Source organism: Sinohyriopsis cumingii, chromosome 11, assembly GCF_028554795.1.
Source record: "Sinohyriopsis cumingii isolate HCF-2022 chromosome 11, ASM2855479v2, whole genome shotgun sequence".
Taxonomy (NCBI): Eukaryota; Metazoa; Mollusca; class Bivalvia; order Unionida; family Unionidae; genus Sinohyriopsis; species Sinohyriopsis cumingii.
In genome coordinates, this window is record NC_142971.1 from 17,642,810 (window position 1) to 17,714,898 (window position 72,089).

General features: G+C 35.6%; 1 protein-coding gene across 1 annotated transcript; it reads left to right on the forward strand.

Moving 5' to 3' along the window:
* The first annotated feature begins 20,840 nt into the window (after positions 1-20,840).
* LOC149787682 (low affinity immunoglobulin epsilon Fc receptor-like) lies at positions 20,841-56,579 on the forward strand. The gene is made up of 5 exons (XM_089975631.1): positions 20,841-20,975; positions 32,336-32,424; positions 32,752-32,851; positions 53,117-53,354; positions 56,491-56,579. Exons 1-5 carry the CDS (start codon positions 20,924-20,926, stop codon positions 56,510-56,512), a joined length of 501 nt encoding a protein of 166 aa, XP_089831757.1. The 5' UTR covers positions 20,841-20,923; the 3' UTR covers positions 56,513-56,579.
* Positions 56,580-72,089: the final 15,510 nt, after the last annotated feature.

The following is a 72,089-nucleotide window of genomic DNA, read 5'->3' on the forward strand; positions in this document are numbered from 1 at the left end:
AATGACAATCTCAGAAGTCGTATATGAGCATGACAGGAATTTATATTATACACCAAAGATAAAACATGCTGTCTTACATATGACTGAAGTAACTTAACGACGAAATTACAAATGATTATTCTTTGTTTACATGTTCTATTTATGGTGTCTGTTTTTACTTTAGAACATAAAGTGGTGACCTTGACATTATTTTCTTTTAAATGAAGAGTATTCTAAATTTTAGTCTTATACCGATGGTATCAGAATGAATGTAATTTGTTTAATTATCATGCCTTCATAACACACATGCCATTGAATACAAGGAAAATGTTAGGTGGCAGAAATAATAGTAGATTGCAAGCATAAATACTTTTCTGAAAAAATACTGACAAAGCCATAAAATAACTGTTGTTAGCTTTGTAAATTAATTATTTTTTTGTAGTGTTTATTAACACTTTTGAATATGTTTATTTTATCGTAGCTGTATAAAAAAAAAAACAGGTACCAAGTTTTGTCTGTCCTTTTGTCGATGACATTATGTTACAAGCTTATGAAAGTATTTATGTTCCAATGAAAAGCAGATAATTCACCTTTTATTGCTAAAGACTCAATGTAATAACCATATTGCACATATTTGAAAAGAACAGGTGGGTTAAAATTGTTAAATGTAGATATTTACAGTAACTTTCATGAAAGCATATCCATTCAAAACATTGATGGTTACAAAAATAGTTACAAATAGGTTTCCAAGAAAATAGGACAGCGTTGTCCTTCATATTTATCTGGTCCAACTTTTGATAGAGCAAACTGTAGTGATTAAAACATCTTGTTGTTCTCTTCGTAGTAAAGGAGATTATAATGTACAACACCTTCCAATTATATGTTTGTCAGTGAAAATTATTTTTGAGATGTTTCATTGCACGCATGCATTCCTTCGGGAATCTTTTATATCCTGTCATGCTATTAAGAAAGAAATGCTATAGGAGTAGGGTATCTATTCTATTTGTGTGGGATAATTATTTCGATATAACTGACTATATATTTAATTATCCAGCTATTAAGAAAACTACTTGATTCCTCATTTACCTGTACTTACATGAAACGGTTATTATCTTCTTCAGAGTTTGTCACGTAAGTAAAATAAAGTATATGTTTCTCAGCATATTCATCTGTAAGTATCTATACATCAACATACATGTTTCTCGCAGTCTCTGATAGTCTCTCCTAGACTTATTTCCCGTAGCTATTGCTCACACGAAGATTGAAGTATGCCTTTACATTGTGTCTGGCTTGGTTTGGTGGTTTTTCAGCACAACAACATAAGAGGTTAAATAACACCAAGAACGGTGCCTTGCCAAAGGACACACCAGGGTAGGCACCCTGGCTGATCGGATGGCATAATTGGAACACACACCCTTTCGATCGCATGTCAAGCAAGCAAAATACAGAGCCACCGCGGCTCTGATATTTACAAGCTGGACCAAGATAAAGTTGATCACCAGAAGGTCGCATTCCACTTTAATACTTTTACACGCAATCGGTTCTGTACCCCGCGAATCAAACACCTGCGTGAATGTGATTTGATAATCTATTATTTCCCCTAATTCCAAGGACCTCAAGACAAGAGCTATGCACGGAGTATAGTTGGACGGAAGCTCGGCACAAATAATGACACAAGATGGCACATCTTTCACACACACAGACACACACACACGCAGACACACTCACACACAGACACAAACACACACACAAATACACAAGCACACACATATCTATACAAATAAAGTTGACTGATTTAAGCAGTAATAGGGCTTCATTTCAGAATAAAAAGCTATGTCAGTTATTGGCTCATTAGCAGTCACACCAGTTGTAAAATACGACTTATAAAAATGACTGCATTTTATTAGTTTACCATTGAAATTATAAACAGTTAGCTGTTGAAACATGCCATAGCGTAGAATTATATTTTTAAAAGTATCAAGTACTTAATAAAAGATTCTATTTTAACATTATATTACTTAAAAATATATATTTTCTTATTTTAATCAAATAAGTACGCATTACGAGTTAAGATTGCTGTGATTCATTGCAAATAATTAAAACAATGAAAATCATGATACAATTGTTTATTTCAAGAAATGTAAACCGGGGTTGGTGGGACTTTAACTTCCCTTTACACTTGTCACTCTCTCAGGAGTACAAAATACCAATAGAGCGCCCCCAATGCGATCGCCTGTTGTTCATCATCTCTTTGGTCACAAATAAAGGTGATGCCACTCAGATATGGCCATCAGCTTGGCAATCTTGAAATCAATCTTGTTATCGCTACATATGTTGACAAAGATGGTCGTATCGACATATGGTTTTCACTTGAAAACCTCTTATGAAATATATTTTTCGTCGAAAATAATGATCCTCTAACATGGCTGCTATATTGAAAATCCTGTTATCGCTACGTCTATTGAATGGATGCCATACCGGTATGGATTTTCGATAAACGATGTTTTACTATACGTATGTGTTCGTATTTTGACAAAAAGTACAAGGTACCACCACGGCCATCTTAAAAATTTTGATGTCTTCCTTCTGAATGGACGGTTGTATTCACATATTGGATTTCGACTGAAACTTTTGTTATGTTATGTTTGTACCGATGAGGATCTAGCCTCTAAAATGGATGCCTTGATGGCCATGCTGAAAATCTGTATGTTGCTATTTCTTCTGAACAGAGTGACGTATGATATGGGATTTTCTCTAACACACGTTAAGTAGCTGTTCTGAACGAAAATGGCGCTGATCTGACTTCCAACACGGCAACCATGGTGGTCATTTAAATGAATACGTTATCACTACTTCTCTTGAACGAATGACATGGGGTTTTAGGTCAAGCACTTCATGTATTATGTTATGAGTATTCAATGAAAATGGCACAGGATCAGACCACCAATAAGACTGCACTTTTGCAAAGAAGTGTGAACATGTGATCTAATTTACTTTGGGTTCATTCGAAGGTGATCGCTTGCACTGTTGTACTGATGGACTTGCACGTGCACAACGAATTCTGACCAGCTTTTGCCTGGAGTGGCATTCCGATAACCAAATTGATTTGTCAAAACTCAGACATAGATTTCAAGGTCAAAAGTTTAGACTCGATGTTCTATCTTTTGTGAGCCAATGAGCTCGATAACACAAACAAGTATGAATTGATTTTTATGAAACACAGTTTGTGGACATATCTGAACAAAACATTGACATTGCAATCCAATAGAACAGTTTCATGTCGGTATACCGTGAGTTGATACGAGTTTAATGATCTTATATTCGTGACGTCAGGTTCAAGGCCAAGGACACGACAAACGTTTCTTGTACTCGACGTATTTTGCGAATATTTTAACTCAACCATAAAACATACTAATCCAAGCATATAACAACAATTCTTGATTACCAAATTTGGCATGTTTGAGTTTCTTTCCAATACCTCACGTTTTCCATACTCTGCAAGTAAAACGTTTGAAATGTACTATAAATAGATTCATCAAGGAATCCTTGGTTTATTGTTGTTGCCAGTAGGCCTTCATTAAACATGTTAAAAACTGCATGAAATAAACACTTTGTGTAAGTGTCAACTGGTTGGTGCATGATATAGACACTTTGTATACGTGTCAAATGGTTGGTGCATGATATAGACACTTTGTGTACGTGTCAGTTGTTTGGTGCATGATATAGACACTTTGTGTAAGTGTCAACTGTTTTGTACATGGTATGGACACTTTTTGTAAGTGTCAACTGTTTCGTACATGATATGGACACTTTTTGTAAGTGTGAACTGTTCGGTACATGATATGGACACTGTGTGTAAGTGTCAACTGTTTGGTACATGATATGGACACTGTGTAAGTGTCAACTGTTCGGTACATGATATGGACACTTTTTGTAAGTGTCAACTGTTTGATAGATGATATGGACACTTTGCGTAAGTATCAACTGTTCGGTACATGATATGGTCACTTTTTGTAAGTGTCAACTGTTTGGTACATGATATGGCCACTGCGTAAGTGTCAACTGTTCGGTACATGATATGGCCACTTTTTGTAAGTGTCAACTGTTTGGTACATGACATGGACACTATTTGTAAGTGTCAACTGTTTGGTACATGACATGGACACTATTTGTAAGTGTCAACTGTTTGGTACATGACATGGACACTATTTGTAAGTGTCAACTGGTTACATGGTTGTAGTAATGAATCATTATCTTAATGAGAGCCAATTTCTTTAGTTTGATATTTAACAATATTTTCTTTAGCAAAGATCCTATAAGCCATCAGATGGGGATAAAAAGCGTTTTGTACATGTAGCTCTGAAAGTACTGCATAATCGCGGCTATATGCACCGATATCCTTACTCCCCCACCCCCATCGCCGTAAGGTGGATTTCAGCGTTTGCTATGAAAATTTACAACAAGTCTTACAGAATGGGGACCACAACCTCATGAGTAACAGATTATCGCATTGAGGAAGGCTGTGTAAGTGCAGCAACTTGAACGCTCTCAAGTAGAAAAAATGAGACGTAGCTGATCATAGCAAGTTTGCAATACATGAAGAAGACATATCCTTAGTGCCTTTGTGTTCATAATATCATAACATACAGCAGAATTTTTAACCACTAGTAAAGAGCAAAACAAAGGTTACTAACAACAAATCACTAAGGATTGTTCAAAATAATGCACGCTAACCTATTTAATTATCATTATCACCACGAAAGTCGTCGATATAATCTTAAATAATCGTTAATACAGAGAAAGCAACCATGATTTTAACTATTATAATCATCAAAAATTTAAAAACTGACTGCTCACGTTATCTTCGAAGTCTTTCCCTAGACTGATGTACGAGAGACAATAATATAAATTTCTCAGGTTCTTGAAATATAGTTAAAAGGAAGTTCCGGGACAGCATGTTCTGAATAAGGGACATATTGTTTTTACTGCTGTAACATCTTTTATTATATAGAAGAAATATTGGAGCAAATTCACAATGAAATTAAAGTCTGTAAAATGTTAAACTCGTGTTATTTGAACTAGATATTATACATAAATAAAACACAAAGTACATAAAAAGGGTCAGTCAGATTATTAAATGTCCTGTGCTGTGAAAGAAAGCTTGTATGTTGAAAACAAATATTGCTTTGTTCTGGTATTCCTTGAAAATATGTAAATATCTTTGATTTTATTTTTATTCACATCAATGTGTGCTTTCTTATCAATTATATAAAAGAAATATTGGTGAAATGTTTTTCATATTTTAATATATATATATATATATATATATATATATATATATATATATATATATATATATATATATATATATATATATTATTTTTACATGTAAAAACACAAGATTTCCATTCTTAAGTTACGTCCCTTTCACCATCTTGACAATAATGCAAAACTTCTGTGTGTTCCATTGTTCAGTGAGGCATCGTAGCTAGTTATATTCCCACAGGATGGATCCACAGAAAAATCCGGTCCCGATATTTGGTTATACTCAGATTTTATCTTTTGCCAGGACAGCCTCTTGTTGATCAGTCGAGCGGTAAATGATTTTCAAAACTACAATAATACATGTATAAGTGAAAACTAATATTATCTTATTTCATTTTTAGGTACATCAAAATGTATACTGTATTTCACTACAAAACACTAAACGTGCCTTCCAACTCAGGGCTTACGACAATTTGCCATCAAGACTACAGCAAGCGAGACCGAAATACATTCAAATTTATTTCTGCTACATCTGGAAGTGCAGCTATCTTTCATCACAAATAGACAACTTTTGAAGTGTAAAAGCATACAGAAGAAAGAATACGACCAACCCCATGTTGCTTACACGGCATCAGTGTAATATTATTGGACTCACTACAGCATTTGGTAATGAATCTCCGTGAAAATGCACATTATAATATTAAAAACATGGCATAAGACGTATTTATAAAGAGAAACACCCCAACAAACAAAAGAACGATAAATGAAACAACATTCAAAGCATAAATTGCACCAGTCGTCTATAACTCATCCACTGCTAGGTATCTTTGAAAAATAAATGTATTCACCAAATTGATATGACTGGACATGGAACTCTCAGATCAAGTTTTAAGAAGGAGAATTACACCAGCAGTTTAAAATATATGCTATACACACTTAGACTTCGAACACCAGAGGACAGATGCAGAAGGTCAACGCTTTCTTTACACTCTAAATTTAGAAAGAAACTTACAAAAAGACCTTCGTTCGTACATCCACGTCATCAAAACACATATGTTTAGTATTCCATACTCCAAAACAGACTCTCCCAAAGACAACAAGTTAACTCCTGAACTCTGCAATATACGGTCTATAATCTTCCAACTCGTTATTCATTTCTTTAATCCACCATTTATTTTTCATATAATTCAGCTATCTACTAATTTTTCTTTAAGTAACACTTATCTCCATCCCAGTGTTATGACTTCTGTCACTTCTACTGCAGTTCAGATTCCAGTCACGGCCTATTTAACTCTTTCGGACAATCAGTTGTTTTCTGAAACCAATGCCCTGACTCTGCGTCGGACCGAGCACTGAGTCTCTAATATCAGTAAGTAATATATACATGGCACTGCCAGTTTTTGCATTAACGCCAACATCCACTAAAATAACCCTCATTTTCTTGTTAAAAGGCTTAGTCCATGTTGAAGCACGAGTCATTAATTGGATGGAATCTTTTGACCAAAAACTAGAACATTTCGTGATTTTGAAGTTAAAAAGAAATTCCAAACAATGAGGTATCAACTGTATTTCTCAATCATTGTACACAAGTCAAAACATTTAAATTGAGATCTCATACCAAGCGATGTAGTACATGTTCCTTCGAAGACTGAGAGGGGTCCATTAGAACAATTGCTGAATTTGTTATAATATCCTTAGCCCCAAGCGACCATAACAAATTCCGTCCGGTTTGTTTCAGTTTAATTACAAGCTTTTATCGATTAGCTGTATAATCGTAGTTATAATACATATACTAGCGATAACCGTCGAGATAATGGATCTGACGTGGATATTCTAAGGAAACAAACAATTATCTTCAAGAGTAAAAGAATATAAGAAACTAATTTTAATTCTGAAGTGGATATATTTCTCCATATTTTAGTAGGTGCTTTGGAGAAATTCCTTTATTATAAAAAAATATTTCAAGCTGAAAACAAATTACATGGTTGGGATATAATATATCCCAATGAACTTAACATTATTGAGAATGAAAACACAGACGTAAGAAATGTCATCATATATATATATATATATATATATATATATATATATATATATATATATATATATATATATATATATCTGGGTGTGTATGTTTCGATATCATTCTTATAAGCCTGCATCTATAGTGGTGTCACTTATAAATATTGTCAGGCGACTTAAAGCGTCCACCTCATTTTGTCAGGCAATTTAAGACTTAAATAACAGTATTCTGTTCTGATCTGTGCAACACTTGACTTCAGACGAGCATCCATAATCACTATATTTTCTATGAGCATTATTCCATTCGCATGGTCGAAAGGTAACAAATACAACGTCTTTGAACATACATCGCGATTTATTCACATCTGGAAGCTGGGCAATAGAACAATCCATATTAGATTTTTCGGATCGATATAACTCTTATCTGTAATGTTATTTCGTTATGATATTGTTTGAGAAACTATGCCTAATAGTACATAAGGATAGTGAGTTGTATTTAATACTGTCCCTATGTTTTCGTGACCTCGTCCAACCTGCCTCTCCGTGTCTTGTCAACAAGAACTCGTCTAATTGTATGAGCCATAAAATCGCTATCAGCGATTAAAGATAGGACCGGATAAAAGGCGTGGACAGGGACACGTGCACCGGATCCCCGTAGTCATGGGGCCCCACCTGGTTGTTGTGGATAAAATTGCATGTGTTTAGGTAAACTACATACAGGTCTAAACCCACTAATACTTAGCCAAATATAGCGAAGACAGACAAAACCTTAATCCGGTCCTGCTTCAAGGTATGTTAGCTACAAGTGTAGTATATACACATACTTATAATCCAATCAGATGCAGACACAACTGCACGAATGAACAATATCATTAGGTATATATTTTGGAATAAATGAAGAAAAGGAAAACTGTAAAAAAAATAGAAAACGAAATAAATAAAAATGTTGATATCTGGGCACTAACGCCACTATGCATCATGGAACGAGCCCAAGTGGCAAAAACATATATGTATGTTAATATAAATTATATTATGAAGTCGATAGACATAAATAACCTTACACTGAATAAGATAGATAACCAGATTGTAAAATATATATGGAATTTCAAAATGCATTATATAAACAAAGAAACGCTATATAGGGCAAAAGAAAGGGGAGGAATAGGAATCCCTAGCCCGATACTTATCAAAATAACAAATATTTTAAATAGATTCAAAAGATTAAATTCTGTCCCTAAACTACCGTGGGAGGGAATATATATATATATATATACTGGTTTGGTTTTACCATTAGAAATAGAATTGACATATATAAAAAGTAATAGTCTTACCAAATTGCTTGAAATACCTGGGAAATTTAGAAGTACCAAAGAATTATTACTTAAATATAGAGATAAGAAGGAATTGTGGGAAATTGACGAAAAACTTACATATAACTGGATAAGGGAGGAAATCACAGGGAAAATAACATGTAAAGTAGAAAAAGAACACATGTATATTAATTGGAAAAAAGCATGGGGGCACTGGTCAAAACTAGGCTCCCTAAAAATGCAAAGCCTCTGCTTCCAATACATGCATGATGCATGGTTGACGGGAGAGGCTGCAGTGAGACGGCATATGGTCAGAGTACCGCCAAAATGTCCACTGTGTAAGAAAGGCCCTTTTAGTAAAACACACACAATATTACAATGCATACAAACCAAAAACAATAGAGAACAAGTTATAATAGAAATACAAAAAAATGAGACATTCAAATCACAAAACCTTATGTACCTTGATGGAAACTTTAACAAAAATACACTATACAAAATAACAACTTACATTGTAGCAACTATGAAAGCTTGTGGACAGGTGATAACAATAGATAAGAGATGATAATATCCCCCATGAGGAAAGTACAGATAAGGACGCCATGGGGCTATGTCACATGGCGCTAGGCGAAGTGAACAGGCCCATGGAAGAGTCTGGAAGAGGAACCCTTATGGAAGGGATTTAAAAAAAAAATATAGAAATACGTGACATTTCTAACAATATAAATACATCACCCTAGGTTCCCCACCCCTTTTTCTTAATTTTTAAATTTTTTTTTTATTATACTAACCATGGTACAGCTCCATACTGCACTAAAAAGACAAAATATAATAAAAATATTTTGAAACTTTGGCATAAACTTAAATAAAAGAGAACCTGTTCGAGATGGGAGACATACACAAAATAAATAAAGTACAGACACCACCTCGAGCACAGTTCAATCTTTCTCAATATACGAGAGCGACATATAGTGCACACATATAAACCAATAGGGTTTTAAAGTTATATACAGTATAACGCTACTCGCAGAAAATTCCAAATTAAAAGAACACTCCAGGTGTAATGCAAACACGGGAGAAAATAAGACAACTGGGAATAGATTTGACACAATATGCTGTCCCCACAAGAAAACAAAAATAGCAATCATAACACATAGTACATTCATATAGCAAACATGGGACCCTAGCAAGGTCGACAAAAATACAGGGGAAGGGACTCCGAGAGGGTAATGTAAACCACTGTCCGATGAACACCCCTATAGACACACTAGGAAAAATTTTGAAATACCCCTTTCGAAATTACTAAATAATCTTAAATTCTAAATTTCCAAAAGAAAACAAGCAACACACATTCGGGGAAATAGAAACACATAAACCCTTTACAACCTTTTGGAGAGATTGGGGGGGGGGGGCGGGGCATCTGTCTGGTGCCCAAAAAAGAAAAAAGAATGAACAATAGCCTATCAGTAATAATACATTGATAATATTTATTATTTTACGTCAAAGTTATCTCGACACAACGTCGACGATAACGATGAGCCATCTTGGCAAAGTTCAATATTCACAAGAACCCTTGGTTGAACGCGATATGAGAAAATTAAAAATAATTATTTTTAACCAGCACTACTGGTGGAATTTGAAAATCATTAAAATTACTCAACCGCTGATATTGAAGTTCAAGAAAATACCGTTTTATCTGTTTAGGATTTTTTGAAATAAGAAATTTAATTCATGGCACTTATAAATGAGACTTAATTGCTTCAGGCTTTATCAAGGCATTATTTTATTAGTTTAATACTTACCACAGAGTATGGTCTGAACAATTAAACATACAAACTGTTTTAGATTCTAATCCAGATACCGTTACCAAATATTTATTCGCGTGAAATAAATATTTTACGAAAAACTATGGTCTATACCATCCGCAAGGCTGTAAACTATGGTATATACCATCAGCAAAGCAATAAACTATTGTCCGTACTATTAACAAGGCTATAAAGTATAGACTATGCCATTAGCAAGGCTGTAAAGTATTGTCCGTACTATTATCAATGCTGTAAACTATGGTCTATACCATTAGCAAGGCTATACACTATGGTCTACACCATTAGCAAGGCTGTAAACTATGGTCTATACCATTAGCAAGGCTGTAAACTATGGTCTATACCATTAGCAAGGCTGTAAACTATGGTCTATACCATCAGCAAGGCTGTAAACTATGGTCTATACCATTAGCAAGGCTGTAAACTATGGTCTATACCATCAGCAAAGCTGTAAACTATGATCTATACCATTAGCAAGGCTATGAACTATGGTCTATACCATCAGCAAGGCTGTAAACTATGGTCTATACCATTAGCAAGGCTATGAACTATGGTCTACACCATTAGCAAGGCTATGAACTATGGTCTATACCATTAGCAAGGCTATAAACTATGGTCTATACCATCAGCAAGGCTGTAAACTATGGTCTATACCATTGGCAAAGTTGTAAAAGTGTTTTAGAATCTAACGCATCTGTAGATAATATATGTTTGCATTAGGTGTAAATGTTTCTCTCTCTTTTTCCAGATAAACTGCAGAGTCACGAAAATAGAAAATATTGTGCGTGATCTGATTTGAAATCATAGTAAGAAATATAATTGTTGTTTTGAATCATCTGAATTGAAATCATAGTAAGAAATGCTATAAATGTTGTTTTGGGTCATCTGGTTTGACATCATAGTAAGAAATGCTGTAATTGTTGGTTTGAAATATATAAAGCCTGGTTGATTTAACACAATGTGTACATTAGCATACTATTGTAATATTTTACAGTTATTGTCTCTTCGGGAGAAGCCTGCAGTCTGCTAGTGTGCAGGTAAATTTCAGTTTATACAATCACTGGTGCCGACGTGTAGTGTAGAATAAAATGTCGATGTTTATTTATTTTAACGTTTAACAGCACTTTACTGCAATAACACCTCTACTGTCCCAGTTAAATGTAGTTTTAAACATGGAAACACGAATTTACGCAAAAACCTTAGAAAGATAATCTCTTCAAATTAAGGTAAACATGAGTGCTAATGATAAAATATAAAGGGTAAAGACCTTAAAATTTTGTAAACTGTAGCTGAAATGAAATATAAGTATGTTTGTAGTTGCCTTTTGCATCTGCACAATAGCGACTATATGGTGCCTCTTAAAGACAAAGTTGGATGTTGATAATAATGGATTACACAAAAATGTAGCAATATGAACAATTCCAGATAAATGTGCTTACGAAGTATTACAAGATGGAATATAAGATGTTAAAATACCGTTACATTTGTATAAAATAAAAGATGAGGATAACCAATACAATATTCTTTTAAACATGTGGTAAAAATGTTATATAATCCGTATTCCCTCAAAACTCGAATATTTCATACAGTGGTACATCAAGTTACAATTTTAAGTAAAGTTCAAGTCAAAACACTTTCGTTTCAAAGTGTTGAAGTCGACATACTCGACAAGACTGTGTTCCACTGTCAGTAAATATTGTCATGGTATTCACTATGTCGGAGGTTACACTTCATATGCACTGTCAGTAAACATTGTCATGGTATTCACTATGTCGGAGGTTTACACTTCATATGCAATGTCAGTAAACATTATGGTATTCACTATGTTGGAGGTTTACACTTTATATGTACTCTCAGTAAACAATGTCATGGCATTCACTATGTTGGAGGTTTACACTTCATATGCACTGTCAGTAAACATTGTCATGGTATTCACTATGTCGGAGGTTTACACTTTATATGCACTGTCAGTAAACAATGTCATGGCATTCAGTATGTCGGAGGTTTACATTTCATTTGCAAGAGTCAGATGTGAGTCAGATACGCTATCTGCACAATGCAACCTCGTCTCTAAGATTTTTTCTATGTGTGGGATGCCATATCTCAACAGTGGCTCTATTGTTTTTATGCTTGTAGAGTTATCATTACACACATTGCTAATGATGACAAACCTGTTGATTTATTTTGATGAAATTTTTATATCCTTATAAATCCTGAGACGATTCACTCACCATCAAGTAATTGAAATTGTGTGACCAACACTAACATTTTGCACTCTTTAAAGTATGCGAGACTTTGTGGTTAAATTCTGGCATGAGGATCTCGAGAACCACTTCACTGTCGACAGATGGCCACTGCATCAAGCTGTTCGACTATGCTCTGCGATTGGAATAAGCTTTATGATCAGGAAGGGGTTTTAAATAACCACATGTACACAATAAGCTTACCAGAGAGTTACGTGCAAAAATTCAAAAGCATGCAAACCGAAAACCATATATTTCATTGTGCATCTAGCGCACAATACCGTCTGACATAGTTAATGTAGTTGGACCATACCCAAGCACAAATTATAATTACTTCGCTAAGTGAATATCTCCTATAGAAAATGTGATCTCCTTCTAGGGAATGTAAGTAATGCATTTCCAATATAGTTACCCCAGACAGGTATTTTTCAAACACTAATGTTGAAGGTCAAATGTCATCCGTTTCAATACACATGTAAAATAGTGTAATACATTTTGAGATAATTCCATTGTAAAATTAAAATATCGAAATATATATTTAGAAATATATCTTAACGAAATTAAACAAAATAAAAGCTTGTACAGACAATGACTCGATACCAAAACAAGTTAGAAGAAATTGAAACCCCTTTAATACGGCTTAGATCTATAACATAAATTAATGACATGAACGGTAAAGTAAAGGGAGAATTATTACTAAAAGACTAATTTAAGTGAAATTTAAATGAGTATAAAGTTTACGCCGGTGATAATAATATTTGTATAAACGTATCAATGAAAAAATACAATAGTTAAGGACGACACTCTTTCAAAAATATCAGGAATTGATAGTGTCTAAAATCAGACTTAACGAACAGAATTTTAAAAATGCCTTAACCGGGAGGTTAGCGAGCTGAGTGCAGAACGTTTAGTACAAGGTTTCAAAGATTACTTAATGAAGTAAAAACGGAATATTTTATATAATAAATTTGGACATATAATATGTCAGTGCACGAAATGTGTTTGACAGGATTTAATACTTGGCATTGCACAAAGAGACGTATGAAAGGCACACGGGAAGCCCATAAATAGATTTACCTAAGTGGCTTAGAAACAAAAGAGTTTTTATAAACATAAAAGAACGAACATTGTTCGTGCTTCTTTTATGCTCTGAAATGTGTGTAAAACACCTATAGCGATGACTTAGTTAAAGGGCCAAAATGCAGGTTGGATATACACAGTCACTGGATATACATTCACTGGATATACACATTGAAACGACGTCCAGTAACAAATGAGGACATTAAACTCAATTTGGTATATCCATAATTGTACAGACATTGGAAAAGGAAGACCTAAATCCTCTAATCAATTTGCTTAAATTTCACCAGACGATAAAGGATTCTATAACAATATGGATAATTCGATAGATATGATGAATGACGGGAACTCTATCCAGTGCAAATGCACAGCTAACACAGTACAAGGTAACTATGCCGAAATCAGATTTGGAATCGTGCTAAAGGAAACATGCACTTCTGGTGCAAAACCAAAGCTTTGTCTAACCAAATACGATGCAGAACACCGTCTCAGCAAAAACAAAACTAAAAAATGTTATCGTGTCAGAAGCATCTTCTCTCGCAAACACAGTCTTGGTCAATACAAACAAACACATTGCATCAGGATTTTGTTTGTATGCTAGATCAATCCTCTGGAAACACAAGTGTATAGTTTTCATAGAAAATTATTACATTCGAAGAGTAAAATAGCAAAAATAGTGTGCATGAAATGAAAATGTAAAATGCAAAACAGTGGTGCACACAGCTTAAAATGAAACACATTTTATTTCAACAAAATAATAAACTGAAAGCTTAGAGACATCGAATTGCATGCACAAAAAGCCATGACAACGAAATTAGCGTTCATAAAATAGGCGATCATGAACATTTCACAGGCATGTATGAAGGTCGAGCATATACAGAAAGTAATTTAAATTAAAACGATCTGAAATACATACAATTATCCATAACTTATTTGGTTATGACAATCATATGCTCTTCGAGTAATTCTATATCAAAGTATGCAGGAAATGAGGTACCAGTTTTGATAGTTCATAGGTCACGAAATAAGGAAATAATATAGCAATTAACATAGCCAGTATGTTTGTAGACATGTTTAACTTCCTGGGATAATTTATAGAATATTTTTGGTTTTCAAAAGTTCACATGGGCACTGAAATATTTTTTTTTTTTATAGACATCAAGCATAATTCCTGATTTATTTAAAATTCAGGTTTTCCAACTCCTCTTTCAGTTATTTTTTCACATTCTATTTTTGTGTGTTCTGTAACAATGCTTAAGTCTTGTTTCTGTATACATGTTATTGTTATTGAATAAATCTCAATTCCATCTCACTATATTATAATCTTGGCACTTATTGTCACCGAAGCGTATTTTTGCATTTCTATGCTATTTGAATAACCAAACAAATGACCAAAAGTGTTGGTGATGAATTTAATTAATCATGTGAGACTTATTTTACTTCTTGATAATGACTTTGCAACGTAAATAATTGCACGTCATGATACTATATATTATGAACAATCACACCAAAATCAATGACTTGTGCAAGGAGGAAATAAAGGATGGTCTCAGCATGAATATATTGCAATGTCATCGTTGAAGAGGAAAACACTCCTTAAAACGCAATGTAAAGCATTCTGTTATATAAAACCAGATGGTGAAACAATTCAAATGTCAAAATAAAGCGACACCAACACAATCCTACCACACATTACAATAGCGGGCACAGACTGGAATGAAGATATCGGCTATAAAAGACTGGATAAAACAGCACGTTACCCGTGTAAATGCAATTGACATGAGATTCAACTAAATATCAACTAGAAAGCAATTTAATACAAAGTCAAGTAATAAACGTGCCACAGACATGTGAACTATAGTCAATAACGAGCCTCTTAATTATCAGGTAAAAGAACATGTGACTATAAATGATGAATCGCATAGAAGAACTGAAGATACAGGATTATTTACTGCATACAAAATTATGGGATTGCATGCGTGCTGTTGAAGCTGTAGAATCAGCAAAGGAATCTATTCATTTTTATGTTGAGATGTATGATATCGTACTGTAGATATAAAAATGTTATAAGCAAGGAAACAGATCCAGACATAAATGTACTGCAAGTACAGCTGAAAAGTGTTGAAAGCAAAAAAGCTTAAGTAGTTATACATTTACTTAAAGAGAAATGTAAAATGAACTATTGAAACGAAATATGAAAACGTCAGATGTGCGGCTGAATAAGTAGATAGCAACGACTATATATTAACTGTGATTAGTGAAGTAGACATAATTTAGTTAATTTAATTCAAACTGTAACGAAGTCTCGTCCCTTAAAGCAAATATTAAAACTGCACTGCATTATACCTGGATATTAATTATTTGATCAAGCAAATAATTTCTATAACAGGTGTGGCGATCTTAAGAATGCAAAAACAACAAAAGGTAATTATTATGTCATACACGTGATTCTGACGGCGGTAGGCCAAAAATGAAGTTTACATGTCGTCTACAGCATATACCTTTATATATATATATATATATATATATATATATATATATATATATATATATATATATATATATATATATATATATATATATATATATATATATATATATGTATGTATGTACGGATGGATGGATGTGTATGCATGCATGCATATATGTACATTTACCAATGTATGCATGCACGTTTTTCCATTCCCTCTCCCTTCTTGTGCGTAAGGGACAAAATAAACATCTGGAGTGAGAGAGACATACAAAAAGTGCTGGATGAAAACATTAAAACTGAGCTTGTACCAAGTAACCTGCAGTAATCTGGTTAGTTGTAACGCTTTCCTTGTGATCTGTCTACAGTGTAAATAATATAAATGATACATAGTTTCAAGAGCCAGTCGACACTAGGCCTATATGTTAGATTTGTCGACTACGAGGCACACATACGGTAGCGTATTTAATGCTTTCTTGTTGTTTCTTAAACCTATAATAATGTTCTAAAAATCGCTTACAAATTATTAAATATAAAAATGTTCAAACGGTCGCCATCCATCTCTATGGATTATCGTAGCTAGATATGAGCGAAATTCCATGAAAACACGAGCGTTGGGGATTTTCGCTTGTGTCATACGACGATGTCTCTGGACCTATGAATTTTGGTAAAGTTTAGTTCGACCATCCAAAGGAGAGAGAGAGAGAGAGAGAGAGAGAGAGAGTATTTTATAGTCTTCAGAAATGTTAATTAAAGCAGAATAATGACTTACAGAAAATGTCAATAGATTAAAATATTTTAATTGCCTCTTGTTGGTTTGTTTTGTCGCTTAGTTTCTTTTCCACGCAAATTTCCATACTCCAGTACGTGAATGCTTGACATTTCAGCTTGACAAATGCAGTAACCTTTTTATTATATGCTCATTTTCTTATTCTACCTAAGGCTTAATTATATAAACAAAAATACACTACAAGAAAAAAAGTAACTGAATGTATGCAGTATTCCAAACTAAATACACAAGCACAGAATCATCATTACACAACAACAACATTATTATGCGCACGTAACTCCGGCCAGATAAATTTGAACTTAGTCGCGCGCTTGACATAGCTTTCAAAAATAAATGGCGTTTTGGTCTACTTAAAATTGAAATTTGGAATCATATTGTGAATAAATGCGCATTGCAACATGTTTTCCATTTGATCTGGAATGAATAGAATTTGGTATTTTTGTCGATTCTAGAAAAATTTCGTGATTTTATGGACTGGATTTATCCGTGCCAATTCTACATGTAGTACATCTGATTTCAGCAGCGTGTTGACATCAGCAAGTGTGTTTCTGTTCCGTCATTGAATGTTTGAAATCATTAAGTGGAAAAAATATGAAGTTTTTCAATTGTAATTATCAAAAGGGCGCTATGGAATATAATGTTTATTTCATTTTGAATGCAGTAAGGAGGATGTAATTGCACTTGGAATATAGTTGAAATTACACTACAATTTCGAAATGTGTAATCAAGCTTGAGAACCTATGACATGGCTAATGTAATCTGGATTTGCAGAACTGAGAAAGTATATATTTTGCCATTCTTATCACCAGCTAAAGAAGACAGAATATGCCGTGTCACTTGTATGTTATATGTAGGGACCCAGCAATTTGATCAAATCTGGCGTCTATCGCTAACCTAAATCTCAAACATTGTATCAAGAAAGTTAACACGGAATGCGCAAAAGCAGCTGGTATGTGGCAGTCCACGAAACATCTGCTTTAGTTCATTATGAAACACATTGAATCAACCAAAACGTAAAGCGCCTACTACGTGAGTGTACATGGTTTGTTTCCAAAGTAGTTTCTAATACACTGTTGGGCACACTTGAGTGCAATATGAAGTAAACGATATTGCACAATTCTGACATTGTAAAGTTAAAGGAGAAAAAATGAACATATAATCAAAATAAAATATATGTATAGCATGTACGATGTATCAATGATATACCACTCGTTGTATAAATATTTCATTAAAAAGAAACTCGGCAAGTCTGGTTTTCTTATAATAAATTTTTTATATATCTCGTGGTATATCATTGATACAGCGTACATACTATATATATATTCTGTACATATGTATAGTATGTACACGGTATCAATGATATACCAAGAGATGTATAATTCTTTTTTAACAAGGAAACTTGGCTTGCCGAGTTTCCTGTAAATGAACAATTTATAGAACGAGTGGTATATGATTGATACAGCGCAATGTTATACATATATTTTATTTATGTTACATAAAATTACATATATTTGCCCATTGAACGGAGTTAAGATTTACTACATGCAGCTGTGTGTTGACCTAATGAACTCCTCAGATCCACGAGTGTATCCGTTACAAAATGTATTTCTATGCCTTTTGTGGCTATTTATAATCACCTTTCGCATACTGGCAAGTTGATTGCTTTCTTTTATTAGTTGCTATTTTTCTTCACATTGATTAAATCAATATAATAGACACTTATGAATTAAACATGAAAGATGGTTTTAATAATAAACGTAGAGCACTAGAAACACTTGGTTAGCTACTCCATTCACATGAATGCTAAGCCATTCACCTACCGGCTCATGAAAATTAATGTGGAATAAAAACTTTTCGAAATGACGAACCAACAAGAGGTAATTAAAATATTTTAATATATTTACAGTTGACCTAAGTCATTATTCTGCTTTAGTAACAGTACCACCGACCATACACTTTCTCCCTCTCCATCTCTCCCTCTCTCTTTCTCTGTCTATCCTTTGCACGGTTGGAATTTAAAAGTCTGTCTCTCTTTCTCTCTCTCTCTCTCTCTCTCCATCCTTTGGTCGGTTTGACTTAACTTTTACTATCGTTCATAGTCCAGAGATAACGTGGGATGACACAAACGAAAATCCTATACGTTCGTCATTTCATGGATTTTAGCCTGTATCATGCTACGATGGTTCAGAGAGAAAGAGAGAGACAGAGAGACAGAGACAGAGAGACAGAGAGAGTCATTTGAACATTTTCATATTTAATTAATAATAATCCATTATTAAAACATTATAGTATATTTAAGAAAAAAACAACAAAAGCAAAACATGAAATAATCACGATATGTGTACCACATAACCGAGGAATTTACCGTGTAATGTCGACATGTGTGTAAGGAAAGTGCACACGTATCGTTACGAAGAACCATATTCTTGTTGGTTACTTGGTGTAATTTCTATTTCAAGGTTTTAATCCAGCCCGAATTCCTTTTCTCTGTCACTCCACATTCATGCGTAGTATGTCCGTTATGCGTGGTGTGTGTGTGTGTGTGTGTGTGTGTGTGTTGTTGTCGGGTTAAACGCCATTTTTCAGCACAGGATAGGCTATACATGGTGGCCAGTATTAATGGTGGATGAAGAACCCGGGAAAGCCCCGGAAAGAACCACCGACCCACGAGAAGCTACTGGCAAGCTTTCTCACATACTCACATTGGCTGAATCCGAGACTCGAACCCACGCAGACAGAGGTGAGATGGCAATGATCTGTAACGGAGAGCGCTTTAGACCACTCGGCCACTCAGGGCCCCGTTTGTGTGTGTGTGTGTGTGTGTGTGAACTGAAATCAGAAAGGATTGCGCTGAAAATGTGTACTATATTAAATTCATTTAGAAAACTACGATTATTAACACCTTTTATATCTATTTTCATACGTCACTAATGATTAATGTGTGGAAATTATTCATTGATTTAGAATCAACTACAGACGGTCGTTAGAATGTTTATATATGCGCATTATTTCGCCATGTGCGGATCACAATTTTATGTACCGGATGTATTGTGTATCAAATTTCTTTATACCAACACTTTAAATACCATGTTTGTGTTTCATATATATATATATATATATATATATATATATATATACACACACACACACACACACACACACACACACACACACACACGTGGAATAACATGAAATAAGCCCAATATGGAAATAGAGAACCAGAGGTGACAATCTGCGGTAATAATCATATTATATTATGAACCAGTGAACGTTACATCTCCGTGTGTCGTCATGCAACACAATTGTCGGGCTTTGACGACAAGACCTTGTACAGATTTCGTTTCATTAAAAGATATTATACTACTTATTACACATATAATATCGAACCATACACATAACTGTTGGGATAGTGAACACTTCACTAAACGGTGGGCACGGTCTCCAAACAGAAGACACCACAAACTCGGTCCTTTTAATATTGACCTAGAGGACGATTTATCCCTGAGTAGTATGCCTGTGTTAATGCCTGTATGTATGCATACATGTCAATGACATGTCTGTGTTAATGCCTGTATATATATATATATATATATATATATATATATATATATATATATATATATATATATATATATATATATATATCAAAGACATGTCTGTGTTAATGCCTGTATGTATGCATACATGCCAAAGACAGAGAGGGATTACTAAGCATGCCCTGTACTTGTGTATATCGTATGTATTCTGAAGTTCTAAATTTTTATCAGTCTTTGATAGGTGGCTGTTATCTTGTTACCTGCTCTATGTGCTGTATCATCTTATTGTACAGCAATATGGTTGAGGGACAAAGGATGGGCAGTGTCATCAATCGTGTATGACCATCCTTCACCTTTATCTCTGGCTCTAGTTATCTGAACCATTTAACAATTCCACACCAAACGATGAAGATACATTTTCTCATTGCAGCTGTTTGTCTTCTTTATCTGAAGATGGGTAAGTAATCACTATGATGTCCAACTTGTAAAACGTGAGTATGAAGACGGTTTATGTTTGCCAGCCATTTTCATCCATAAAGTATTACTAAATAATGAGGGTAAAACCATTGAATATATAAATGTCTGTTAGTTTGAAAGAAAGTGCGTATCATCAGCTATTAACCATTTTAATGCTCTTTGAACTGATATCAATGTCTGAAATTTCCAGTAATGTAAATTCAGTCTGGCAAAAACTTTAAAATAGGAAAATTGCAAAACATCCCCAATAACTTTAAACTAGGACCGAACACTGTTATAAATAACAACGTGGTAACAATATGGCTATATTTTTATACCACCTTATCGATCCGCTCATTATTCGACCGCACTATGTCTCTAAGAAACATTCAGCGACAAAACATGAAGAAAACAAACATTTGATAAAATATAAGTCTTCTCAAAGCATTAATGAAATAACAACTTACTTAACAAATTAGCAATAAAATGACATTTAGGTCATGCATTATAAACAAATGACACCCATCCGCTACAAATTAATTCTCCAGTGGTTGAGACGACAAGGAAGGTTAACGGACATATAAAACTCGAATCAAACAAGTCTTTTGTAAAATACAATAAAATGGAGAGGATTGATTATTTGGTTATTCTGTGACAATATTATGATTTAAGTATATTCTAAGAGGATAGCACTATAGACCAAAACAAAAAGTTTTGACTAAATAAGAATAATAGAAAGCTGTGCAACCCTGTGATAAAAGATTATTTTTGAAAAAGGTCAGCTATAATTCTTATTGCACTGGGGATGAAGATTGTGTATGTTATATAACACTGCTTTTAAAGTGTTATTATAAGGCAATTTGATATATCAATACTATAGGTATATCAAATTGTGATCGGCCCATAGTGCATTACAGCGCATAAACAAACATTAGCAACGTTAGAAAATAACGAGAAAAGTATTAATTATCCCGTTAGCAAAATGAATTAAACATGGCACACAGTTTCATTGAAATCCTTTCTCCTTTTCCTTATTCCCGTTCTCTATCTTTTCTCTTTTCGCAGTGAATAAAGAATAAAATACACGGAAATCTGCGGAATGAGAGAGGAAACTAATTTGGGCTTTATGAAATCCTGAAACTGCATTTATATCAAGTAACTTACAAGAACCTGGGTCGTTGTAAACTGGTATGTGTACACTTTCCATGTGACTTATCTACAGAGTTTACAACACCAATGATGCAAAGTTGTAATAGTGCGTGAGAGTATACGGTACGTTTATCGGTTAGGAGGCACACATATACTGTATCTATTTAATGTGTTTTTCTCAAAGGTTCTAAAAATTGAAATATTCTAAGGCCGCTCCCTCTTTATAGTGTTGGTTCGTCAGATTGCAGATTAATCAACTAACAGAGATACATAAGGATTGGTATTAAAAAAAATGGCCTTATGGTAATTCTACTCAACCCCCACAACCATCTCTCTCTCTCTCTCTCTCTCTCTCCGGAACATCGTAGCACAATATAGGCAAAAATCCGCGAGAAAACAATCATATCGGATTTTACCATATAGCCACTATTGTGCTGAGGTACTGTAAAACACGACCACATACATGCCAATCACTCTGACCTTTATTCGAGCGCTCCCTCAGAAAATAATCAGTAAAGAGTTTTTTCAACAAGGACATCCCGCTTGATGTTCGACAGGAGGCAACAGTAGGTGACAACAATAGCCGAATAGTGGCACTTTGCATCATATTTACTTAGTAGCTTCTATTACATTTGTATCACATGTGTAGTAGATATCGTCAGAATGTAAGCAAATACATGTACTTCAAGTGTACAGTTTGATACTGTGATGGAAAGGAGTCGAATGTCCTTAAAAGGCATGTAAAACATAAAAAAAGAAATAAATTAGAGATAGATGATAACAACGGCATTAATAACGTGAGTAGTAACAAAGAAAGTTTCTAGCCTCGAAACTAAAGCAATTATAGACGAGGATATTAAAAGAATTGATACGAAGATACCTGTTTAAAAATCATTTAATACACTGTTAGAGAAAACTGATGTCATCCAACGCATTAAAGAGATACAGAATTGGATATCGGAATTGAAAGATCCAATTTCCGACATTCAGAGAAGAGAATATTCTGCAATGGAAGAATTAGTGGATATAGAGGACTTCGAAGAATAAGAAATGACGACATCGAGGTTTAAGAAGATGCTTTTGGAGACGGTACTGAGAATAAACAAAGAAGCAATAGAAATGGAAATGGTGCAATACGTCAGATCACTGTTAACAATATTTTATTTGTGGTGGCAGCATTCATCTGTTCATGTTCGCGAAAGGGTGCATGCCAAGAGTTTATCCTCGTCTTTAAAAGCTAAACATACAATCTGCAATTTCTGTATTGAGCTATTTGACATCCTAATCACACGTTATTTGCAGTGATGTGTATAATGTAACATAGATGTCGGTGTTTTTGAAGACACTTGTTACAGTTATAACATAGTTAGTACCTTCTCTTTTAAATCATTTGTATGTATAGAGAATAGCCCTCAACAGAAACAAACGGATACATTGTATTTGTGTTGTCTATGACTACGAGCACAAACCAGTTGGTTAACCCATATATTTATCAGCCGTTAAATCGCCAAATTAACAGAAATGACATTTAATTTTGTCGTCATCGAGGATATTATGTCTTAAAACCGTAAGTATCATAAGGTGTCTAGCAGCAATATTGTGCAACTGGAAAATATTGGTTTTGAAAGCCTTCGATTTGACCTCTGATCAAATTAAGCACGTGTTTGCTACTTTCTCGAAGGATTTTTGTAGTCTTCAATTTGCAAACTGTCTTGTTATCGACTATTACTCTTTAATTTTAATGGCAAATTTTGGGAATTCGGTTGCATTATTTCTAAAGGAGAAACAGATTTGTAATATATAAAATGTTCGACCAAAAGCATCTAATTATTTTTTTCTCCAAATTGACCATAGTAAATGCACAAGTGTAAATGTTATTTCATATTTGTACTAGATTTAATGTACACAATCTTCACCCGCAACCCATCAAGAGTTATTGTTGCCTTTTAAAAAAAACTTTTATGACAGTGTTGCATCGCTTTTTCAATCAATTTTTTGTTTGTTTTTTCTATTGTGTTATCCGCGTTTGAAATATAATGCAAATCAGGATATTGTCGAAGAATAACCTAAGAGACAATCGTCAGCTTTTTATTGGATTTTAGATCCCCAATCTATCGTTAATTCCGATATATTTTGTCATTTGACCCTGAAGTATCTAATATATGAAAGACGTTTGTTATCAGTCCTAAATAAGCTATACACATTTAATCTAATTCACAACAGGAAGAAGAAAATAAGGTATAGATCTCTGGATCGTCATGAGTACGATGTAATCGGCAGTAGTGCGTACAACAGTTTTATAATTTTAAAATTTTAACCCGTTTTTTTCTGCTCATTTCTGAATTCTGTTTTAGCAAATTTGTAGTTGACGTTAAATAGCATGCACACTCTTTGTGTTTTTTGTACAAACGGTCGACAACCTAAAATAAACAGCTAATTTAAGACCATATAGTCGTAACAACTAAATAATTCGTGGCAAAAATTGCCATTTTGTTTTACCGCGCAATCTATTTCAAAACCCATTATTATCAGTATGTTTATCACGGTTATTGTTGCTACTGTTACGGCTATGAATATCAGTATCAATATTGTTACAACTATTTTTATCAATACAATTACCATTATAATGGTCTTTATTTTTTAATAGATAATGGAATGAATAATGAAATAATTTTTTAATTGGTAAAATATTGACTCCAAACAGATAGTACTTTTATATCTTGTTTTCGTGAAAATGCCCGTTTCAAGATCTTTCTGTTGACGGCATCTTGTTTTAGTATTCTTAGGCGGTGTTTTCTTTAAAGATTAGTTTTCTTTCTTGTTTTGCGAACACCGTTTGCGGTTGTGAGAAACTTCAGCAAGAACATGTATAATATAAATGAAAGTATGGACAGTGGAAGAAATGTTTTATGCCACTGGACGTCTGTCCAGTTTCTTTGTCATCCAGTCAGATCAGAGATTTTAAAAGTATGAAAATCTGACTAGGTTTATAAATATTTTGGAAAAAAATTGAAAGGCTTTAGTTAAATTTTGCGATTATTTATAGGCATACATTTTTAAAGACTGGTTTTAAGACTGTTTTTTTTGGGCAGTGTTGGTGGGGTGGTGGATGGAACCAACTTGATAATCCATAAAAGAAGCAAAATCATAAATTCATGTCTTTTGTATTTATTTGATTTCTCCAACGTATTGTTTCGCTCAAATATCAATATGATAAGACGAGTTATATCTATGCTTTTTGTAATTTATGTTTGAACTATGTATACACAGTTTTTGTTTTTTTGTTGTTTGTTGATTTTGTTATTGTTTTGTTTTTAGAGAATGTAGTGGTTTCTATCATTCTTTGACAGTTTACCACCTCTCTCTCTCTCTCTCTCTCTCTCTCTCTGTGTGAGAGAGAGAGAGAGAGAGAGAGAGATAGAGAGAGGATCGTCTTGATTTCAGCTTAGTAAACAGAACGAACATACAAACTAACCAAAATTACAGATTCGCAACTTAATCAAAATGAATAATCTCGATAATAGTAACAAGCCTTGATTTAAACAATATTTAACTAATTTCCTATGTTCCAAAACAAACCCTGGCTATCTGACCTTTTAGGGTACAATTAATAACGTCAAGGTCTAGTGGAAATAAAAATGTATTTTGGTGCATTGATTATGCATGTGTTTGAAGTATATTTCAGATTGATATGAAGCATTTACACAAGTGTGTATATCTTTGCTAATGTGATAAGCCATAATCAATATTATAAATTACATGTAATATTCAATGATCAATATTATAAATTACATGTAAAATGCATAGATCAATATTATAAATTACATGTAAAATTCATAGATTAATATTATAAATTACATGTAAAATGCATACATCAAGTGTGTTTACGGATCGATAGGTGACCGTAACTGAATTGTGGAAACCCTCTTTTGAACTGTTACGATTAGGGTGTGTTTTAGCGCTTGAGGCCTGAGGCAATACAAATTTCCTAACTTAACTCATCAGTCAGACATATTTCAGTGTCCTTGGTTCAGCATATGTCTCACTCTCCTCGCATACAATTGGCTTAGTTCCCTTTCTTACTCCTCTCTACCCGGTTACAAACTGCTTTAATTGTTAACCGCATTTTCTTAAAATATATCTGATGTATCAAAAACGCAAAGATGCCACTTTTTATCAACATTTAGCATCTTAATGTTTTAAAATATTTGAATTCGTGCCTTTGAAAGTGTTCTGGCGATGATAAAAAAATCTTGATGATGTTGCCACAGAAAGCACACAAATAGTAACTGAGGGCATAGTGGAGGCAGATTTACGTTTGGGTGTTTTGCCTCATCCGCTGCCTTATGGGTCCCCTGAAGCACGTTCTCGGCTCTAACCCCCATAACTGGCAATCCACCACGCGACTAATATATCTTATGTGACTTTTATGATGAAGGTTTGCTAGAGGTATCAACATCCACGTGATGCGAGTGTACCAGCCATGGGAGTTTCGTTCGGTTGTCCGTGTCCTTGTAGGGTATCGAATGATGCCTCTCAACCATGTCCGTACTACTCAAGTCTGCAGCATTTGTGGAAAACAATAATACCGCACACAAACACAGAGAGAGAGAGAGAGAGAGAGAGAGAGAGAGAGAGAGAGAGAGATAATATTGCTGCCTCTGAGACAGGCAGTCAAAAATATATTTATGGTAGCGATAAATATATACATGCTGCGTGAAGAATTTTATTGTCTGTAAATCTGCAACCGCAGGTTGGTGTTGTCTGTGATTTTTCATTTCCGACAGCTTAGCATCAAACTCGGCCGCACTTATCATTTTATCCTCGATTGTCACTGAGTTCAATTTACTGATCGTATTGAATGCAATACGTGTCCGCAAGCAATTAGGAATAGACACGCACTCGGGAATGCAGTCGAATCAAAATTAACTTGCTCGCGTAACATGAGACACCTGTTTCCTTCGACATAGCTCTTACAATAATGCCCATTGGAGAACCTATACTGGTGGATGTTGTCGTGATTTCAGTCACCCTAGAATCTATAGTGGCTGCCGCAGCAAGACCTCAAGTAGTATATGCGACTAATCACACGTGTTTGTATTTTACAATAAACGCGGATTTCTTGGTTATTTCATTTCACAGCTGTTGTGCCGCTTAGATTATTATTATCGGTAAGACTTAGGGTCTATTATATCTCTTTTATCAATCATGCAATCGGTTATTTTAATTGCACGACTCGGCGGAACTTGTCCAAACTAATCATCAAATACTTATAGCCAATTGTCCTTTCTGACTGGCACAATGGTCATGTAGTTATAAAAAGCCTCTGCATCGGGAATATTTACATCTCTGGTGATGGTGCGTTCTGGTGTCCTGGTACCCATCTCATACAAAAACACACCGACTACGCCAATAAGTTTGACATCGAACGATCGTCTTGTCTTTGTCCAATAACTGTCACTCGAACAAGTGCATCCTTGTTGAATAACAGTCGAGACCTTTCTTTTCTCAAGTGAGTCAATGTTGGTATAAACTGTTCGATGCTAAACGTGACTGGTGTATACATCGGTGAATGTTACTTCGCCATTGTAGAAACAATCCCGGAAACTGTTACAATCAACGCTAGGGGTTTTCCACGTGCACATACGATGATTCCAAGCTGACCACGAGTTGGTAGTGGCACATTAGGGTGATTCAAAATAGGAAATTTTACTTGACCCTTAACAAAATTATGTTACAGTTCATACAAGGGTTTGGTAACACCACTGTGACGATGATATTCCTCAAAAAGTGCAGCAAACTTGTTCTCGATGCCAGTTCGTACAGTACCCCGCCGTGGTAAATTCCGCAACTAAAGTACCACGGTCAGACTTCATTACGTATGTCAAATGATAAACACAAACGTTAAAAACGGTTACGTACCCATCAGGACAAACGTTGAGAGCTTCATACTGAATTTAATCTCCGGTGATCAACTATGCTGGTATTGCCGTTGTGTAAGGTTCCAGTCAATACTGCTTGACCTGGCAACTGTCGATATTAGTGCTACAAAATTACGATTATGATAACGCTGATTATTTATAAATATTTCCATTTGATTCCAAGTGCTGATAGTTTCAGTTAGGATAAATAAATATGTTCCTGACTCTCGAACCTTTAAAGTGATCTCTAGATCTATTAAAACCATGTACACCACGAGCAATGATTAGTCGACCATTTGTAGTGGCTTAGGATACATATATTTCCTCAAATTCTGTGGTTTACATTCCCCAGATTGCGCTCAAACATAATTTATTACCCGCGGTGTTGGGGGTATGTCAGCGATTTGTTGATCCACGCGTTTTGTTTCTGCATTAGTATGATCAACATAGTTTTTGATAAGCGCAATCGACACCCCACTGTCTCTGATTCAACGATTTTCAGTGACCTCAGCCAGATTATTTGTGACAGCGCCTTTCAACGTGACAATGATATATGTAATGTCTACGTTTAAACCAGAATTTCCCCGGGAGTAATAATTAACATCTTCGACTGGTGGTTCAAGTCCATACGAGTCAAAATACAAAATATGTTGAGGTATTACCACGTATACGACAAAGTGAGTAACAGGGACTGTTGATAATTACAGACTGATGATGTCAGTTTCACGTGTGCGTGGCATCATCGATTCAAGTTCATTTCGCATAAAACATCACGAAAATATTTGATCAAATTTGACATCACGGGTAAATCAAGTCTGAACAACGTCGTGACCTTCTTCAACCGGGCAGTCGAAGATCTTTGCCTGAGGGTATTCGACAACTCGTACCTATCTGGTAATCAGAGGTCTCTTCCTTTATTATGCGTCTACCGACTGACTTTTACAAAGCCATCCATGAGGCAGTTTCGACAGCCCCAAACACTGCAGATTTTTCAACCGCTCAAGGCTGCAAGGAATGGAAGTACTCCACCAGACTTTTGCATTTGTGTCACCTCTGACTTGGATAATTTTAATGTTACTGAAGTGTTTTTGTGTTTGTCAGCATCAAGATGAGCGAGTTATGTTTGTGTCAGTCAAACGGAGACATTTACAGTTAATGTTGGTGCCGACAGCTTTAGTTGGACACCACAATTGCTTTTGATTGCATGCTTGATTTTCGCAAGTTGATTTTCACTAAGGTTGACCTTCACTTCATGATATGACATTATTATTCAAATACGTAATAGGTTTAATTACGAATGCTATGAGTTTTTTTTGCAGGTGCATCAATCACACTCATTCGGAAACCAGCACACTATAGCTCATCGTCGGAAAGTATTTCAACACCGAATTCGTAATTAGCGCAATCAGAGTTACCGCATGAAAATACATATTGACGACTGACTGAATGAAGAACTCAAGATGTTCCAGCAAAAAGTAATAAACTGGGCACATCTTACTAAAGTCTTGTTGAGAAATCTGTAGGTCCGTTTCGATGACTTGATTCCGGTCCATGTACGACATCACAGGTTGTGATATGCACGGGTAGTATGATTGGCATATGTGTAGTCAAGCCGATTTTCTTGATGACCGTTTAAGCGCAAAGAGACCTCAGTCACTTCTAAGTAGTCAAATAAAATTATTTTTTGTTCTTCATCATTATATCGCGTTGCAAGATGAAACTGTCATTCGAATTTTAAACGTAGCTTTTAAGATTTGTTTCAGTCATATCGCTACGATGTTTGAAGTGTGGCAGTTTATAGTGATGTCTAGCACTGTGACATCATACCGCATACATATAGCATGATGTCTGACCCAGTCACATTATCCTGACACCAGGCCGACCAATCCTAACAATAACCTCTTAATGTTGAGCGCCAAGCGAGGTAGCTGTTAGTACCATGTCTTTGGTATGACTCGGCCTCGGATCGAACCCACGACAACCCGCATCCTAGGTGAACGCTCTATGTCACTAGTCCACCGGAACGGTGCAAGTTGAAACGCCAAGAACACATGTTTTGGTGCAATAAGGGCATGCTGGGTACTTATTTGCCAGGTAGATTGCCCTGCAATACCAGTAGGAGCGTGTGTGTCTCTGCTATATGCGATAAACGACAGCGTTGATGTGGTTTCATACACCATACACGAACAGAAGCAGGACTCTGTGTCCATTGAAGGGGATAACACGTTCATCCACAAAGTTAGTAGATCAAATGCAACGTTTCCGGCAGCAGCACCAGCAGCATACGAAATGGTGTCCTTGGAGTTGTTCTTACGAAACAAGATGACCGTGTGTTTGTCTCCAAATATCACTTTGCGAATATCTCTGCAAAACCCGAAGCTGTAACTGAAGGGAGTAGCACACGAACATCGTAATAAGTTTCCACTACGTTGTGCTCGACGCTGTGCAAATCCAAAATTGAAATTTAGGTTAGGAACTTCTAAAATTTCTACAGCTGCATGCAAATCTGCAGCAGCATTTCGAGGCCGTCTGATTGTATTTGCTCTCTGATCTGCGTGGTCATTCGCATCCTTGACAAAAATCATGGTTGGACCAGCGGTTATAGTTTAATAATCTCATTATCGGGCGAGTCCGAGAATCGTCGTGGCCACGGCCACATTATCCAGAGTAGATTTTATTTCCTTTCAATCTATGGAGTAACGTGCACTTTCTAATAACGCCATGAAACCGTTGCTAACAAATCCCACTTCGGTATAGGCGTGGAAATCAGCGTTGTCGGCATGTATCTGTTTTCCTCCACTTCCAAAAATGCCACACATGTGAGGAAGAATCTGGAGGTGTCCTGCACTTGCAGTTCTATTATTAGTTGATTGGGTTCTCTGGCTGGATATGAGTTATACTAAACATCTCTTGCTTTGATCCACTAACAAAGCGTTCCCACGTCAAATGATGTATCAAATACTTCTTTGAACTAGGCCATTGCACAATTATAAAGTACTGAGTTTTCACTCACCATGGCCAGACTTGCAACGGCGAAATCTAACAATCGTCGTTGAGCGGACTCGTTGATGACTCTAATTACACTAGGTGACATCGATTAGGTCGATATCAATTAACTGTAGCCGTCCTTGGCGCTCGTGTTTATCATCACCTTAATCGATCTCGAAGAAACCGAGCCACCTTCGAACCCAGTTCTTTTAGTCGATCCACAGCGGCACTTTTAACACTAACCACAACCTGGCCACCTGTTTAGCGATGGGTGCGGTGCTCGAGATGAGAGCTGTTAGGGTCTAAGGTGCCTCGCAAATAATCCACGAACAATGTCACCAAGCCCAGTTCCATTATAGGTCATGTACGCGGATTTTCGCGCGTTAACTAGGCGAATGTGTTTCACACGTCTACGCACGAATGCAATTCTCTAATGTACAGTTGGCTCGTCAGTATTTCTTGTCGCAGATCCACAACATACCCATCTTGATCCACCAAGGAAAAAACTAATAAGTGTCAGACAATTATTATGGCATGGCAGATGACAAGTGCTGCAGGCGTAATCGAGAACAAGTCACATGATTCCGTAGTGGTTGAAAAGCTAAAGATAACACAACTATCATCAACATTTTCCACGTTGATCACTGACCTTAGCGGGACCCATTTTGGTGTTGGTATGTAACTTGATCCACGAAACAATTGTTTACTGTGAAACATTGACCTCGACCCGGCCACATCGTTCTAGAGTCCACCCCGATCCTCTATGAATGTGTTTCTATAGCATTTAGATAATCTTTTTAATGACTCTGACACTTTCATCGCTGATGATACTTCTATCTTTGCGGTTCAGGCTCACATGGGTACTGCCGTGAATCTACGGAGTAGTAGCTTTAAGTCCATCCTTGTCACGACTAAGTGGCATATCTTATGAGCGCTGATGACAATGTCCACTTTGACACCAGCGTGACCAACGCTAAGAGTCCGGGAATCAGATTTGTCAACAACTTACTTAATTTTGACTTTTCAGGTTTTACGACTTTTAATCTTTATATAAATGATTCTGTTCCACTCGTAACCCTGTGTGCGTCATTGTGCATGTCTTTTATTGTCCCCTGAGTAAGACCCTGATTTGGAAGAAACATAGGGAAACTTTCCCTTCTTTCGTAGCATTATATATTTGTGCTGTTGGTTTGCATTTTCCATGTCTCTCCTGCAACCCGTTGCTTATCTAAGCTTAGGTCATCGACTTTGTCAGTGTCGTTTTATTTTATTATACACTTCTATACACGTTTATATTTACTAGTACACGGCCAATGTAGTCAAGGATGGATTTTATATGGAAACTCCTGTTATCATGTCAGTCATGATAAAGAAAGCTGGGCTGATGCCGATGTAAGTGTTAACACATGCTTCAACGATTTCAATACTACTACTACTACTGCTACTACTATTACTACTACTACTACTACTACTACTACTACTAACACTAATGATAATAATAATCATAATAATAGTGATGATAATGCTAATAACAACGCTACTAATAATCTCTGTTCAGTCTCCAAAATAAGTTTTTAAAAGCTTCAGCCACTGATAAAAGTAGCAAACATATTTACAAGAATTCTTCCTAATGTGTAAGTGTAAAATTTAAATCTTTAGATCATAAGAAAGGTATTTTTGTCTTAATTTTCATTATTATATCTTCCGTCTTTTTTTCAGTACATGTGCCATAAATTGGGTGGATATTTGGTAGAGGTAAACACTGCCGAGGAGGGACATTTTCTGGAAAATCAAGTAAAGTTGTTCCACTTTCCTGAAGGTAATATTTAGTCTGTATTTAAGGACTTAAAAAGTATATGTTCGTGAATAGTGGTGGTGAGAAAACCTAGTCGTAGCAGCTTTCATTGGTTGTCATAGCGTGTGTTTACGCTTTGTATGCCCCCTTCCACACCCCTCCATCGATCGTGAGAAAGAGATAGTAACTTAAAATCTGTCATGGCTATTGCTACATGTAACAAGTTTAGTCACAAAATATTTTATAATCGTCACTGTAATTCCAATCTTTGGCCACCCCCACCCCTCGAGATGGCATGAGAGAGCCTCAGAGGTAGATCACTCCAGGAGATTGTCACCACATGATTGAGCAACATTTGTATCTACTTTGTTGAGTTACCATCTAGCGTTTTAGGTGGAAACAGAGTCACGGACAGACTGAAGAACATCAATGGACGGTTAGAGAGTATTGAAAAATGCCCAAGCAAAAGCATGGAGATAATTAGGGATGGAAATTAATTCTCAGCATAGCTGAACTAATTTGGATATCTTAAATTATTGTTTAAAACGAGATATTTAACTCTTTGAGAGCTGAACAAGGATTTAATTATACCTCTAGTAGTCTAGTAGTTGGACTAAATATATTAACATAAGTAGATGAATTGACCTCAAAACATCACTTGTATCAACAGTTTTTAATAGTAAACACTGGAATATCTCTATTTTCCCAAAAGAACACTTCTGTACAATCCTGGTAATGTTGAACCTCTTCTGCGGTGTTTTCCCTTTGAAATGAAGCTTAATATTGCATTTTGATATATTTGTATGTAATCAGGAACAAATATGGTTTGTGTTTAAAACTAGTAGAATAATACATCAACAATGTCATATTGCTTACTATTGTATGGTTCCTTTTCTCATTGCAAGATAATTAATATATTGCAGCTTTAGGAATGAAGATAAGTATCTAATACTGACAAATACGCGAAATCTATTTAACTAAAATTACAGTACATCTCAATTTACAACGATTCGAGAAAACAGAGATGAAGTATCAGGAAAACAAAGTTAAACCAGCACCGGGTGACTCAATATATATATAGAAAATATTAAATCAACCATATATATGGCAGATTTAACACAAATGTAAAATAATGAATGCGTTTGAAAGGACTGAAGACATGTTGCAAAGTATTGCCCACAAAAGTGCATCTTTAAAGCGGTCTTCCAGTTGGCTTGTTCTTAATACATTAAGACAAAAGTTTGCTAAAGCTCGAAGTATTTTCCCTGGATGTTTTGTACGGTTCAAAAGGGCTATCAAAGAACAAAATTCAAGTTATCTTTACTACTCTTCTGTTAGTTGCTTACATATATTGCTTTCTGTCTCAGCCAAAAAAAACCTGATTGGCTATAATGATTTACATGAGTGCAATCTCTTCAAAGATTTCAGAATTCAGTGTGACATTTTCTGCACCTGTGACCGCTGCGGAAATTCCGATCCCAACTGTTTGATTTACATGGAGTAAGCTAAGCAAGGGTAGGACAGTGGCAACAGAAAAAATGTCTTCGCATCAAATGTGCTATAATTAGAGCAAGTATTGATATTTTATTGCTCTCACAATACCAATGCCAGCTATTGTTAGAACTTTTCGAGATAGGCAATAAAGCCCACCACCTTATGGTAATTTCTCCCTTGCTTCTGAATTATATGTTTAATCTAGAATTATTTCCAGCTGTGTTACATGTCCAGCTTGAGAATTTGGACTTTATCCCTTCCAACTGTTCATCCAATGGTGCGTTTTTGCTAGTATCTTTTTGTGCTTATGTCACTTAAATCTGTTTTTCTAAACTTTTAACATAAAGTTTTATGAACTCCATTTCTGGTTTGACAACGTCTGTAGCATTTATGCAACCTCTTAATTCTCTGTCCTTATCTCTTGTTAATAATATTTCTTTACAGGTCGAAATCCCCACTTTGAATTGTTTCTTAATGCAAGTCAATAATATTTTCTTCCTCTAATAGTTGTTTATCAAAAGCATTATTTGTTTGTATTGTTGAAATCTGGATATTTTGTTAGTACTTGTATGCTTCAATTTGCACCACAGTGGGTTCACTCTGGCATTAAGGTTATCTTTCTCTTAATACGGGGAATGCATCATCTTCATATGCAGTGTTTACAAACTTTCTGAAGGAGATTGTACTGAACAATGTGTGTATATATAACCCAATACCAGGATACGTTTAGCGTATCAGGGCCAAACTAGAAGTTGGAGCATCCTTTAACTAACTTATAAGTAACAAGATGTCTTCTGCCTTTATTGTGTCGTTTTAGCATTATAAATGTCGAGCAGAACAAAACAATTATCAACCATGTTTCTCACGCAGCTTTTAAATCTGATCTAACAATTACATAAAGCCTGCTTTTCAAATAACTGTTTAAGATCTGGAAAGTTGCACGATAAAACAATAACATTAAAGAAATTGCAACGATAATCATTAACGTTTAAACTTAGTTATTTCACAATAATTACATAATAGCCCATTGCAATTGACCTGAAAAAAATTTGAATCACAATAGTAAAATCAAGTATACTTTGTTAAGTTTGCTTTGCTAAATGAATATCGAGATGTTGAGCAAAACAAACTTATCGACACAAGTTGCCATGCAGCAATAAGATCACTGCAATAGTTGCATATATCACGACTCGGAGAATATTTGAGGTTAATAATTGGCAAACTGTCAACAATTGATATTGGATAGATTTTTAAGCTCAGTACTTCAGTTCTGTTCATAAGTGACTATTTATATGTGGAAATCGGACTGATACCTCGCAATATAATGTTTGATAGACAGCCAGAAGTCTAGCTGAGAAAGAAATCTATTTTTTGCATCTACATGATAATGTAAATAGGAAACCATTCTTTGGAATAAGATAATATTCTTGTTAGGTATAATAACACTATAGATCAAATAAAAGAAACAATATCTTTTGCTACATCAACAACAAGACAAGGATTGTTTCAAATTCTGATGGTTATTACATCCTCGATATGTAATCAGAGAAGTCAAAGATGGAAATCCTTCAAACAGTTATAGTAAAGAAAGTATTGATGCTGAATGCGTTGTCTGAAACGCGACTCGAAATTAAAATCAATGCTACTGAAAATTACACACAATACTTAACCAACTAAGGCGCCTAATTCTTAGCATTTAATAGACATCGAGCTATGCAAGCATTTGCTGAATGAGATACTATCTGCAGGTCCTAAAAATTAAAAAATTATGAATTTTTCATAGTCATATCAATATTATTAACATTATTTTAATGGAAATTATTGGCCTCAGATATAATCTTTTCCAGTGAAAACTATTTCTCCTGCTGTTATTGTTTCATACAATGTAAATTACCATTACAATCTATTGTAAAGGTCACTAATTAACATATTAGATATCAGAGTAACCAGATGAAAACAATCCTGCGCAAGTGAAACAAATAACACTGATTGTGATCTTAAATAATAACGCAGAACTATTCGAAAAAGTTTGAAGAGGCTAATGACAATGTTGTACAACAATGAGTTCATGCACAAATAGGCTAAATCCTGAAAATTACCAACTTGAAATATATGGAAACGTGGACGAAACAAGTTGACAATAAATTATCAGCTATTGAATGGAGTGGTACTAAAAAAGCTGAAGAAATATCCGACCAATAATACAGATTCATATAAAGAAGAAAATATATTTTACATGCCCATGAATTGTTCACCTCAATCAGAACCTTCAACACTGCTATGCACTACTTTTACACATTACGATACAAAGCAGTTGATGTACCTAATATCCGATAATAAATAATATTGATGAAATGACAAAGGAATGAAACGAATGCGAAAAGATTTGAATAATTTGGAGCCAACATTTTGAACAGAAACAAATGCATTCAAGACTAGAGCGGATAAAACTACTCTCGCGATAAGTACTAGTACTGACGCAGTCAAAATCAACCGAAACAAAAACATTGGAACATTCAGGAATGAGAATCAGTATTATTGTGGTCGTAAAAATTGATTAATTATGAAAGGAATTGAATGAGATCGACTACAAACATTGCTTAAAATGCCTTTGTTGCAACGAATTACACGAGTTTTGCATTCTACCATGTCATTTATATCCTTTAATGGCAATTATTCAAACCCATTATCAAGAAAGTATTGCTGGAATTTTTAATATCTGAAACAGTTCCTAAAAGTAAGCTGAAACTTATGATTTACTCAAACTGTGTTTCATTCAAAAGGTGACTTGCAAACTTAAGTCATTCAATTGAAAAGGTAGGTTTGTGTACAATGTTTGTGAACTTTCATATCGAATCCAAATCTGATGTTATTTAATTCGACCAATCTTTTTACCTGAAGCAAGGTAAACACTATACTTACTGCATACACAAGCGAATCTATAAAGCAAATATTTTCTCTTTTCTGTGCAGGGTATAAGAGTCATATATATATTATCTAGAAGAGTATAATATTTCATTTTGCATTTCAACAACAAACCATATTTTAAGAGGTGGAAGAACAGTCCATTATCAAATAATGGAGTCAAACCATGCAGGGCATGATAATTTGTATTAATTTAATTCCAAACAGGAAAAAAGACCCCAAAGACATTGGAGTTAAACAGCAAAATTGTACATATGACGAGCACAATAAGGCTACAACAATATAGGTAATGTCCAGCCGCCTGGACAATGAACGACGTTACGGTTGACAAACCTTGAGAGAGCATTGAAACTATGACGCTGGTTTTCGCTACATAACAAATTAGCTGAAAACTGTATACAGTACAAAAGACTCCAAGATGGCTTAGAAGATTGTGAACAGCATAAGCGTTAATGTGTGTCACATAGTCTTTGATGCAGCATTAAGCATGCAGACTGCCTTCAAATGTCGTACGAGAATGTATCGAAAAGGTTCAAACAATTACCAAAAATGAACTATGCATTTTCCTGTAAAAAATATGTGTCATGTTTGTTTTGTTGCCACTGGTCATCCATATGACTTACATTGCTTTTCATGTGTAAAAAATGATTAAAAGATTGCTTTGTAATGTATAGCTATATTGCTTTTGTAATGTGTAGCTATATTGCTTTTGTAATGTATAATTATATTGCTTTTGTAATGTGTAGCTATAATGCTTTTGTAATGTATAGTTATATTGCTTTTGTAATGTATAGCTATATTGCTTTTGTAATGTGCAGCTATATTGCGTTTGTAATGTATACCTATATTGCTTTTGTAATGTATAGCTATATTGCTTAGGCAATCATTCTTTCAATTTAGTTTATTTTATTTTATCATATTGTTTATATACAAATAAGTAATACTTTGAAGCTTTGAAGGATAACAGTTTGAAAGCTTTCAAGACACAGCGTGAACCAATTGACAATAACCAAACTGGTATTGAATATAGTGGTACTTAAACATAAACAGGTTGATGTGAACATAAATAGTTAATTTAGATGCAAATGAATTGTTCAAGCAGATATTCAGAGCGTCGTTGTTATACAAGCCTTGCAAAGAATAAGAGAAAGAGCAAATCATTTACCTAAATTTACACAACATGTTCTACCATTCGGACAAAAGATACACACTGATATTTAAAGGCATAGGAAAATAACATGAATCAAATAAAGCAAATTTCAGGGAAACTATAACACTGAACAGTCTCATTTGGAACGGTTACCTACAGATTTTAACAATTAAATAAAAGAAAACGAGAGGAAATTTTAAAAATTGTAAGTTGGTACAAAACTCAGGTAAACTCAACTTTGTATGCATGTATTTAACAACCAAGAACTGCGCACCAATCACGACATTTGATGAAGTGGTATCATTAAAAATCCACAGACACAATTGCGCCAGAGCCTGGTGAAACAATTATCAAATTTACTGCAATACAACGAAAGATGAAAGTCCTGTATATCATCTACGATCGAACAGTGCAAGTTGCTGACTAGCCACCATACGGATTTTATTATGAAGTGGTATGATGTGATTGCAAATCAGAAGGCCTAGTTCTTTATCGTGCCCAACGCGCCAGTGCCCAGAACGTTTACACTACAGACACAGCTGAGGTATCTCTAAGATCAAACGAACTCATTGCGAAATGGAATCGACTGCTGATCGTGATGACTAGTTAAAACATTCGTGAATTCTCTGCATTCACTCACTGCTGGATTTGTGATCGTCCTTTTACAAAAGGCAGAGATTGTCACCAATAAAGAGGAAAGTCCCGATTCCAAAGTTTATAATCACTGTCACATTACTTTGAAGTTCGTCTATAACATCCAGAGCATTAACAAGAGGCACACAACGATTATCCAGTGGCTCAGGAAGCGCTGACGGTGCCCAGTTCGTTGTTTTTCTCGTATCAGTGCTCGATCGTTGATAAGTTCGGCCGCAAATATATGCACAAAACTGGTAAAAAGTCTTAGGACCAAATACAATTATGTATTACACATTCAAAAAATACAATTGTACTTGAGAGTGGGTATGCGTGTAACCAAGATTCATCGAGTGCTAGAAGTTTGTCAGCAAGCTTGGATGGTCTTATACATTCAGATGAATACAGACCTACGCACAAATGCCACCAATGATTTTGAAAAGGACATTTCAAATTCATTAGCTACGTCGTGTCTGCGAAAACCTTGGAGAATCTACACAAACGAATCTGAGTATGTCTTGGCAGTGATCGAGAGCAAGACAAACTTCGAAGGCTCAGCAATGATTCGGACATTCAGTCCATACAAAAATTTGTTGATGGACTTTGTGCCAGTCACAGAGAAAGATCGAAACTCAAACTGACAAATCCAATCTTTGTGGGATCGTCCGTGCTGGATGTACAAATTTTATTATGACAAGATCAAACCACTTTATCAGATTCGGGTCATGATGCTGTACATCAACACCGACTCGCTGCTGAAGCATATCACCACCGATGATCTATGTGTACGCGGACATGGCACAAGCAAGTTTGGTCAACGCATTTGACACCTACAGTTCCACGGCGGTTTCATCTCTCCAGTACCCATGCGCACTGTAGTATATTTGGATAATGTTTGTTTTTTGTGTCCATTGTTTTGTTTGTTTATATTAGTCTAAATTTTAAATTTAATGGGTGCAACCAAAAGTAATCTTGGCATTAATACATTATTAACGACCCATTTTTCGATTCATTCACCCAATGTTGGACTAATTGCATTTAAGTCATGAATAAAATCCACGTAGGCGCATTGACGTGAACTGATATGCTGTATACGCAAGTTCATGAATGTAAATCTCAGCATCAACTCGATTGATAGATGCTTCGCCGGGCATTGGTTCATTATTAGAATCAAGTTGTAGATCAAACAATTTACCAGGCCCGTAATTATTATATCAAGGAATATGCTTTTCACCTAGATATTTACTAAATTTAGTTCCTTTATTACTTTGTTAATTTAGCCGCGAAATCAATACCGCCAATGGTTTTAAAATCGGACCCCCTCAAACGTGAACGTGCTTGCTCCAACTCGAAAACAAAGTTCTTGTAGTCATTGCTCGTCCAGTATGTGTATGAACTTGAGTTAGTTTTTCTGCACGTGTTGTGGCTCGACATTGCACATAATACAAAGACATGATTGTATTATAAAGACAGACAATTATTCAGTTACATCTCTCAAGAGAAAATTCGCAGATGACTTTTCCGTCATTGATTTTTAGGCACAAGCCACCCATAACCGTCCAAGCAAGGTGACGCAGCCTCGTTTTCAAACTCATTTCGTGTACTGTCCATTTGCCCTGCTGGATCTAGAATAACTCAACTGTTGTTAAATATTATTTTACGAAAGGTCAATCTGGAATTGTTTGTGCGTGTTTGCGGCATCGACTAAAGATCAATCGTGTTATGATGTTTTGAAAGATGTTCATAAAGCGTTTAGAAAGTGATAAACACTCCAACATCGACTCATGTTTCTTCACTGACGAAGCTTATGCCATTATTAATATGTCTGCAAACAAAAACAATCTTGTGGTGTACGACGATTTGATGCTTGAAATTCAAGTCAATATATTATTATCACGAGGCCGACATAAAAAAAAACATACGTGATTTGTCTCAGAGATACGCTCGTGTGCCAAAGTGATTCGTGACAACTGTGACGTGCTGATAACATTTTGTGGCATTGAAGCGCATGGTCTTGTAAATATCCATTGGACTTGGTGAGCCACCGACAACACGTGAAACGAATATCGTGACATGTTTGCCCGTATCACATCAGACCCGTACAGATTTCACATCACTGATCTGACGTAAACTTGCAGTCAGGGGGTAAATATTGAGCGGGATTGCATGTGGGTGCGTCAGTTTAACAATCGATAACAAAATCATATCCAATATCCGGCAATAATACCATAGGATCTTATGAAAGGTAACGCCATGCTGATGCTTGCAATACCTTGGATTGCTTGCAGATGTGATACACGGTTGCAGGAAAGTCCAAGATATGTAACAGTTGCGACAGACTGAACTAGATAACATAGCGGGCTTTGAACTAATATTTGTGCTGCTGGTTAAACCAACAAAAGAAATTGTCTAACTTGCCAAGGATATTAAAAAGGGTACAAGAACAACCGTATAGCAAATGGAAGCGTTCCTCGGAACAGAAGAAGAACCTGGTCCAGTTCGTACGTTAGCCAAACGTTAGCCAAACGTACCAAGGATATTAAAAAGCCACAAGAACAATTGAAAAGGTTATTACCAGCTTGCCAAAGTCAAAGGAAAAGAAGACGTCGGAAAAACTGAAGAGCCACCTCCAATGTATCAGTCAATGCGGGAAACACCTAAATAAATGTTTAATGAAAACGGTCGCCAGTGAATCTTTGAAGTCCCCATCAGTGCAGGGTTGTTTGTACAACCCAACTGGCAAACTCTAGTGACGAAATAACCTCATCTCAAAACATAGAAAACGTATGGTCCAGATGGAAATTGAGAGAATTTTCTGTGTTTAAATGGCCGTTAATATACTATAGTGTAATACTTTAATGAAAGCTGGGCAAACTCATAAAGCAATTAAAGAGGTGAAAGTTTTTAAGGAACTCCTGCACGTGGAAGAAAAAGAATTTTACACCTTAACAAAAACGTGTGTAGACAGAAAATAAAACTTGCAAAACCACCCAAAAACAATCTTCAACCGAATCTGATACATTAGACAAACAAGTACAAAGGGAAATAGAAGATCAACATAAATAGGGCCTTGGTGTACTGTGTGACCCTAACGACCATGCTGATCGATTGGAAATACTTATGGCATAAGTTCGTTCGGGCAAAAATGCGCCCGATATCATCAATGAAGCCACATATATTTGTCAGCGATTGCTCACTAGTGATCTTATAGACAGATATACATATCGTGGGCTGATGCATAAACTTGTGAAGATATTCATAATGTATATGACGAGCAAAGTTTGCTCACGGATGATGAATTCTGAAACGATTGAAATGGTTCTTCTTTTGCGTGAACTCCATGCAACAGCGCAACAGGTAGTTGTAAATATAGCCTAGAGCGTAACTCCATGCTTGCAATCTCGTCAAAGATTTCAGAATTCAGTGTGACTTTTTCTGCACCTGTGACCACTGCGGAAATTTCGATCCCAACTGTTTGGTGTTCTTCCCGCAAATAACTAATTTTTGTTTCAGCAGACAATGACGCGTACTGGTATACTATGTTTTCAGCACTATACTATGTGCTATATTCACAACATACACTGGCGCGTATGACATAGAATCGATCAATGAAGAAATTCGACGAAGAATTTCGTTGGTGACTGGCAAAGACTGTACAATTTTTATACCTATACGTCAGCCCACACTCAGTTCCGCCTTCACCATATAATCTGAAACGCATGTTACTGTCATTACACGATCATCCATAAGATCCAATTTAAGTCGGCCTCGCCACATTCCAGATAAAAAATGATTTTTAATTGTGTGATGTCATATTATGCCTGTCATTGTGAGAAGTACCTCAGCAACGCAAGTCAATGTAACTTGCAACGCCATCGATGGCAATTATAAAAGCAGGTCTGAAACGACAGGCGTAGTTGTTTAGCGTTAGATACTGGTCTGATCTTCACCAACCGTGTAACTGGGTGATTTTATATCAATTTCGCCCGTAGTACTTGTTTATACTCCATGCCATAATAATCGATTGACTCATATTCGTTTTTACCTTGTGGATCAAGACAGTCACGTAATTGATAAACGTAGTGAAACTTTAACGAGACCATTGTACATTGAAGATCGACCGGACATTTAATAATAACAATGAAAAGTTATGCGTTGACGTGTAAAATCCATTCTCGTAGTTAACGCGAGAAAACCAGTGTACCTGACCTATTACTAAACTGGTGATGTTGTTCGTGGATTATTTGCGAGTGCACCAAAAGCATTCACATCCTTATCATCACGCCCCTTGCTCATGGCTCAGCAAGTACCAAAGCGAGTGGTGGATTGTATTAAAAGTGCCGCTGTGGATCGATGATAACAACTGGGCTCACAGGTAACTCATGATCAGTCGCTTCGAGATCGAATAAGGCGATTAATAACACGAGCATATAAATCGGCTCCAATTACATTACCAGCGACAAATTTAATGACGTCTGTAGTTAGTAAAGTCGTTAACAAAGCCACTCATTAGCGATTATCAGCTTCAACGATTGCAAATCTGGCAATGGGAAGTGAATGTGCACAGTATTGATAAAAATCATTAATGGAATAGTATTCCTACTCGAATATATATTTGATCCAGCATTTGACATAGGAGCGCCTGTGCCAGTGAATCGAAGCAAGAGATATTTTCAGTACTACTCTTACCCTGCCAGAGACCCCAATCAGTTAAAATTCGAATTGCTAGTGCAAGACACACCCAGATTTTTCCTTCCATGTGAGGCATTCTGGGAAGTCAAGTTGAAAACTCGTACAGAATGACAGTGCCGATTATCCCGCCAATATCACAGGGATTTGTCAACAATGGCATTGAAGCGTTGTTTTACAGTGCGCGTTATTCCATCGGTGGAAAGGGAATCGAATCCATTTCGGATAGCGTTGAGATGGCCACAGTAATTATTGGACTAGCTCGGTATAGCGATGATTACACAAGAACAACTGGCCAACAATGACGTTTATCAAGGATACATCTGATAAAGCGAAGTCTCAGCAATATTTAATTAGGCGACCTAAAACATATACCAAGCCTAGTGATACAGATATACAAGCTGTAGTTGTGGGCCCTAATGGCACATTCAGTGGTGGATTTTCTCAGCGCAAAGGACACCTTCGTTGAGCATCATTATGATGTTCATACAAAATTCATGTCAGTGATATATTGGTTTTTGCAGAGATGTTCGCAAGAGTATTTTCGAGTCAAACACATAGTGAATTTAACCCGCAAAAAGTTCCAACGATGCAACTGTCGTGGTGCAGCTGCTGCTGCTCGTATAGTTGTACTATAAATATTAACCTCGTGGATGCCTGTGTTATGCCCTTCAACTGTACAGAATCACACTTGTTGCCATTTATGCATTCTGGAACCACTTCAACGTTGTCGTTTCTCGCGCATACCTCAGACGCGTACTCATAAACTGGTATTGCGAGGCAATTTACTTGACTTACTTTGCTGTACTTACTTAAAACGGTTTTCTTGCACCAAAACATGTTTATGTGGCATTTCAACTTGCAAACGTAGACAATGTCCAAACTCATAGCATAATAATAGTTGACGGCAAAGAGGTGACTGGGGTTTCGCTGCAATTAAACTGCTATCAAAACCTTCTGAAGAAATTCATCTTCACTTTACAACCAGCCATATTGTACGTGCATATTTTAATCTGTGGTCATAATAGGACCGGTATCAAAACGTTGACGCTGGTTTGCAGATTTCACAACACGACTTCAAGGCACTATATCCAGATGATTACATTTCACTGTCACACCTAGTGTTGTTCGGGTAGGCCTTGTCGATATGCGTTTTCATGTACTTGTAGGTAACGCTGGTGGCTACTATCGACTCTGTACTGTGATACTATCTGACAAGACACTGATGTTGGAGTGTGCTTGTGGTCGAATGAGAGTGATGGGTGACACATGTGGAAAATTCATACTTAAATTAGTTACTTGTCTGAATAATAATATCCAAACACGAAAATTAACTTGCAAAATAAAAATAATTTTGGGTCACAATGAACCTTTCTCCAGCAAAATTACCTTCACATCTGTCCGCGTGGTTAACCCACATAGCTCACTCATGTTAAGCACACCTCAGTGACGTTAGAATTATCAAAGTCAGAGGTCCAAGTCAAAGCAAAAATAAAAACAATTTTGAGGTCACAATTAACCTTTCTCCATCAAAAGTACCTAAAAATCTGACTGTGTGGTTAACCCAAACACAGTTCGCTCACGCTAAGCACACCTCAGTGACGTTAGAATTATCCAAGTCAGATTTGACACAAATGGAAAAGACCGGTGGAATATTTCAAACTTCTTACAGCGATTGCGGCATTGTTATCAGCAGCGTCTCCAGCAGTTGCAAAAGCTGCCATATATGGGGCTGTCGAAACTGCATCGTGAATGTCTTTGAAAGAAGAAGTCAATGGACGCACACAAAAAGAAGAGGCCTTCGATTACCCTCAGACAAAAGTCTTTGATACCCGGTCGCATTAGATGACGCGTAAAATAACCAGTCGTGATTTACTCGCTATGGCAAAATGAATTAAACATTTTCCTGGTGATTTTATGATAGATAGGCTTGCGTCAATAGTGCCACGCACACGTGAAACTGGCAACATCAATATGGATTCATCAACAGGTCGTCACAATCACTGGGTCTCATACGTCGTAACACCTCAAAATGGTTTCCATTTTAACTCGTATAGGCTGCGGACACAATTAAAGGTGGTGGATAACTGTATCATGGGAGTGGAGACGAGGACATGTGTAAGTGGGCCGAAAGGGTAATAAAAAAAGGCGAAAGCCCCACTTTTATACTACCAAAGTGGTTATTCAGATATGATGAGGTAATAGATGTAGAAGAAACATTTGTTAAATAGTTACTGGTTGATAACTACTAAGGTACAAATATTTTGTTTACGATGACTGGTAACATTCATAGCCTAAGAGAGAAATCAACAAACATAACGAAACTAGCTTTTAGTGGTAGACATTTTGAAATGTCGGTGATAGTGCAAAATTGCAACTCTGTAATAGATTTTAGAGACAATTCTCGTTGTCTGGTCGGCTTTTAAAGCAAGTACAAAAATATCAATTCAAAATACTATCACTGAAAGTGATCGTGTCACTGGAGATCTGCAGAGAGATATTGCTAGGTTTTAAAAAAGAGAAGAAAAGAGGAATAAACTTTCAATGAGAACTGGTTTGCATTTTTATTACATGGTGTTTGTACCGGACACAATTTCCGTCTGTAGAAGGTATTCTATATATGCACATTACCTTCGATATGCTCACATGTCTATAAAATACCGTATACACGTTGTGCACCAATCGTGTATAAGAAGTCTGTGTTACTCCATTCATTCTGATGCTATGCATCTTGAGATTATGCGACATGAGTGAATTTGAGCTCTTGATAAATTTCTTTACATTAGAGAAGACTGTTTCGGTATTTTTCGAATATTTAATTTGCTTGTCACGGATTTTTTATGTCGTTGTAAACTTATTTTTATCTTTAATGAATAAAGTTTTGCCGTTAGTATATAAATCTCTTTTTCTTACCGGTGTACCGTGTTGTTCGATCTTGAATAGAACAAGAAGATTTTGTTTAGCTTTAAGGATCACTGAGACTATGTCCTTGGGATATTCACCATCATCACTGAACATGTTTCATTCTTCGCGTCGATGTAAATGTATTATGCCCCAATTAGTTATATAATGAATCAGTATAGGTTGTTAATGGTATTATTATATCAACTGTATTTGTTCCTAATGTTATTCCTGTGAAATTCATCCATCATCCACGGACCTAATTATAATACAAATCACGATAGTTCTACTTGATTTATGTGATTTATCATATTTTCAGACTAACTAGCACCAAGGTATCGTCGTCAATAATATATGTTTCCAATGTTCACAATAGTTTGCGTACAGTTAGCTTTCTTCTCTTGTAATCATCTCTCAACTTCTTTTGCAAGGAGATAAGTCCCTTTTTATCTGGTACAGGTTTTTCAGGTGCAAATGGGTGGTCTTTGATATTTTCGTTCAGATGTAGTAGACTATCCAAGCGTAGCTCACAAAGGCAACATGTATCACTATTGCCATCTTCCCTAACAGATGCACGTCAAGTATAACCTTGCGCAACAACGTCAGGTATTTCGAGCAGAATATCTTTTGCCCGTCTGAATTCCTTGCTACGGGCATGTATTGGCCCATAGTCCAGGAATGTAAGTCATTGATCCAAGGTTACATAATATGAGATTTTTCTTTATTATCATCGAGATCAGCTTCGTTGCGCTCTGCGATTAGTACGTTATCCTCAATTTCACAATATGATATTTATTTGCTTTTGCGTGCATACGTCTTGTACAATAATAATTCGGGGCCCTGAGTCTCCGAGTGGTCTAAAGTGCTCTCCGTTACGGATCACTGCCATCTCACCTCTGTCTGCGTGGGTTCGAGTCTAGGATTCGGCCAATGTGGATTTGTGACGAAGCTTGCCAGTAGTTTCTTGTGGGTAGGTGGTTCTTCCCCGGGTTTTCCCGGGTTTTTCCTCCACGATTAATGCTGGCCACCATGAATAGCCTATCGTGTGCTGAAAAATGGCGTTAAACCCCACAACAACAACAACAACAACCATAATAATTCCACCTCCAATTCTGCTGTCGATTGTGAGCAAATGTATCATAACCTGTCGCACGTTCTAACTAAACACCAGACATCTTTAAATCCGTATCAAGAGCTAGTTCTAGTGCTCGTAAATAGCAAGCAGGGTCTATTCATCTATTTATAGAAATGTCACATGATTTAAAACTATATTTGTACATTTTATAGTATATTATGGTAATCGTCAGTCAATATGTTTGAATAATCAAACTTGGATTAATCGTTTCTTTCGATGATGTAGATGTTTCATTATGTTTTCCAGCGCTTACACTGTATTCAAATGGGGATATATATATCGCCATTACCCCATACTTTTACCACTTCAGCTTGATAAGTTTTACAAGCGTCTTAATAAGCAAATGCCTGCCACATTAATTATTAGTCGCATGTGTTTTTGACATCTGAAACTACAATCATAGTCGTTATAAGAAGATTTCTGTGCAATCCGGTCAAGTGGTCATGATCGCGAACTTTGCATTTAAGCGTTCTCACAGACTGTGTGGTGTATTTACAGACTTTAAATGTTTCTCATCTTCACTTGAGAATTCGAGATGTTTTGCATTTTTTTAGAACTAATTCTTTCTACTTTGGGAATGTATTTTAAACTGATTCCATATTAGAGTAAAAACATTTACCTATTATGAAATCAACAAAGTTATACATGTTTCCTTGTAGCGGTTGAAAACAGTTTATGTGTCATATTAATTATTGAATACTGTCAAACGTCAATTGCTTACTAAATGAAAGGGTCCTGTGGAACATTTTTATATATTCTATTGTTTTTAAGTTTCCTCAGTTGGCCGTTTCATTGGCCTATTTATTAATTATAGCTTTACCTTCACATAACCAAATTGTGCAATTTGACCCATTTTTTACATTAGATATACCAGTATGTATTGTTCCTTCTTGTGTCCTTCAAATTTATATATGGCTATTGTGTGTGTGTGTGTGTGTGTGATTTGGATTTTTAACGTAGTTTTAATAATTGTTCAGTCATATCTCTAGATGTCTGCAGTGTGGAAGTATATGGTGATGTCTAACACTGGGGCATCATGTATCATAATTTCCCACCCAGTCACTTTATCCTGACACCAAGCAGACCAGTCCGAACACCGATACATTAATGCTGAGCGCCTAGCGAGGCAGCTGTTATTACCATTTTTATAAGTCTTAGGAATGATTCATCCCGAGTTCAAACCCGCGACCTGCCGCATTCGAGGCGGTCGCTCTAGCCACTCTCAACAATTTTCCTGTAGTACCCGATGAGTAGCTTACCCACATGGATCATCCCTGGGGCTAGATCAGAGAGTGTAACCCAAATGTCCAATGCATGTGTTATAGCCTTGAAGATGGCACAAAACAACATTCAGATCTCTATCTATAAGATTTTAAATCTTAATTTGTTTTTTAAAAATTCCAAATAACTAACCATAGGAATGAACCCCATCCCAAACGTCATAATTAAAATTGTAAAATAACTATGTATTTCTAATGTCTACCCCAAATCATATCCCAGAGTATTAAGTCTGTGTCTTTAATGATATAGAAGATACATTGCATTACTAATGGAGGGACAGACAGACAGACATATAGAATCTATGTTGGGGTTTGGGCCGAGACAAGGAAATCTCAGTCAAGGGTTTATATTATTTGTCTCCCTACGAGGCTTGCCCGAGTGGAGAGACATATAATATAAACCCGCGACTGAGGTTTCCTTGTCTCGGTCGAAACCTCAACGTAGATTATTTTTCTCACCCAATATTTTCCTTTAAAGTAAAAAGAATTCTTCACTAGTGTTCACGTTCAATGTTTACATGCGGCGTATTAATATAAATATGTTAATGAGGGCTGTGGTGTGACCGTTGCGTCCGAAGTACATAGTTTATACGCGTGAGCAAAGAAAAATAAAAACATAAAACGTCACATAATAATGACGTATTATCACATTTAATATATGGATGTTATATGAAATTGACAATAAATAATTAATATTTATTACAAGAAACTGTTTTTTTTTCATCAGTTCCAATTTTGAAAAGGTATATTGTAAATAATAAAACGATATTGGCTACTCAGCTCTACTCTAGTTACACTTGGTACAAGCTGTAACGAAGAGTAACATCTTTCTTTAGATTATTCATTGGGAACTATCGTATATAACTATTCTTTTCTTTGGTATAGGTGAAACTGTGTGTGACATACTTGTGTTGTCCTAAATATTGATTGTAAAATTACATCTGTGTATAATAATAGACCCTCCAAAAACTGGCTCTAGCGGATAACCATGTGCTAAACTTTCAAGTTCGCGGATTCTTTGAAGATTTATTTTTCTGTCCTGGAAATATGGCAAGTGTTACAGTGAAATTTGCTTATGGAATTATAAGCTGACGGATAAATGATTCTTCTGGCTGGTAAGTGTATTATTTGTCATTAAATATTGTAGGTACCTTTTTGATTCAACCGGGGCACAATGGAGATGCTTAATAAAATTAGAGAAAAAGCATGTTTTAGATAACCCTTTTCTGGCTGTTACTAAGTTTTCCGTAGTTGTTAAGATAGTAGGGAGGCTATGAAGTTTATAGGTCTATAGTCTGTATGCATGGAGCAGTGTTTCCTATTATATTGTTCATTTCACACAGCACTGAGAATTTTATCCTATCTGTAGCACAGTCATTTTCAGGTCAGCGTCATTAAATGTAGCTAACAGTATATACTTTGTTTCACGCGAAGTATTTAAAATTAGGTAGCTTTAGCTACATTTAATGACGCTGATTTAAAACTGTACTGAGCTAGGACTGCATATAGGATAGAATTGACCATGCTGTGTGGAACGAACAAGCATAATACCAAAATGTACCTTATTAATACGATATTTCAATTGTCTTCTAATCTTTCATAAGATGTAAATTTTCCGTTCAACTGTGATGACTACAGAAGGAATAGCTGTGCGGTACTTACAAATAACAAACGGGAAAAGAAAAAACTGCAAATAACAAATTATGCACCTTGTAGATAATTATTATTTGTATTAGTAGTAGTAGTATTAGTAGTTGTAGTTGTTGTAGTAGTAATAGTAGTACCTAATTTGAAGAAAAAAGGTTTTACAGTTTGTGGTTTTGTATGAAACGTTCAGTATATCATTTCGTGGTATTTGTGATAATCGAGTTGCCCAAAAGATAACTTCAATATATAGTGAAAGTTTTATCTGTATGACGATAGTGGACAGCAACACTATTTCACATGCAAACATTCATACGAAGTATCATTTCCCTCTTGCCAAGAACACAAATTTAAGTATTTTGTAAACAGAAACTGGATGTACTAAAGGTAAGGTATAGATCTGATCAAGGTTAATATATACATAGAAATCCTTCACCATATCAGCTAAACTTCTATCATTGTAAGATACGTTCACAATGAGTATCTACGGACAAGAGTTATGGATTCTAATACACGAGAGTCACTGCGGTATTTGGTCGCTTGAATGGTTCTCTTATACATGGTTTGTAAGATTGTTTATGTGATGTGATACCTTAAAAATGAATAAGAAATATAAACCAAAAAATATTCATGAAGCAAGATGCCCTACTCATTGCATCTGCAGTACATGAAATGCGCAACAAAGAAACATAGAACAAAGCGACGGAATTGGAGTATAAGTATCATACATTTCTGAAATCAGTAATATGAATGACATTAGAAACTGTTTCTAGTTATGTAGATAGCATACACTGCAATCATGCAATTAGTTCAAGATCACAAGGATGCGTATATTTGTACGGTTTCACTCCGCACGTTAATTTCCAGTAACGATAGCATTATCCACTATATCAAATGCATATCCATTTCCCCATCACTAATGTATGTAACACTACATTGGTGATTCATCAGTAATAGAGACTGTGAAGTTAAAACTATATAAGGAGCTCTTTAACAAACTTCAACTAATTTTCCATCGCTTGTAAACGTCTAGGTCCACTGTATCTGTTGAACTTTCTGCCTTCTCTTCCTTAATCAGACAAATCCTATTTCATTACTTCTTCTGGGGTGTGGGTTTTCATTATTCGCATGGTTACATGGAATCATTAGTTTCCATGGAAACAGCCACAGTTGTTCGAATATGTATAGCTTATTCATGTGTGCTATTTATAGAACTCAAGAATGACATCGACCCATTTCAAATCTGTGAATTTGACTTCGATTATCTATGTAAACCCAAATGTTACACAGTAACGTACCAGTCGAGAAATTATGCTTTTACAAGATCTACAATTCCATTAAGTTTTCGGGAATTTTATGCTTTATATTTTGTATATTATGCCGTAGTGCTGTTTTAAAAGTCTTTTTATAATCTTATTTCATGCAGTGAATTTTTATAACAAAAATTATTCCGAAATGTACGACTGCACTCGAACAGATTTCGTTGCTTTGATATGGAAAAGTTGTTGCGAAACATCATCGTATCCAAAAGAAGATGTATTAATTCAGATTTTACAAGTGCACTCGGTATGGCTTTAAATTCTACACCAGATGGCAGTAATTAAATCTTCAAGTATGTTCAGGTGTTCTCGTACAACTAACGAAACAGCAATAATTACAATATAAAAGTGTGGTCATAATTTCATGTCCATGGCCAGTAGATCACATAATGGGCAGGTGCGAGTGATTACTTATATTTTATTAGTGGATGATTTTGAATATATATATAACCGTTGGCATTAGGCCACTTAAACAAATTGAACTATTTCAAACTTTGCAAGTGTTGGATATACTCATGTGTATATCGATGTTGCAGGGCAAATACATAATATTCAAGGTTTGTCACTGTCATCTAAACTATTTCGTTAAGCATCTTTTCTTCCATGTTGTTTTTGTTTGCTTCACAGCTCAGACAGTGAATCAACCGAGAACAGCATGAATACACTGAGATAATTGTCAATAATTCACTATATTGCTGCGATTTTAACGAAAACATCTATCACAATTTTGATCCGCGTCTTCTAAGCTCCATTCGATATTCATGTTTTACTTTTAGTTAAATTGATCCAGTCTATATCCCCAGTTGCCATTGATATATTCATTTCTCGACGAGAGTAATAAACTGTTTGGAAATTGATTAAGTTAAGCAAGTTGTTTATCTACGGGAAATGTATTATAAGAGATGTCGAGATGTGTGGATTATGATAATGAACTCAAGCTAAATAAAAGATGTAGTGAATTCAGGGAAGCTATTCCCCCTTGCGGAAGATATCGGTGACAAAACTGAACCATTATTCTGCAAACTCCGCCCCTCATGAAAAATATTTTGATAGATATTAGAAATCATGATATAACATAATTTTTCTTTTGCTATTGGTTGTTTCTTGTTTATCACCTAGGTGAGACATGGATTGGTGCGACAGACATTCTCATAGAGGGAGAGTTTGTTTGGGCCAATAGCAATATCAAGCTTTCATCGCATTCTTACACTAATTGGCTTCCCGGTGATCCAAACAATGGATATGAGAATGAGAACTGCGTGTGTATGTACAACAGCGGATTATGGGTCGACGAACAATGTTCGCGTACTGTACATTATATATGCGAGAAGGAACCAGTACACGAGATAGTCATGATGTATGTAACACAAAATCAATATGGCTTCTACAATTCAGATAAACAATGTAAACTTGCATCATTTCTGTTCCTCATGTCTGTTCCTTTACCGTCCATGAGCCATTGTCAATGACACTGTCAGGTTTAAATTCCGGTACAATTAATAGAATAGTTGTCGGTTAACTCGCAAACATCATCTTGCTTTCAAACACCATTTCATTCCCCCAACCATCTTAAGTTTAAAAAAATATTTACAAGCCATTAACTTTTGAGTTTTCAATACAAACAGACCTTAGCCACTCAAAAAGCAACACGTTTTTCAAACTCCGAGTATAGGAAACAAATATTTTATTATTTTCAACTATTTTAGTTGACACACATCTGAAGGTTTAAGAAATGTTTATCTATTATCAATAAAACACCAAGTGACATTTATTTTATGAGAAATGAGAAACCATAATTAGTTCCTATTTGATTCCGAATAGTTTAATACATACAAAAATAGGTAAGGAATCGTAAAGTGAAGATAGGAGTTCGCATAATACTTCTACCATGTTATAAGCATTATTCTACATACGACATTAGTTTTAAACTATGATAATAAACAGGATTGTAAACATTTCATTTTTCTTGTGTGAACTTCGTAATTTGTTTAATTTGTTCGGATAACTGATTGAGATTTGTGTAAGGATCATGGACTAAACACCTTATCATTGCCGATAGGACTACAATGACTCCAAGCAAACCTGATCCTAGATCAGTTCCATGTGCTTCTACTCCTTCCCCCTGCTCTGTACCTCCTGACCCAAATGAATAATTTCACTGGACTTATTGTAACTTAATGAGATGGTTTTAAATACAGCTAAAAAGCGTCTTTTTATTAGCCGATAATGTAGTTTTCTTACTGTTGCATTAGTTGGCATTTTGCTTGCAGCTTTGATAAGATGTGTAGACAGAGGAACCAAAATATTAGAAAGTCCTAATGTATTTGTTTCTAAAAGAAAGAGAGAAAATTAAACCAGTTCTTGCAAAAAACTCAAGACAAATATATATGCATTTATTATTATTATTATTATTATTACCATTATTATTATTATTATTATTAATGATATTTTTATTTCTTTGCAATTTCAAGTACACTATCATTCTTATTTACGAAATTTTCACTTATATTTTCTTTTTTCATTTCATTGTCTATTATTTCACGAATTACTTCAGACTATTATCTCTGCTGGAATTATACAACTTCATCCTTTTTATTTCTGTATCCATGTTCAATCCTAGCTAAATTCTGTCTTAGAACTTTTTCAAGTTTTGGATAATCAGCAATGCTACCCGATATCACAACAATATCACTAGATTCTACAAATAAAATATTTCAACAAATACTATATTAGAGTTTAATATTTATATATGAAATCTATTTTTAAAATGGTGCTGTGATAGTCTGTTTCTCCTAAATTTAATTCCTTAAATGACGTTTTCTTGAATCTTAAACATTTGAAACAGATTATATATGTTCTTTTCAACTTGACACCTTAAAAACAGATGCCATATTACTTTATGTTTTGATTTAATTATTATATTACCTTCATTTATGAATATCTTGTTATCCTGCAGAATGGAGTAAGTCCCTCCTGTTTTGTTTCTTCTACAAACGTATGATCATATATACTTTATAATTAGTACACAACATTTTGTTGTGCAATCTTTATACTTTTATACCATGCAATTTCTCTACAATATAGTCCTATAAGATTTTTACGTTATTAATTACACATTTATTTTCCCCTTGAGGTATATCCACTCATTTTTAGGAAGAATTCAAAAGCTATTCGAAGTTATGCTAAACTGTATTTGATCTATCATATCGCTATTTGAATTAAAATATTTGTTCATCAGGTAAAGGTGCTCCACATAGGTTTTCGCATTTGAAGGTTGTTATTAATTCTTGTACACTTTTATATGTTAAATGAGATATTCCACAGCCAGCTGTTGCCATCCATACAGCCCAGTTTATTTTATCTTGCCAAAAGTTCATTTTACACTGTGCTTTGTATCTGTTAAACAGTCATAACAATGGAATCTTAAAGGTTAGTTGTTAACATATATAATTGGTTTTATGCAGAATATTTGCTTTCGGTGTAGTAATTTTGCATCTCAGTAAACATGTATGCAATATCTTTGCTAACTGAAGCGTTCAACTGAGTTACCAAACTGAAATAATGAGAGTATCATTATTTCTTTGCCAAATATTTACACTTTAAATTCATTTAACTTTTTGAAGTGATTTTGGATATTGGAAAATTAAACTGTATAACGTATAGATTATTTAGTGGAGATGTGGCCTAAAATATTTGTAAATATTAAGATGCTTTTGGTCTAGAAGTTATCCAACAGTTATCGTACCACATGTAAATTATACATGTTTGTGTTTGACTTTATTGTACATTGAGCTAAAAAAAGAAAAACATTTTAAATATAATTGCACTGCATTTTGTTCCTACTGGAACAAAATTGAAGAAGCGCAAGGAAGAAGATGCAATAGAAAATCTTCACACTGCCGATATTATTATGGCTATAGCTGGCACAGATCATAAGTTTTGTTTGAAATGTGTATCTTTGAAATTACGAAAGCCTCAGCGCAAGGACTCAAGATGAAGCCAAAGCCACAGCGCAGCAGTGAGAATAATCAGAAACAAAGAGCTATAATGTATTCACCATTAACTTTATATGCTTCTTGAAGGCTCTGATCAGAGCTTAGTGATCCATTATATGGCAGTCAAATCCCAATGACGATCTTCAATACAATTTTGGATTTAAAACAATCACTTTACGCACGTTGTCATTATTGGACACACATATAATTCAAACTAACGGATGTACAACGGAAATCGTAGTTGTTCAATTGTTTTTATTTTAAGCATTATTTTTCAATAATACAATAAGCATTTTTTATCAACAAAGTGATTTCTTCTGTATTTCGGGGAATTTTTTATTGCATGGATTTTAATTATCATCAACTCTTAAATAACTTCATCTTCTATTATATGGTTAATAGGCAATGTTCCTTTCTCAATAAATAATCGAACGATAACAATTATAACAATTAAATGGAATTATAAATTATTCAAACCTACTTCATTTTTTCTTTCAGACCAGAGAAAGTCGTTGGATAAATGTCATTGACCTAATATGGCTACGCAGTGTTTCATTTCGACGAGTTTTGTAGTGCGCATCACTGAGTTTCAATATAAATATTTTTTCTTTATCGTCTTTGTTATTTTTACCTTTGTTAACGTCAATTTTTTATTTAAATGTTTGCTTGATCGGGTGACATTTTACAATATAAACTATAATTTTTTGTTCCTGATCAAATCAACTGATTTTTACCTATTTATTTCGTTTTCAATGTCTTTTTAGATGTCGGCTTTTGGCCAGCAACATGATGCATTCATTGAACCATCTAGTGGCAATAATTGCTGGATAATGTGTGCAAAATTCTTGCCGTTGTGATATTGGAATCCTTAGAATACGAATATTTATGTTTTCCCATAAGAAACATAGAGCATATCTACTATTTATACCCTGGATTTCGCAACTAAAATGCACAAAGTGCAATTGTGAATTGTCATAATTTATTGCACGGTTGATTCTTGCTGCGGACGGTGGTGAAAATCCATAAGTTTGCGTAATAATGGATTGTTTCGATCTTTGAAAGCTGTTAACGTTGTTTCCTATTGGAGACCTCATAATACTTAGTAACACTGAAACACTGTATTACTAATAAGTGCTTACTGCTACTTGTGACCACACTTTTACACAAAGAATCACTGTCTGTTTAACTCTTTGTCTCTCTGTGGCTCTCTGTCTCTCTCTCTCTCTCTCTCTCTCTCTCTTGTCCACTCGCTCTCTGTCTCTCTCCTGAGAGATTATTAACGCCAATGGCTTTGAAGTTTAAGGTACTATTAAATATTATATATTTCAGATTATAAAAAAAAGCAAACATAAATTAGATGTTTTAGAATTTGGTTTTCTATCTGTAATGTTGTTGATGCTGCAAAGATGAAATATAACTATTGTGTTCCACAATAAATATTATTGTTGCTTTATCATATAAAACTTTAAAATTGGTGTTGACTGCCTGAGTGAAGGAACATATTCAAGTCATGTGTTATAAAATCAGTTGATGTCTGTAGTTATTAAGCAAAGTAAGGGCATATCGATCAAATACACTTCGGTTAATATAAATCAATAGCAATATACACCCAAAGTTAGACTGCTGTAATGTTATTTGGAGATCCACTTTTGAAACGTATATTTGCAAATTATTTCGCTTGTACAAAATAGTTTGGAGACTCATCTGAGATAATGCTGAAAATACCCCAAATGCAATAAATGATGTTAAAATAATAACAGTAAGTGAATGAATATTTTTAGAAAGGCTAATCTTATGCACAGTGTTCAACAAATTATGACTCTATTATATCGCAAGAAACATCTTCATGCTAGAAAACAAGGCAACACTCCCAGTTTAAGACTGATTTCAGCTAACGAACTATTCATTTCAGAACCAAAATAAAGTGCGCTTTAAAAGAAAACTTTTCAATACTCGGTGCCACTAATTTGGAGGAGAATCCTAAGGGAAAGTATAGAACGTCCACATATACAAATGCATTTATTTATTATTCATTTAAATAGAGGAAACGATAAACCTGTTTGATTTGACAAATACATAACAATTTAATGTATATTAGTATCATTATGGGGCTGATGGACTGTTGTTACTGATATAGGTCAAAGCATTTTATGCCCTTAAATCACACGCGGATATATACAGTATACCTAAGATGTAGACAGTAAAAAATAATTCTAACGCTCGCGTTAAAGATTTTGTAAAATCCTGCCAGCATAAACTATGTAGCTCTTAGTAATTTGTTAAAAATGCAATTGTCTTTATGGGAGGAAATAAAATTAAACGAATTTGCACAGCACTGGTAAACATGCTGACAGGATAATATTTAGAAGAATTTCACGTCTGTAAATCAAGTACCTGTTCTGTGTGGCTAAAGCCTCTTTTCAATATATGGGTATGAAGTTTTTGGTTGTTTTCCAATTGTTCCAGTACAATCACGAACTCTGTGATGTTATTTATTCAATCTTCGATAGCCACCGAATATACTTTATTAATCATTCTGAGCCTCCTTTGTGCTGCCGCGAGAAATTCTCAATAAACACGTATTCGCTGATGTACTGCTAATGAAATTATTTCACCATTTTACTATTGATACACCACTGACAACATATCCGACTGGAGTACCTATGATAATTACAGTTGCTTAAATTCCATAAATACCAACGTCAACAGTAATAATCGCTTGTATTTTGCGAGTATCGCATTTCTCTTTGTGTTGTCATCCCGAAATGCTTGATTCGCTTCAATTTTGTTTCGAATTGGTAAGTTGCAGGGTCTGGCATAATTCTTCTTTTAATAATGTCATTGCGAAGAATAATTGCTCAATAGTTTGGCCATATACAGATGCAACACACAAGCGCAATTCTAATCATTTTTTCTTTTTTACTGGTACAGCTCTCATACAATGATAGAAAGTATCTTTCGGTGGATTATTTAACTTTCCGGCGATTGTGCTTTCTTGGAGTCTGGCATTGTGCATATAAAACCATTGTGATTATGCCACTGAATAGTTTCTGAAACGATTGTTCTCGTTTTCGCCCAAAAGCTGTTACACTTCCTTGCTGAATAACACGTCGGAAATTATCCTAGTTGAGTCAATCGTGGTGCAATATAACCATCAGGGAATGCGGCCGTGGTGGATTGGTCAGTGAACTCCACTTCATCATTTCAAAAACGACATGTGAGTGAATTCATACCTGGCTATGCATTCTGCGATTGAGGGTATGGAGTGCAAATGCAAAGATTCCAAGCTTCAAGGTGGCATTGGTACATAATGGTGGTCGAAAATATCGATTTTTATTTGGTTTATATAGGATTTTAGTTCAGCTTATACGAGGGTTTGTTAATACCGTTTCAAGTACATATGCATCAACACGTATAACAAAATCACAATCAAATTGGCATTACAGGTCAGACAGTCCATCAGTCCGTCGGAAAAAGCTATAACTGCATAACCGCGGTCAATAACGCCACGAGCATATTAGTGTTACCCTTTCTGTATACTGTTACCGTGAGTTTGACTATTTGAGGCTGACCTTGCAAATATATGGTTGTAATTAGGACTGAAAAGGATTAATTTTTCCATAGTAATAATAACTGGGGGGGGGGGGGGGGCACTGAACCATCCACAGCCTGTCGTAATATAACTGAAACTGATCTACATTACCCAATTCTTTCTCGTGAAACATCATAGGTGGGCCAGCGGAGCTGCATAATCGTGACAAAATATGACGAGTCAAAGAATTACCGTGGCAATGTCAACGTTGCTTAAATGTGTTTCGATTTCCATTCCGTTGATGAAATAATGGGAGCTATTAAAACCGTTGAGAACAAAAACAGCATGTGTATTGGTGGTGTAATCCATAATTTTGGTTTGTATCAGTTTTCCATGCATTTCTAACAAATCCTCACACAGGACAAAATACCTAGACGCATCATTCATTTGAAAGTCTATTTGTCCCCGTTGATCATGATCTTTTACCGGGAACGAATAATACAAAAGTCAGGCTTTTATTTAAGCTTCTATGTTCAATGACACTTCCATGTTAAACGGAGGGTCATATAAGTTTGCCATTGTTTATATATTATCGGTTTCGTCTAATATTGCTAGATGGTTCTACGCAATCGATTTCTAATCGATTGAACCGCTCGCATTCCCAGATTTTTTAACCGATCGGCGTCACTGTTCTTGATTCATTCAACGACTCGCATTGGAACTTGTTAGCGACTGATGACGCGCGCGAAGACAAGACCGCGACTACCTTAGCTGCTACAATAAAGTATCTTTGGACAGCATCGCAAAGATCCTCTTCGTAATGTGTCATGTAAAAATGGTTTTTCGCTTTAACCACACGTACAGGTAGTACAGGTAAGGGCCGATTGTCGCTGTATTAAATATCAGTTCGATTTTGAATTTTCATTTTCTTTAGTAAAACCTTCTTTTGGAGATCTAATATATGTCCGACTTGATCCAGATTGGTGAAACGACGAATCATCAATTTGCGATTTATGACATGAAAGATACACTCCAACGGCTTCAGTAATCCATATAGATTCACGTGGTTCCACAGTCCACAGTTTCATAACTGCCACTGATAACGTTATATGTGTAACTGCTTTAAATTCTTAAAGTTAGCATGATAATACATGCCGCGATATGGTATCCGGACCCTCCAGATCATGTGCGTAAGATTCGTTTATCCTAGAGAATTTTATTAATAACTTTGGGTCAATCTAAAATTGTTATTATTTACGGCTATTTGATGTCAACCTCTGTGCAGATTTAATTGAGCTGATATATCTAAATGTAGGTTCATGATCGTTTATGAACATAATAGAGTTTTGCCTAAATCCTTTAAGGTTATTCCATCATCCATAAAAATACGTCTACGGGTGGAATGCCGCCGAATTTCCGTAATTGCATAATAACAGCTGTAATACACGTGCGACAATGCTAGTACAGTCTAAAGTGTGCTTATACTGACACAGATAAAGACACGACAAAAGTTTGGTTTTGTTGATGTAAGGCTTGGCGTTGTATTTGCATTTACACTCTCGATCACAAAAAATATAGTTTGTGTAAGACGCAGGGCGTCTCAGTAAGAAATGCATCAGAACCCATCATCGGTGTCGTAATATACGTTATTGATGTCTTCTATGCAATCGTGAATCAGAAAGAGAAACGTCGGTATTGCCCAGAATATTGTTGTTGAGTAATCGCTAACACAATTGCGACCTCATTAACGACCTCCTGTACGTTGTTGCCAACCGATCTACGAGTTCATTTGCCTCTTATTGCTCCATATACACACATTTGAACCATTTGATTGTTCAATGTTTATCTCCATGTTTGCCTGCAAAACCACTTAGAAATTTTTCTTCTCCAATGGGGAGAGAGATCTTTCTTATTCGGGATGTACATCCTCTTTATAAGATTCATCGCGAAACTGACTAGACCCATATAATTGTTGAAAGAATTTTCGATCTTTATACTTAAAAGCATTACATAATTGCATTCTTTTTTCTTAACATTCTATAAACTTTAACAATCTCATTAAAATCTTTTCCATATATCTTTATTTTTACTGGTTAACTTATGAAGTCCAAGTACCCGAACAAGCAAATTAGTACCAATCATCACTGTTGTGGTTTTCGCAAATTGTTTCGCTTATTTTTATTCTTGGTTAGAAACTTCTTGGTTTCCTCAACGGTGAAATGCTTGTTCAAAGGCCTCTGTGAAATCTTCCGGTGCGTACTGTGGCAAGTGCAACAAATGTTGCGTGCATCCTTGTACTCACGAAGAATTTCTAGTTGATCACGGCTTTTCAACGTCGGTAAGCAGCCTCTGTTATGGAATAGCTGGTGGATTTCGTCATTGTATATGTTTTTGATGTTTGTTAAATTGCCGCTTTTGTGTCCTTACAGATTCAATATTTTCCCCCCGTTGGCTCTAGTCAAGTCAATAGGGAGGAAATCATAACGGTCCTTGGTGACATCCGAACATATTTTGCAAAACTAAATCCCACAAGTGCCACACCAAGTCGAATGAATGCTTGCAAGACCATGCGCGTCAATGCCACGAAATATCATTACTATTCTGCAGTTTCCTCAGATCTCTTTAGGTACGTGTGCGTAATGATGTGTTCCATGTATCACGTCTGTGTTCTTGTGTCAACCTCGGGAAAACATTCTCGCAGCGTTATCTTGATGTTTAAGCATCACACTTTCGTAAACGACAAGATTATTCCCATTTGGATCAAGGTTGTCAATGCTAGGAGCTTCATCAATTGTGGAAAAGAAATCAATTGTGCAAGATTTGTTTCTTGCCTAGGACTGAAGCGCAACCGTAAACTCTCTGTTTACCTCATAACATGATATATCGTCCGCTGACGGAGCAATGATGCATATCCGATCCCAAGTTATCCATCTCAAAATCAGATTAAACAACAGTTGAGATTTCTAAGATCATTCTGAGTCAAAGATTAAGGAGCGAACGGAGTTTGGATACATTTTTCTATGCTTGGATGCTATGGGCTTTGCCTGCAGAGTGAATTCAATGACAGTAAAAGATGAGCTTTGTCTATTTCGTGATGCTATGTTGAAAACTGGCACAGGCCGATGATGCTGATTACCCCTCCAATGCCAAAGTTGGATCTGTTAACAGTGATATCATGGCATTGTTTAACAGTGCACGTTATTCCTTTGATGGCAAGGAAATCGAATCACGAAGGTTATTGGGATTGCTAGATACAGCGATGGTTACACGAGAGCAGCTCACCCAATAGTCAAGAGCATAGTAAGACGATATTTGACACCTAATGAATGATCAAAGTTTCGTTGTGGTTAAACGGTCATCTGGAACCTTCTGAAAAAACTCGACTTGATTATGCAGTATCCATTCTTCTTATTACACGTGCAATATCACAGTCTTTAGTCATAGATGGGCCGGCATCAAAACATCGACACTGTCTACAAATGTCTAAACATGACTTTCATATGTTGCATCCGATTTATCACTTCTCACTGAAACACTTGGAGTTGTTCAGACAACCCGTTGTTCTGCTAAAAATGGCAGCAGTGGCTCCAGTGGATGCAAAAGCTGCAACGTTTGGGGCTGTCATAACTGCATCAGGGATGGCTGTGAAAAATGCAGTTAGTGACAAGTTCAATAAAACCGAAAGCATTTATTGATTTCACATTAATGTACGTGTAGTATTATACAACAATCTGTATTCACATTTACGGACGTTACCCACCTGATCGACACAATGCTGTCGTGGATGAAAGCCGATTTGCCTCTGAAGCGGATTTGTCTGATTTTACAAACAAGGTTGTTGGCGTTGACCACCCATGTGACCTTGTGATTTTAGAAGCTCACACCGACAAACCGAAAACGTCAAAACAGACACTCAAGATGTTATTGTAAAGTTGAAAGACGCCGTGGTGTAAACCTGGTTGAAGTCACTGAAAACTGTGGAATCGGAGACAGCTGTGTGTCGGTTGCGTTTATCAGAGACTATGTTGATAGTACTAATGTAGCAACATAACTACAATTTGATCAACAAATCACTAACGTACCATCACCGACACCACCAACGCGTGTGGTAAATTCATCCAGCATAATTGTCGGAATCTTATTCAAAGAAGGAGAAAATCCAATCTATCCTTCTAATGACGAGATAAAATGAGCAAATGGCGAGATCGTTTTTGATCCTGGAGAGAATGGTTTTTATAGTCCTGAACGTCATTTCTTAAATGTGCGCCAGTCCGAATCGATCCTGTTTGTCATAACCATAGCTAAAGGTTCATGGGGTCGAATGGATATGTCTTATCTTATTTTTTATTCACTTTATGAGAAATCGAACAGTATTCTGATGGAATCTTACACATTTGCAATTATACAGTTGCCGGAGATGAAATTCGGTTCCAAATATTCAACATTTATACGGACGGGTTCTTACCCATCTTTGGTTGTGTTTGTGTTAGCATTAGATTACTGTCGTATAATTCTTGATGGAATCTGACCGCGGTGATGTGGTTGCGGAATTTACCGATGGGGTGCTTGTTGACCTAACAAAGGATGTAAGCATAGATGGTGATTTTGTTCCACTTGTAAACGAATATCTGCTTCCAAGCGATGCTAGCAGACCCTCTTACACACTGAAATATAATCATGTGAAGGGTCAAATTGAAATTGATAGTGGGAATCACACTGACGATTTTAATGAAGGGTGCCAGACCACCAGAACGCATAATCGTAGGAGATTTATATAATCCCGAGTAAGAGTATTTTATAACAGCATGACGATTGCGCCAGTAGAAAAAGAATAATTGGTTAGAAGTACGTGTGCGTATTGCTCCTGCGTGTGATACTAAAACCGGGCAAGGTCTGCCTGTCGTCGAATTTAAATACTCAATTACATTATTACTAGAAGAACAATGATGGACCCACTGTCTTACCGACGTTAAAAAATACTCGAAGTGGAATAACAGCCGTGGGATGAAATAACTAAGAGAACTGAGCTGATCACGAAATACAGACGCGTGTGTTTGGTCACAGATGCTGTTTGTGGGCCTACTGGGTCAGCAGCTATTGGTCTTAGTGTGACTTGAATCACGACTACGACAACCATTGCAGGTTTGTTGGGGGGGGGGTAGCGGTCAGGATGGGTGGAAGTGCCACAAAGAGGGCGAGTGGGGCAAAGAACGCACGCCAAGAGTACAGCTTTTGTACTGAAAATCATGTTATCTTTACGTCTCTTGAATGGTCATATCAATATCGAGTTTCATTAAACGAAGTCTTACGATACGTATGTGGTGATCTTTTGACAAAAAGTTCAGAGTGCTACCAGGGCCATCAGAAACGTCTTTCTGTCTAGCTTCATTCTGAATAGACAATTCTATTCCCATATGGGGTATCCACTTAAAACGTTGTTATGCTATGTTTGTGTACTGATGATAATCTAGTCTCTAAAATGGCTGCATTGATAGTAATGTCTACAATCTGTTAATAGTTATCTCTTCTAAAGAGAACGACATATCGATATAAGATTTTCTCTAAAACACTAGCCACAGCTGTTCTGAATTAAAATGTCACTGACCTGACTTGCAGCAGGGCAGGCATAGTGGTCATCTAAATACTTCTCTTGAATGACTGACACGGGGTGTTCTCTTGAACACCTTGCAATATGCAATGGATTTTGAATGAATATTACACAAATCAGACCACAAAAAATTCTTCACTTTTGTGAAAAGTTTGAAAATCAAATCTACTTTACCATGGGTCATTCAAAGGCCATCGCTTGTACTATTGTATTGCATGGATTACCAGAATTTGTCTTAAGCGGTATTACAATAACCATGTTGATCGCTTACACACAGACCTACATTTTAATGTCAAAAGTTTTGTCGTTATAAGCTAATGAACGTAATAACACAAACAATTATGATTTGATTTTCATCAAAGTTTGTGGAAGTATCTAAGTAATACATCGAATGACGCCAGTTCAATAACTTATGGTTTAATAATATTATTAATTAAGAATTTAAATGAACAATTTCATGTTAGTATACGGTGACTGAATCTGAGACGAGTATAATACACTTATAGCCGTCATGTCAGATCCGAGGCCATGACATAAGCTTTTTGTTCTCTACTTATTTAGCTCAACCATCGAACAACAATTTTTGATTACCAATTTTAGTATATTTGAGTTTCTAACCATTGCATCAGATGCTTTCATTGCTTTCAAGGTACAATAAAGAGATCATTGTGGAATCCTACAACTTGTCCTTTTTGCCAATAGAGCGTCACGGTTTAGAAATACGTCGTCAGAGATGGAAGGAGTCCACTTGACAATATGCTCTTTTGTAGCATCATCCAGGTACGTTCAGAACAGAACTTGTATACTGAGTGGTTGAAAACAGTACCTTTCCACGAATGTCGAAGACGGTGTCTCGGGTGGCCGAGCGGTCTAAAATGTTTCATATACCGATTACCACCACCTCACCAATGTCAGCATGGGTTCGAGTCTTGGGCTGGGTCAATGTGGGCATGTGAGAAAGCTTGCCAGTAGCGGTGGTTCTTCTCAATATTCTGCAGCTAAAATATTTAAAAGTACTATAAATAGATTTATCGTGGAATCCTACAAATTCTTTTCTGCCTGTGGAGCGTCATTCAGTCGATGACCTCTTTTATCGAGACAATTTTAAACAAAATACCTGCTAAATTCGAGTTTTACCTCACGATTAAGATAACTCCTCATTTACTGGAGTAGAATGCATCACACGTTTTCATTTAGGATCCTAAATTATTAATTTTGAAATGGTATGAAAAAGGGAAACAATGACATAATTTGGAAGTCAAAAAAGGAAAAACGGCGATATGTTTTGGTCCCCAGATAACCCATTAGTTCTCTTCAACCTTTTACCGCCTTCGTGCATTATTATTCTCAGTCACAAGAGATGGAAAATGAGTCATATTCCTGGTGTTTTCCTTTGTTATTCCTCCACCAGTTATGCTGGCCGCCATGTATAGCCTATCGTGTACTAACAAGTGGTGTTAAACCCACAACAACAACAATAATTATTGTCGAATAGCGACAAACGTTGCCCTCTATGCTATTACATTGATGATTGTTTAGACATCGAATGTAAGATATAATTGAATGGACGAGGTGGGTAAATGGCGGCTGCATAGTTTATAATACTACCTTACTTTGGACTTTTTCAAATTTTCATCACTGGTTGGCTTAGTAAAACGCTTGAAATACAATAAGAGTTTTGTGGTTTAGAGCGCTGCACTGGGCTGAGAATTAACCCGACAATTTTAAAGACGATGATGGAAAATGTCCCCATTTTGTAAGGCGTGTAAAATATCATGGCAGACGCTGAAATACACTTCACAGCCTTCTAGGGCAGGCGTGGATAATTTTCGGGCCCCTGGTCTGATCCCGTCCGTCAAACATTTTTTATCCGGCCCATCATAACTCCAGGCAGACGAGGAAATTACTAGAAGCCTCCTCCATTAAAGCTAACATAATCAGATTCGTGTCTGGTGTTTTAGATACCGTTGAAGCAACGGGACGCGGAGGAGTTTATGGTAATGCATATTTACTTTGTGGACACTGTACAGGAGGGAAAAACATTATATTGTGAGGTAATTTTATTAACATAGCAGAAACGTGCAGCCCGTGACGACTTACCAGAATTAGTGGAGTGACCGACAGTGAAACGTATTGCCCACCCTTGTTCTAGTGGAACATTACAGATGTTAATTGATGTAATTGCTGTTGAGTAGTAAACCTACTAAACTTTCAGTCTGCATCAGATATGGAAATGCAGTTGAATGGGTGTCAGTGTCGTGCCAGGGACTGGTATATGCTCCTGAGAGAACCAGATAATTCAAATAATCAGTTCTAGACTTGCAACAAATGTACGCAATTTACGAAATGAAATTGACCGAAAGCGAATAACAGAATTTTGTTAATGCGTTCAAAGAACTCAAAACGATTTTAATTTTAAGCACTTTAATGCCGGCCAAATGCATGTCTCCTGTCGTAACAAGAGTCAACATTAAATATGGCGTCATTTAATCTACATAATCTGCACTTTTTGAACAACTTCCGGATTTCGATGCACATCTGAAACAACAGCAATCGAAACGTCGAGAACAATTCTCAGATTAGTTAATAAACAAATGCACTCATTTGGATCTACAATTCGCGAATAAAAAATAGTTAAATACTCTGTCAACCCTTGTTTAGTAAATAACAGAGGCGCTCCAAACAGCACCTAATAGCAACTATCGGCATAATTTCAATGTATTATTAGATTTTTACCATCCATGTTAAGATGGAATCGAGCGCACACACAGTTAGTCTTGATTATCAAGCTTCTTGACACACACAAAATGAACATTATGCAGATGAAGACTAAGAGACTCGATTTCAGAAGAAGAAAGAAACGCAGTTCCAATCCAGGGATCATCGTATCAAGCTCATTAAAATCTTACCTAAAGGCTCAGATCTGAAATTAGTGTGCTTTCATAATTAATACATCACTGGCAGTTCCCAGAACTCTTAAGAGATGTAGACTTAGCTACCGCATTTAGTATATTGTCTTGCCACACTGCTTGTCCGTAAAGAGTTACAGGGAGAGTTGCCGGTCAAGAGCTAGGTGTGAGGCATGGCTTGTTGTCATATTGTGGTTTTTAAAGTCTCCGCTCATCCATTGATTTATCTTTTCATTGGGCTTCCATTTCCTTTAATGCCTGAATTGTTTTATGTTGTAAGCTTGGATGTTCATTCTGATGAAATGTCCAAACCATTTACTTCTTTGTGTCTCAATGTAGGCTCTGATCATTGTTGTTCCAGCCATTTTCTACTATCATTTCTGGCCTTGTTTACCGTTTTGTTTTCTCAAGCACCTCATTTCATCAGCGTCGACCACGACACAATTTCAGAAGAAGAAAAAGAAAAACAGTTTATATCTAGGGAGTATCGTATTAAATTCATGATAAGTTTGCCTAAAGGCTCAGATATATAATCAGTTTGCCTTCAAAATGAATGCAACAATATCAATTCCCAGAAAGTTGTATAATCCGTAGACTTTGCTTCCGCATTAACAGGTCTCATTCATGACATGCCTTAAAGGTTTCTAGCTGAAACTAAAAGGTATGGTGATGCATGATATAAACACTTTTTGTAAGTGTCAACTGTTAGGTCCATGATATATAGACTTTGTGTAAGTGTCAACTGTTTGCATGACATTGGTAATGAATCATTATTCTAACGCGGGCCAATTTGTCAATTTTATTATTTCTTGATACATAAAACAATTTTTTTAAATCAAAGATCCTATACCACATCAGAAGGGACAAAAAAGCATTCTGTACCTGAAACTCTTCTGCATTTTATTCTACACCGCAGTCCTGGATATCGCAAGGTACTATGTCTAGCGCTGTGAAAAGAAACTTTGCATATAATTTTATACTTTCTTATCAATTAAAGAATATTATTGGTGAAATGTTTTTCATATTTTATAATAATTTTATAATATATCCTTATTATTTTCAAATATGACAACACGAAATTTCTCGTCTTCATTCTTTGGTTACGTCCCCTTGACGATCTTGACAACAATGCAAAACTTTAGGTGAGCTGATTTTTTAATTAGACTTGCTTTTGCACTCAGATAAGGTAAAATAGTTTACACAAATTTTCAGCGAATACATGCGAGAAAAAGTAAGGTGAACTAATGAAGAGTGGGATGGGGTGGGCTGCTTAAGAGTGACTTTGCTCTTGAAAACTCTGATTCAGAGACAAATTTGGTATATAATAAAAGAAAATTTTCTTTTTCTTTGTGTATGTCAGATCTATTTCATCTTTTAGCACAAACAAGTATAGTTTAACTTGTGGCTTTGTCACTCACTAAAGTATCACAATTTTCTTTTACCACGCGATGGAATATAAACAAATCTATTTTAATCCGAGACATTTATTTAAGTCATAACAATATGAACGGGTTACGGACTTATTCTTTGATATATATCCCTGTCAGAATTGGGGACTTATTCTTTGGAATATACCCCTGTCAGAATTGGGATTATTTGGCTCTGCATAAGGGTCCATGAGATTACATTTTGCTCCATTTAGATATCCACTATAGTCCGTTCAGTTTATTTTGGCTGTGTTTTCTCCTGATTGGGTTTCCTGATTTCCCTTTGTGTGTATCGCGGAGTCCTTTCGCAAAAAGTAAGCCTTCCAACTCCGGGGTTACGACATTTGTCATTAACAACACAGCAAGCGAGCCCAAACATATTCAAATTGATTTCTGCTACATCCTTTCTGAAAAGGGCAGCTATATGTTACTATTTAACGAGTGGAAAATCCTCGAATATATAAGATCTTTCCGTACAAAATCATCCGAAATCCAAAACTCTTCGCGGGGAACAATCTCCGATTTCGATGAAGTCTTGCTGAAGTATTGTATGTATGTATGTATGTATGTATGTATGTATGTATGTATGTATGTATGTATGTATGTATGTGTGTATGTATGTATGGATGGATGGATGGATGGATGGATGGATGGATGTAGGTATGTATCGAATAAACAGAAAATGGCTAGGGCAATGCTGATATATGTAAAATAGTCAACATTTGAGGGCTGATTATTAAATAATATAAATCGTGTATTATTAACAGTAAGTATGGTAGGATATGAAAAAGAACTAAAAAATTCACTTAAAGGGATATATGTAAAGGAGAGGTAAAGAATGTGAAGAGAAGTTGTACCAACGATTACAAGAGAACATGAAACAATATGTCTACTTATTTCTGATTCAATCTATTTATGAAAATGTGTGATGATTAAGTAATGGGCTTTTTGTTCAACAAATTAACAAGCAATGCGCCTAATTATTTAACTGTATCCATATTTAATACTCCAGTTAATCGAGACACTGCACACATATTTTAAGAAATAAACATATATTACACTTAAGACAACTATTTTACATACAAGCTTTAATACATTTTGAAAAATTCTCCGTACAAGTTTAGAGTGACTACTCAAGATGTACGGAGCATAAACATGACACAAGATTTTGGCAAAATTCAATTGAAATCCGTAATATTGATGCCAAGATATCGATAACTTATTAACAATTAACAAAATGGAGAAAATAAATATGTTTTACTTGGTTCCGATAAGAACCAGAATTAGAGGGAACACACATACAATTTATTAGTATGCTTATGTGGAGGTAAATTATTCTGCATGCATATGATTTATAGCGAAGATCATAACCGTGTTATGTCAACAATAACGGTAGCAAAACAAACAATACAATCTTTGTTACATCATCCAGGTCATTCCATATAAAGTGTAAGTAGGACATCAAAGAGATCAATGCAGACAGTGTTGATTTTATGTTGAGCATTTAAAGACAAGGATGAGCTCTTGCCATCCACTCTTTTGCTAACGTATGCAAATGAATATTTGTACACAAATCAGTTAGATATTGTTAAAAGCGATCTAACATACTGCAACATTTCGCTTTATATTGCTTCTTAGATTGCTCTTAATATCATCTCCAAAATTATTGTATTCAACCTATCTCTTCTCCTTCTTCTAACTCATCTAAATCCACTCATCTTTCCGCTACAACTTGATTTCGTCTTTGAAAGTCAGGAATTAGATTTTTCCATTCGGATATCCAATTAGTTTAGTCTCTTTAACGTTTTGGAAGAGACCCCAATCATCTCCGATAGAGTATTAAATGGTTTTTAAACACGTGTCCTCGTATTCATTCTTACAATATCTCCTTCTATTTTCATGGCTAGATATAGTCTTGTATAATACCTCATTGGTATTACCATGGTTACTACTGATGAAATTACTTCTGTTGTTGTTATCCATCTCTGATTTATCTTTGGTCGGGTTTTATATGCCTTCTTAAGACATTTCTGTCTCTTCCTTGACAGTAGCAAAATTTACTTTTGGTTTACATTTATTTGCTGTAATGGTAGTGATGTCTGCTACATATGTGATGTAAGTGCAATACACGTCACACTATGTGGTAACATAAAAACAACGTAACACTGGGTGGCAACTGTGATTCAAAGAAAAACTATTCTACTAGTGTTGCCACACAGAAGTAATTTTTGCAATATCTTGTTGAATCCTGTCACCGACTTTATTGGATTTTCTTGTAGCTTTGAACATTCCAAATCTATTTTCCTGCTTTTAAAGACATTTTAGCACATACTTGGCTACACCATGCCTAAAATAAAATAACGCTTAGTACCTTTCACAAGAACACGCCAAAACAGTCGAGCCAAGATGGCCTGGATGCCGAACCCGCAATAGTTGAATTACTAGTCACATGCACTGCCAACTGAGTTACCACTGTTCCTACGATGTAATGTTAACTTGAAGTACAACAAAATAAAGTATCAGAACAGAATTATGTAAACCGCATTCGATCAAAAAGTAAAGACTTTTATCGGATGGTGTACATCAAACAGTTACGTTATGCAGTTCACACCATGTAGTTC

Coding starts and splice junctions, on each gene's coding strand:
- LOC149787682 (XM_089975631.1), top strand. CDS start 20,924: ATGAAGATACATTTTCTCATTGCAGCTGTTTGTCTTCTTTATCTGAAG. Junction 32,852..53,116: donor GTTGTTCCACTTTCCTGAAG/GTAATATTTAGT, acceptor TTTATCACCTAG/GTGAGACATGGATTGGTGCG. Junction 53,355..56,490: donor GTACACGAGATAGTCATGAT/GTATGTAACACA, acceptor TTTTTCTTTCAG/ACCAGAGAAAGTCGTTGGAT.